Source organism: Nicotiana tabacum, chromosome 6 (genome assembly GCF_000715075.1).
Source record: "Nicotiana tabacum cultivar K326 chromosome 6, ASM71507v2, whole genome shotgun sequence".
Lineage (NCBI taxonomy): Eukaryota > Viridiplantae > Streptophyta > Magnoliopsida > Solanales > Solanaceae > Nicotiana > Nicotiana tabacum.
Window position 1 is genome coordinate 204,559,293 of NC_134085.1, and position 72,089 is coordinate 204,631,381.

The following is a 72,089-nucleotide window of genomic DNA, read 5'->3' on the forward strand; positions in this document are numbered from 1 at the left end:
AGGCACTAGGGTCGTGGCATGTACCTAGGTGGTCAACTAACGGGTAGAGATTCCTAATGCAAGAATGATGACTAAGGGACTTATGCTATAACCGTTGCACTTTTGCAGTCACTCTCACACCTCTCGGTAGAGAGAGTGATTTTGTCCAATTGACTCTCTCGAAACCAATTTGGTAGGCCAATTTGCCCAAGCAACTTATGGTTCAAGTTGGGTAATTACTCTCTCGAGGTTTAACCCGTTAATTGGGACTACCATTCTCATGGGTCCATCCCAATTCCTTGTTAGAATTAATCTTGGGGTCATAGACTCTCTTTCTCAAGAAAAGTCAAGACTCACTAAGCTAGACTTAGTGTTTGCAATCACCAAATCTTAATGAAAACATAAGATTAATTCAAATAACAAATACCCAACATCATTCATGCACTAAACAATCACACCCATTAATTACCTACACTAGGGTTGAGCCATAACCCTAGCTAATGGGTTTAGCTAGCCATAATATGAATAGAAATTGAAGAAATAATAGATGAAATTGACATAACAATTAACTACAATGTTAATCTACTCAAATTCACGTTAATACTAGAAGAAATTGCCCAAAATAGGCTAAAATCATGAAATCCCGAGTTCAGCTGCTCTATGCTCTCAAAACAGATCTGGAAAAACTTTCTGATAAAAAGTAAAATGTTCTATTTATACTACACAGGAAAAATCGGACAAAAATACCCCTGAGGGTCTGGCGCAGACCGCGCACAAACGACGCGCGATCGCGTAGGGTTTTGGGCCTTCATATCTTGCTTCTGGCACTTGGGGGCGTGGACCGCACAAAGGTGATGCGCGGCCGTGTGAACTTCATCCACGCGGACCACACTGATTAGATGCGCGGCCGCGTGGGCTTTTGCCTTGAATGATTGAGTCTCTGATACTATTAGGCGCGGACCGCGTGAAAAGGGGCGCGGACCGCGTAGCTTGACTTGGAGATATCATGGCCTCTGAACTTTCCTGCGGGGCCGCGTGGCAGAACAGTGCGGACCACGCAGGTTGAACTTGAAGATGTCCAGCTTCTGAACTCTCCTGCGCGGCCGCGTGACAAAACAGTGCGGACCGCGCAGGTCTTTTTGATCCCCCCTTTCAGTTGTCTTTTGACACTTGCAGATTTCACTCCTTTTTTAGCCGATCTTTAGTATTTGTCATTTTGTCGCTCAAACCTACAATCAAGCGCAACTTGTAAGCATTTTGAGACTAATTTCTGGCAGTTAACGCACAAAGCTTAGGTAAGAATGGGTATAAAATATGTAGAAATCACAGTTATCAACTCCCCCAAACTTAAATCTTTGATTGTCCTTAAGCAAATAAAATAAGACCTACCCCTCAATGGATTACACTCGAAAAATTCCTGTTTATCCTAAATAACCTCAACAAGCCTCAATTGGGACTAACAATTGCCCTCAATGCGAATGCATCATTAACACATTTAAACTTTGCAAACTTGTGGATCAAGTGCGACGCAAGAGCATCAAGAGTTGACACATTTCATCAAGGAACCTTTCTCAATTTATTTGGTCATTGTGGAACCCAAACTCACACATCCTCGACTTTCCCTAAGTGAACTTCACCTTTTAGAGTATTCACACACAAATCGAGATGAATGGACTTCTCTCTCATCTCTCACAAAGAAAAGGCCCTAAGTCCGGCTCTAAGTACCATATGCTTGCCCCTTATGTAAGTATCCACTAATGTAGGCTTCCCTCAACTCAAGATTATATAGGGCTTTTGAGGAGTCATTGTGAAGGCTTTGGGTAAAGGTAGGACGTGTTTTTGTTCAAATGGGTTCAATCTTCCCTCAAGCACTTCTTTTGATTTATTTTGGCACACTTTCTTGACTCAATTGAGTAATTCACTTCTCTCAAGGGGTTAAAAAAACGCATTGTCACTCTTTCTTTTGCAATTCAAATCCTTTCTCCTTTTTATCCCTTTTCCACACCTTTTTCACTTTTTTGTTGTCCTTGGATTCCCTTTTTGGTTCTTATTCATTTTTATCTTTTTTTTTGTCTTTTTCTCTTTTTCATTGCCTTCCTTTTCTTTTGCTTTTGCGCCTTTTTACCACATTGATGCCTTTCTTGTCTCTCCCCCCAAACTTAGACATTTGCCATTTACTCAAGGGAAAATTTGGGTGCCAAAAGAGGGTTTCGTTAAGAACGGGTATAGGCTTGTAGCTTGGTTCATGAACGAAAAAGGTTTAAGACTCAAAAGGGTTGAACTAGGGATTATTTCATTGGTAGGTCATGGAAATTGTTCAAACTTTTGCATTTTGGATCAAGGAGAGCCTATAATCACGTCTCAAGTCAAGTTCCACCTATGATTTCGCCTCAACAAACATTCAGGGCAAGTTCTAGACCATCAGTTCGGTACTTGGGCTCACGATTCGTATTCTCACTACACACACTCAAGGATTGCCTAAGATGGAATCGAGGGCCCACAATGACCTTAGATATGATTCAAGCGCACAATGGCCCAAACTGACCACATGATGATTGTTTGGTCAACACAAGAGTCTCAAGGCCATAATTTTCACCATCCTAAACACAACATAATGTCTTTGACCATAGGATCAAAGGCAAATGTGATAGCTCCAAGTGAGGCTTTGCCTGAGGTACCCTTAACTATAAAAACTTGAAAATCAAAAAAAAGAAAAATCAAAAATGGACTCAAACCCTTAAGAAGGTTCTCACGCCATCTGTCATTGGGAAGAGCCACCCGGTTCGCACAACATCTACCCTTGGAAAGAACCGTGGCATTAAGAAAATCAAGGGCTTATTGCAAACGTCAAAATAAGACAAAAAGGCTACGAGCCTAACTTTGCAACTAAGACGAAGAATTTTAACGAGAAATAGAAAAACATGCAACTAAAACGAAAATTTTTATCGAAAAATAGAAAAACAAAATGAAAACCGAATAAATATGTACAAAAGGGGAGTAGAATATACAACCAGGGGGAATGAATATATATACATAGAATCTGAAGAGCATCTGGAATGAACAGTTATATACAAACCATTTACCAATTACTAATGTCAACAAGCTAAATGTAAAGATAATATGTACAGTAATCCAGCAGTTAATCAAAATAGTAGGGCCACACCCCTCACGAATAAAAGCTAGCATTGTCCCCAATGCTAACTACCAAATAAAACATCAAAAATCAGCAAAGGATATAGAGCGGCCCCTCAAGCCTCATCAAATTGGTCCCCAGCCTGCTGCTGCTGTGCTGCTGGGACAAATGTCTGCTCCTGATCTGGCTCATCAACTAGTGGAACTGAAGAGGGCTCAACATCTACAGTACTAGACGAGCCCACCTGAGCTGGAGCCACCTCGATCACTATTCCCTCTGTGCTAGGGAGCTTTCTCTTCTTCCTTGGCCTATCCTCCTCTGCCTGTGGCTGCATTGCTACTGGCTCTCCAGCTGGATCTCCAAATAGTAAGTCGAGTGGCATCTGATCCGCTAGCAGCTTGTCCACATCCACTCTCAACTGTGCAACTAACTCCTTGGAAGATTTCTGCTTCCTTAGCTTCTTGTTCTCCTGAGCCAACTTTTCCAATGACTTTCCATGTGCCCCAACCACCTTAGTCAAGGCATCCTGCGTCGCCATCATCTTTTCCTGGTTGGCCAGGATCTTCTTCAATGCATCCTCAATGGAGGAGGGAATCTCAACAGTAGCTGGTGCTCCCTGTGCCTGCACAACAGTGGTCAAAGTAGACAACTTGGATGTCGCAACTGACATCCAGTTGTTCAAACTGGCAAGGGAGTGAGTGAGCTGGTTGGCAGTGAACCGGTGAGTCTTTGATGAAAGAATCACCGGATCAGCTGCGACAGATGGACCAGCTGTGGAGGAAGGGCCTGGGGGCAGTGCCTCATCAGTAGTAGGCTCAGGGGGCTGCTCAGTAGCAACTAGATCTTCAGACTGGCCAGGTGCGGAGGAGGTAGAAGCTTGAGTCTTTTTGCCTCTCTTTGGGTTGTCCGGACCCAACTGATCATACCACGAGTAGAGGGCCACTGGAGGTACCGTAACATCATATATTTTCTTCTTCACTTTCAACTCTCTGATGTAAAGGGAGAGTGTGTTCGGAAAGGGGTAGTTTGTTTTTGTCTCATTACCGACAGTAGAAATCACTCTCGACATTATATTACCTATATTCAGAGGGAAACCCGCCATGATAGATGCTACCAAGACAGCCCAAGGAAGGGGAACAGAGTGATCGTGTGTAGACGGGTTAAGTCGACTACATACGAAGGTCAACCACCCTTTTGCTTCAAAGTTGAGGGTGTTCCGAAAAATCGTTTCCTGTGACTTCAACCACACAAGGACTGTACCTAGAGCTGCTAAATGCTCGGCCAACCACGGACGAACCTCCTCTTTCATTGCCAGCTGCTCAAGATACTGAGACTCATCCTCTTCTTCAAACCCCAAGAAGTCATTCGGCGACTTCCCATCATATATCACGATCTTGTCCCTCACTTTTGTTGCTTTGGAGTCCCGAACTGTGTGGTGGACATTGCAATAAAACTCCTTCACCATGTGCTCGTTTGCAATTTCAACTCGCTCTTTGAAGAATCCCCAACCCTCTCTAGTGCGGAATTGTGCTTGCACATGAGGGTTGAGTGGGACAAGATCGGCATCTATGAACCGCCTTTCCGGAATCAACTTTCTCTTGGGCCACCATTCCCTGAATTTGTGGAAAGCGACCTCACTGACAAACCTATCTTCCCATGCCTCCGGTCTCCTGGTCCTCTATATACCTCCAACCTGTGGTGCACCTCCTTCGGCATATCCTCCACTTTCCCCTGATAGTGAAGCTGTGGGAGAAGTGGAGTAGGTGTTCTCATTTGCTTTTTCTGCTCCGTACTTATCAGACGAGTCCGAGATGACATTTATCGGCTTTTTGGAAGTGGCTACATCAGCACGACCCGGAGATGGGGAATCCCGTAGCTAAAAAGATGTGGACATGTGTGTGGGGGAAGACTCTGAAGTGACACTCCTCGAAGGTGCATACTCACTCCCCGTGGAGTGAGATGCAGCTCTATCAGCTTCCCGGATTATCTTCCGGTTTTTCTTTATCGCTTCCCTGGTTTGAGAATTCAACTTTACAATTCTTTTTCCTTTTCCCCCACGGGAGGAACCACCTCTCCCTGGTTGTATTTGTTTGCCCACTCGTTTTTTAGCCACTTGCTTTTGAACCATTATCTGCAAGGAATACGTGTCTAACATTGTTAGTAGAAGCACATAATATGAAATAAACAGTTCAGTTGAATGCACAGTTGCAGACATAGTTACACAGATAGAGGGGCGCGAATCGCAACAAAAGGCATGTGGTCCGCGCAGTATACTGATACCCACACATGTTTCTCTGAATAAGTCGACGCAGTCTGCACTGTTTTGGACCGCGGCCACGTGGCTTCAGTGTGGACCGCACAGAAATGGTACGCGGTACGCGCAGGTCAAATGCCAAAATGTTAACCTCTCTGAACTCTTCACACGCGGTCCGCACTGTTTTGGACTGGGCTCACGCGGACCGCGCTGAGAAGGTTCGTCATTGCACACAAAGGGCCACGCGGACCGCGCAAGAATGTTGCGCGGCCGGGTAGGGCAAATATAACTGAGCCGGGATATTTTTCCATTAAGTCCCATTTTTGTTCACAATTTGAGTCCTAAGTGTCCCTACTCAATTAATTAACATGCATTTATGCCCCATGATTCAACCAAAACAATTAAAATCTAAACTAACAGTTAACTAAGAAGAAAAAGGACGAAAATAAGAAGTTATACTAGTAGGGAGTGATTAAAAGAAACAAAAATTAGGATATGAATGAAATAAACAAGAGTTGTTACCAGGGATTAATGAGAAATCAACTAACTGAGCAAGAGATGCTGATATACAGTGAAAATTAAAGGTCCAGATGAAAATTTGCGAAAAGGTTCAAATGAGGCCCAAGGCTTCTATTTATAGAAAAACCCTGGGGACTCACAACTTACCTACCAGTGTGGCCTCACGAAAATGGCCGCGGTCCGCGCTGGTTTTCATTCTTTCACATTTGACTGCTCAGCCCAAGCGGACCGCACTGTTTTGGTGCGCGGCCGCGTGGAAGTTATCAGAGACTTGGTGATTTCAGCTTTTCCCATGCGGACCGCACTTCTTTGGACCGCGGCCGCGTATGAATTTTATCAGAGAGCATGCCATTTTAAGTTTCCACATGCGGACCGCACAACAAGGGACGCGAACCGCGTTGAATCTTCTGAGAATGAACTTTCAGCTGCTCAAGCCCACGCGGACCGCACTGCTTTGGTGCGCGGCCACGTAGGCCATTTTCAGGGACTGACCATTTTTTGCACTTTTGCCCTGCACTTGTTCAACATTATTCCCTGCAACACTTCACAAATTATCAGCTCAAAAATCCTACTCTACAACAGAAAAATAAAGAAAAGGAAAAGACATGGGTTGCCTCCCAAGAAGCGCCTGATTTAACGTCGCGGCACAACGCATGTTACCATCACAGTCATTTCAAATGAATGCGTGCCACCACGTGGCTGTCATCAATCTTTCCCAAATAGTGCTTGACACGATGCCCATTGACTCGGAAAACTTCACCATTTTTATTTTTAAGATCAATGGCACCAAAGGGAGTTACACCAACCACTTCAAAAGGGCCACTCCACTTAGACTTCAGCTTGCCCGGAAATAACCTCAACCGAGAATTGAAAAGAAGAACCATGTCACCAACTTTGAATTCCTTCCCTCGGGCATACTTGTCATGAATGTACTTCATCTTGTCCTTATACAAGGACGAGCTAGAGTAAGCATGAAACCTAAACTCATCAAGTTCATTCAATTGCTCAACCCGAAGATTTGCAGCTACATCCCATTTTAAGTTCAACTTTTTCAGAGCCCACATAGCCTTATGTTCCAATTCTACCGGAAGATGACAAGCCTTCCCAAACACCAAACGATACGACGACATACCAATCGGAGTTTTGAAAGTTGTACGATAATCCCAAAGAGCATCATCCAATTTCTTCGACCAGTCGGTCCTATTTGCATTGATAGTCTTGGACAAAATACTCTTGATCTCACGGTTGGACACTTCAACTTGGCCACTCGCTTGAGGATGATAAGGAGTGGTCACCTTGTGATTTACCCCATACTTGGCTAGCAAAGAGTCAAAAGCCCGGTTGCAAAAATGAGAACCCCCGTCACTGATGATAGCACGTGGAGTGCCAAATCTCGTGAAGATACTCTTTTTCAAGAATGCCACCACATTTCGAGCTTCATTATTTGGCAAAGCTATGGCCTCAACCCATTTCGACACATAATCAACCGCTACCAAGATGTAAGTGTTGCCACAAGAACTTACGAATGGTCCCATAAAGTCTATCCCCCAACCATCAAAAATGTCAACCTCTAGAATCGTGTTAAGGGGCATCTCATATTTCTTCGAAATCCCTCCGGCACGTTAGCATTCATCACATCTTTTCACAAAGTCACCGACATCCTTGAACAACGAAGGCCAAAAAGAAACCACAACTCAACACTTTAGACGCCGTCCTCGCCCCACCATGATGGCCACCATAGGGCAAAGAGTGACAAGCTTCGACAATACTCAATTGCTCTTCTTCGGAAACACACCGGCGAATTACACTATCGGTGCAAATTTTGAAAAGATACGGCTCATCCCAATATTAGTCCAAGCAATCCCGCTTGAGCTTCTTCCTTTGGTTAGAAGAGAGCTCATACGGAACCACACCGGTAACAAGATAATTGGCAATGTCGGCAAACCATGGCATGTCTAGCATTGAAACCGAGAGGAGTTGTTCATCCGAAAAAGTATCATTTATCTCAAGGCCGTCCAAAGGCCTCCCTTCCTCCTCCAATCGAGACAAGTGGTCCGCCACTTGATTTTCACTACCCTTTCTATCAATAATCTCCAAATCAAATTCTTGAAGAAGAAGCACCCATCTCATTAACCTCGCTTTAGAATCTTTCTTCGTCATCAAATACCTAAGGGCGGCGTGATCGGTATGAATAATCACTTTGGCCCCCATAAGGTATGGGCGAAACTTCTCCATGGCAAAAACAATGGCAAGCAATTCCTTCTCGGTGACCATGTAGTTCCTTTGAGCTTCATTCATTGTCTTACTTGCATAGTACACCGGATGGAACATTTTGTTGATTCTTTGGCCCAAGACCACCCCACAGCAACATTACTAGCATCGCACATGAGCTCAAAGGGAAAACTCCAATTTGGTGTAGTAATGATGGGGGTAGTCGTCAACTTTTGCTTTAGAAGCTTGAAAGCATCCATACATTTCTCATTGAACACATATTTGGCATCTTTCTCTAGCAATTTACACAACGGGTTAACTACCTTAGAGAAGTCTTTGATGAATTCGGTAGAAACCCGCGTGACCAAGAAAACTCCTCACCCCTTTGATAGAAGTAGGGGGAGGGAGCCTTGAGATAACCTCAATTTTCGCCTTATCAACCTCAATCCCTCTTTTTGAAATTTTATGACCCAACACAATTCCTTCTTCTACCATAAAATGGCATTTCTCCCAATTGAGAACCAAGTTTGTGTCTTCGCATCGGGCCAACACACGATCCAAGTTTTGAAAGCAATCACCAAATGAGTCCCTAACCACACTAAAATCATCCATTAAGACCTCCAAAATGTCCTCCACCATGTCGGTGAAGATTGCCATCATACATCGTTGGAAGGTCGCCGGTGCATTGCATAATCCAAATGTCATTCGAGAGAAGGCGAATGTTCCATAAGTACATGTGAAGGTTGTCTTTTCTTGGTCTTCTAGGGCAATGAGAATTTGGTTATAGCCTGAATACCCATCCAGAAAACAATAGAAAGCCCGGCCCGCAAGACGATTAAGCATTTGGTCCAAGAACGACAATGGGAAATAATCCTTTCTAGTCACCTTATTCAACTTTCGGTAGTCCATGGATACCCTCCAACCCGTCACCGTACGAGTCGTAATAAGTTCATTGTTGTCATTGGTCACCACCGTCATTCCTCCCTTCTTTGGCATACATTGTACCGGAGAAGTCCACGAACTGTCAGAAATTGGATACACCACACCGGCGTCAAGCCACTTGATGACTTCCTTTTTATCCACCTCTTGCACGGCCTCATTGAGTCTCCTTTGATGTTCAAGAGATGGCATAGCATCCTCCTCCAATATTATCTTGTGCATGCAAAACGCGGGGCTAATACCCCGAATATCCACCAAGGTCCATCCAATAGCCCGCTTGCGCTTTTGAAGAACCGCCAAAGTGGCATCAACCTGCACGGTAGTCAAGCAAGAAGAAAGAATAATCGGCAAAGTGAAATTAGGACCAAGAAATTCATACCTGAGGTGAGGAGGAAGTGGTTTCAACTCTAACACCGATAGCTCCTCAATAGATGGCTTGGTGGGAGGAGTTTTGCGATTTTCAAGATCAAGAGATAACTTCCTCAGTACATAAGAATACGAGCCCATGCTATGTAATGCGTTCACACACTCCACCTTTCTAGCATCATCATCAACATCCATGTTCAATAGCACGGCCTCAAGTGGGTCCTCAACATTTGCCATTGCGCTTGTGTCATCCACTATCACCGCCATGACAATGTCAACAAACGAGCACACCTTGGTGCTATTTGGTTGCCTCATTGATTTGCATATGTGGAACACCACCTTTTCATCACCAACACGGAAGGTCAATTCTCCTGCTTCTACATCAACCAAGGCCTTCCCCGTAGCTCGGAAGGGCCTCCCAAGAATAATAGGCATCTCGAAATCCACTTCGCAATCCAAATTACAAAATCGACCGGCAATATGAACTTATCAACACGAACAAGGACATCATCAATAATTCTCAAAGGCCGCTTCATTGACCGGTCCGCCATTTGAAGCCTCATAGATCTGGACGAGGTTGTCCGATTCCCAAGGTCTTGAAGACCGAATATGACATTAAATTGATACTTGCCCCTAAGTCACAAAGGGCTTTTGCAAAGTCGGCACTTCTAATGGTACATGGTATAGTGAATGTGCCGGGATCCTCAAGTTTTGGAGCCATAGAATGCACAATTGCGCTCACTTGATGGGTCATCTTGATTGTCTCACACTCCATTGATCTCTTTTTTGTAACCAAAACTTTCATGAACTTTGCGTATCCCGGCATTTGCTCGAGTGCCTCCACCAAAGGCACATTGATAGTCAAACTCTTCATCATTTCAATGAATTTATTAAATTGGTTGTCACCCTTTTGCTTGGCCAACCGTTGAGGATAGGGCGGAGGAGGTCTAGGTAAGGGTGCCTTGGATTTTGGCACCACAGGTTCGGGTATATCAATGACGTGTTCCCTAGACGGGTTCACGGCCTCTTGAGTCTCCTCCTCACCTTCATCAATTTCAATTCTCACATCATCATTTGCACTTGGTTCAACAACATCCTCAACTACCAATGGGATCCCATCATTTTGCAACTCATCTTCATCCACCGTAACTTGGTTTCCTCTTGAGGCATGCGCATCACCGCCTCTTCCACTTCGCGTTGTCACTGCCATCACATGATTATTGTGCCCACCCTTGGGGTTTACTACCGTATCACTTGGTAGAGCACCCTTTGGGCGAGTATTTAAAGATTGAGAGATTTGGCGTAATTGCACTTCCAAGTTCCGGATAGATGTGTTATTCGAAGCTAATTGGGTCTCGGAATCTTGACTCTTTTTCATCATTTGCTCGAACATGCTCTTTATTCGACCTATGTCATTGCCCGACAAACTCGACCCTTGATATTGAAACGGAGGCGGGTTATTGGGTTGTTGATACATTGGGGGCCTTTGAAAGCCTTGCCCCCCATTACCTTGTCCACTATTGTTGTTCCAACCACCTTTACCACCATTGTTGTTGTTCCAATTGTTGTTCCCGTTCCAATTACCTTGATTCCCCGAATTATTGTTCCCCCAATTGCCTCCTTGATTGTTGTTGTAATTCCAATTGCCACCTTGTTGATTGCCCCAATTACCTTGGGGTCTCCATTGTTGATTCCCTTGATTACCTCTATTCCCTTGGTAGTTGTTGACATATTGGACTTCCTCACTTTGGTTATCAAAACCTTCATTCGAATATCCACCACCATCATTATTGTTGTCATATTGTTCACAAATACTTTGAGGTTGTTGTCCTCTTTGCCTCCTTTTCAATATAGCAACACCTTCCATTGCGTTGACTTGGCGCGGGTTTTAGACTTGTTGCAATTGCGCCTTTGCCAATTGATTCATAGTTGTTGTAAGCTCATCTATAGCTTGGCCATGATCGTGCAATTCCTTGTGCAAATGGATGACCGTGGGGTCACCTTGGGTCACGTTTGCTCAGCTTTGCCATGCCGAAGAGGTGTCGGCCATTTCATCAAGTACATCACATGCCTCTTGGTAAGAAAGTTTCATAAAATTGCCTCCGGCCAATTGGTTCACAATGCATTGATTTGTGGTGTTGATGCCCCGATAAAAGGTTTGTTGAATCATAGCCTCGGTCATGTCGTTATTAGGGCACTCTTTCACCATTGTTCTATATCTTTCCCATATCTCATGCAAAGGTTCCGTTGGCTCTTGCTTGAAAGCTAGAATTTCATCCCGAAAAGCTGCCATATGACTTGGAGAGAAGAACTTGGCAATAAATTGTCTGCCAATTCATCTCATGTTGTAATAGAATGATTGGGGAGCCTTTCTAACCAATCCAATGTTTTACCCCGAAGAGAAAATGGGAAAAGCCTCAATCTCAACGCATCCTCGGACACGTTTGTCTGCTTGCTACCCCAACATGTATCCACGAACCCCTTCAAGTGCTTGTAGGTGTTTTGATCGGAGGCACCCGTGAAATAACCTCTTTGCTCGAGCAAGGTCAACATAACATTTGTGATTTGAAAGTTCCCCGCCCGGATTCGGGGAGGAACAATAGCACTGGCGTATCCTTGATTTGGTAGAACTCTGGGAGCCACTCTCGGCGGTTGCGGAGGAGGGTCTGGAATGTTGATGTTCTCATTTGCATTTATATTGACATTTCAGCCTCTCCGTGGAAGTTGAGGTAAGACCTCATCTTGTTCTAGATCTTCTACCTCCTCCCCCGCTATCACATTGCCGAGAGGGTCATTTGCATTAAGAGCCATTGTACCTGATTGATCGACACACACCAAGTTAGTAAATAAGAAGGAAAGAGAAGCAAAACACAATACTAGCTGCACAAATAGTCAACACCGTAAAGTTCCCCGGCAACGGCGCCAAAAAGTGATCGCAGCGGACTCAACTTGAGGAAGAGTGGGCGCTAATACTTTTACCCAATAGCGGTATCGGGGTCAATTTTCCACAGGGAACTTCAATTTGGAGTTGCGTGTTTGTATATTCTAGGACTATATTTTAGCTCCTAATTGATCTTCTAACATTTTTGGTTTTCTTTTGATTAATAGCTACAATTTATCAACTACAATTGTAAAACTAAGTTATGCTAAAATTATGATTCTAAGTTGTATGCAATATAGAGAAAGGCACTAGGGTCGTGGCATGTACCTAGGTGGTCAACTAACGGGTAGAGATTCCTAATGCAAGAATGATGACTATGAGACTTATGCTATAACTGTTGTACTTTTGCACCCACTCTCACACCTCTCGGTAGAGAGAGTGATTTTGCCCAATTGACTCTCTCGAGACCAATTGGGTAGGCCAATTTGCCCAAGCAACTTATGGTTCAAGTTGGGTAATTACTCTCTCGAGGTTTAACCCGTTAATTGAGACTACCATTCTCATGGGTCCATCCCAATTCCTTGTTAGAATTAATCTTGGGGTCATAGACTCTCTTTCTCAAGAAGAGTCAAGACTCACTAAGCTAGACTTAGTGTTTGCAACCACCAAATCTTAATGAAAACATAAGATTAATTCAAATAACAAATACCCAACATCATTCATGTACTAAACAATCACACCCATTAATTACCTACACTAGGGTTGAGCCATAACCCTAGCTAATGGGTTTAGCTAGCCATAATAGGAACAGAAATTGAAGAAATAATAGATGAAATTGACATAACAATTAACTACAATGTTAATCTACTCAAATCCACGTTAATACTAGAAGAAATTGCCCAAAATAGGCTAAAATCATGAAATCCCGAGTTCAGCTGCTCTATGCTCTCAAAACAGATCTGGAAAAACTTGCTGCTAAAAAGTAAAATGTTCTATTTATACTACACAGGAAAAATCGGACAAAAATACCCCTGAGGGTCTGGCGCGGACCACGCACAAATGACGTGCGCCGCGTGAACTTCATCCACGCGGACCGCACTGATTAGGTGCGCGGCCGCGTGGGCTTTTGCCTTGAATGATTGAGTCTCTAATACTCTTAGGCGCGGACCGCATGAAAAGGGGCGCGGATCGCACAGCTTGACTTGGAGATATCATGGCCTCTGAACTTTCCTACGCGGCCGCGTGGCAGAACAGTGCGGACCGCGCAGGTTGAACTTGAAGATGTCCAGCTTCTGAACTCTCCTGCGCGATCGCGTGACAAAACAGTGCGGACCGCGCAGGTCCTTTTGATCCCCCCTTTCAGTTGTCTTTTGACACTTGGCAGATTTCACTCCTTTTTGAGCCGATCTTTAGTATTTGTCATCTTGTCGCTCAAACCTACAATCAAGCGCAACTTGTAAGCATTTTGGGACTAATTTCTGGCAGTTAATGCACAAAGCTTAGGTAAGAATGGGTATAAAACATGTAGAAATCACAGTTATCAACACACCTCGTAGAAGTGGCAGAAGTACACCACCAAGGAAGGAAGGAGAAGTGTGTATCCGATTACAAATAGATATGCGTAAAACACGCAGTAGCCTGGGCGGTGTGTGTGCACTATGTCACGACCCGCCGAAACCACTTCAATGTAATTAGGGATTCTCTATTTGGCTTTAAACGTCGTGAGCACGACGGCATCCATCATAGAAATAACAGGTTCAAACTCATCCTCAGCATGGCTCTTGAAGTCAGTCCTTGCCTTCCCTCGGCAGGGGACCACTTCATCCACCGTCGGAAAACCTTCATTCTCCACCATAGCCACTCCCTCTTCGAGTGGGGGTATATCGTTTTCCAGTACCAGGGCACCAACGGCTCTACCAGGGTTGGAAGACGTACTAGCCATCTCTTTGGTTGATTGCACAGATCGGGAATGTAAAGAAAGGAAGGTAACATCCACGAGAATTGTTAGTAGAAAAGGAAATACGAGGAACTAGAGAAAAAGAAGCAATGCCTTAAAAGTTTCTTGTGAACAATTGGGGGACACTGCATTCAAATGGGAAACTTTTCCCTATTTATAGGGATATGAATATTCTGGGCAGGGAAACTAAACGCCACCATTTTTTGAAAATGTGCGCCATAATGACGCATGAGGAATTTAATGACATTCTGAACTAACGTGACAATCTGATGCAGCTCTCGAAACGTCATGTCGCTACCTCGCCACGAGGTAATCTCCCCTCGCACAAAGTGCTTAGATTTCTCACAACTTCCGAATCGACAAAGTCCACCAATTGAGCTCGCCAAAAGACGACCCCAATAGGCGGATGGACTAACTGTATGGGTCGAATCTGACCAAACAAGAATCTGCGTAAAGAAGAACGGCAAAAAGTCACTTGGGCCGAAGACATATTCATACAACGCTATAGCGACAAGCACCTCGGCCACGACCGAGGTCGTGTATTTAGAATGCTTGTACGGCGAATTGGATGTTACGGCATTTCAGAGGATCAACCTGTAATACAGTTAAATGACTTAGGTACTCTGGCTAATGACCGTTGTGTAAATGAGAATACCTAGTACATATACTAGGTGAGAGAATGAAGAAAGGAGGAGGATTCACAAATCACACACTTCTTCACTGACAGGGAAAGGGGATTGGAGAATTCGTCTCGTAAATGAGAAGGTTTAGAACCTTGCTATTCACTTTCTGTAGTCATCGTTATGGAATAAATAAAGAGGTACCCCGTGGTCATTAATGGTGAATCCTTTCTTTCTTCTTCATTTTACATTATGGAGTAACGATGTCGAGAATGAATGTAAGCACATCATACACATTAGATTTTTTCCTTTATCTTAATGAGTTCATGAGCTCAACCTTACCTAACTTTTCTTACTTAGCATTCATTGATCTAGAGTTAACTAACTTTGGCTAGGATTTATCCTCTATCTTCTTATTTAATCAGTTTAACAAGAGGGTTTAACATTTTTTGGTTAAACAACGTTCAGCATGACCGCATCAAATCAGTCGTTTCATAAGGTGACACTTTTCGTCGTTATGTAACGATAAATTTAACGATACGATATGATACAATAAAACTAAGTAACAATCAAAACAAATATTATATTTAAACTAATAATACGATAAAATACAATACGATGATACAATGCATCAGGTAACAACCACCCACACAAGCTGTCAAAATTCACGTGAAATCTATTACACTACTTGCGATTTGTATATCTATGTTCTCATCAACACGAAGCTCGCGCTGCGATTCTCATAGTACTCCGTTACCTTACACAGTGTTGAGTCGTTGAACTTGTTAGATCACCATGTAATTTATCGGGATGACATTTTGTCCCAAGCTTAAATTTTGATTACATGTCACAACATTGGGTTTCAATGTAAGCCAGAGAACAATGTCTCAGGTGCAAATTAAGAATTAAGACTATAGCTACTTGCAATTTTTCTGCTGTTAAATAGTTTGTAAAGCAGCTGCTGCTATTTAATTTCTTCTCCTTTGCAATGTAATTTCTTCTCCTTTATATACCTGCTATTATATAACTGTACTAACTCAGTGATGCATTATAAAGCTAATTTGTTCATGTTCAACACCTCAAAAGAGCTAGTTATGGCTTATATAAAAGGAACACCTTTAATAAAAATGATCATCATATTTGTCTCAATATACTAAGAAAAGGCAGAGAAGCTTAAAGGTACAGGATGTAGGATTGCATATAGGTGTTCGTAACACGCAGCGGAAGACAATAACAATCCTAGCCAGATCTTTTATGTTTAAAATTTATTTACATGTCAATAGATCAGATCTAAGACGTACCTGGTGAAGAGAGCCTCGTTTCAAAATTTCTTCGATAGTGCGAAGACTCTATGCGTATCCACACCGAGACTAATCCTTGCTATCAACTCTTTGATCGATGAAACCCGCGAACAAATTGAACAAAATATTGTGTTGAAATTTTTCACAAAAATCTCAACTCAATGTTAGAAGAACAAGAAACACTTTTCTTACAATTGTATTTTCTCTCTTGGCTTTGTATTGCACTCTCACTTTCACAAAGTGGGTTTTCTTCTCAAGAATAATAATAATGCGGCAAATTTTCTCCATCACCCTTTATATAGCATCACCTATAAACTTTTTTCCTATTTGGTTGAGGTAATGATTTACTTAGGGTAAAAGTTTATACCTAAATAAACGCTTTTAGAAAATTTCGATGGAAAATTGAATTCCCATTCAAATTGGTATCGTGACTGCCAAGTCTTATGGACTTTCCATAAGATCCAATTCCAAATTGGATTATAAGTACTCATAGTATTTTATATTAAAAAATTCTAATCCCATTCAGCCGCACGTCCTTTATGGACTTCTCGTCAATCCAGGATTTACTTAGAAGCCTTCATTAATATTTATATACATATATTAAATAAATAAATATTAATTATATATATATATATATATATATATATATATTTCAATACTTCAAATTCATTTTAATTTTCTATTCCAAATAGAAAACTTCAAATTGTTCACAATATTAATTATATCCTCTGTGCTAGCAAAGAATATAATAATATTTCATTTGGACTAAAAACTCTATTTGACTAATTAAATTATTTAATTTAATTATCAAATAATAAAGTAACTAATCCTTTAGCAAAGATCAGAACACTCGTTAGTGTGCGACCCCATAGGTTCAATACTAAACCGGTAGTAAATTGATCACATCAATATACTAATCAAGGGTGGCGTCTAGCAACACTCCTTAATGACCGGATAGAATGAAGTATACAATTTACTCTCAAGAACCAGTAGAAGAATAATGTAGTAATCCTTCTGTCCTTTTAGCTCTGAGTCACCCTAAGATATGGTTTAACTGTCAAATCCTAATAGGCGACCAACTATGTGTCCATGTCAAATATATTCGACCATTGAATGACCCAAGAAACTCTTTTCTTCTTTCATTCAATTGCCCTGGCCAAGGTCTTAGTTTGGTCGTTTATAATTCATGACAACATGGAGCTTAAACTCATTACCAAGAGTTGACAGATTCCATCTTGATCAATCACTAATTCTACAAGCATTTAATCATACCCAATATCCTTTCAACTATCGCCCTAGGGCCATAGGTGTCTAGTATCAAAGCACAATAAATAACTTGTCAATTACTACGACGATCTCTGGTCAAAGGAAACGGTTACATCACATTCTTCAAGAGAATATCCTATTGACAGTTTATGGTAATTCTAACCATTAGGAATTATCCAATGAGTCGGTTCAATGATCATATCTCTATATGCATCATCTATCTATGTAATTTAGTTAATGAGATCAACTAATCTTTATCCCATAAAGATGATCACATAAATATTGATTTAATCGGATTGCTAATGTCCAAATTAATAATCCTACGATCAAGAACAAATTTAGATTAAATTATAAGAAACTTCACTCTCATTATCATGATCTCCATCACAATGTCAAGTCTCAAAATTTAATCAAGGACCTTATCAAATTAATCAAGCAATTAATAACAATGATAAAAGAATATCAAATGCCATATATATTTTATAAAAATATGTTCAAAACATCAAATGTGATATTGGATCTAGGGCATATCTACTATATCCCTAACAATCTCCCACTTGCACTAGAGCCAATCGCTCTTGTACTTCATTCCCAATTTCCACTTGTGCTTGTCAAACTCCTTTGCGCCAAGAGCTTTAGTGAATGGGTCTGCAACATTTTCTTTTCCATCAACCTTTTGAATCTCGACGTCTCCACGTTCAATGATCTCTCTTATCAAGTGATACCTTCGCAGAACGTGTTTGGACTTTTGGTATGATCTTGGTTATTTTGCTTGAGCAATGGCTCCAGTATTGTCACACAACAGTGGAACCGCACCTTCTATTGAAGGAACCACACCAAGTTCAGTTAAGAACTTTTTCATCCATACAGCTTCCTTAGCAGCTTCACTAGCTGCTATATATTCTGCTTCAGTCACTGAATCAGCTACTGTAGCTTGTTTGGAACTTTTCCAACTCACTGCACCACCATTGAAGGTGAATACATAACCAGAAATAGATTTGCTATCATCTCTATCTGAAGAGAAACTTGCATCAGTATAACCTTCAAGTTTCAACTCAGAATTTCCATAGATGAGGAATTGGTCTTTAGTCCTTCTTAAGTACTTAAGAATGGTTTTCACCACCTTCCAATGTTCCTCACCAGGATTTGCCTGATAGCGGCTAGTCACTCCAAGTGCATAAGCCACATCAGGACGTATACATGTCATGGTATACATGATAGCTCCCACTGCACTAGCGTATGGGATCCTACTCATGCGTTCTCTCTCTTCAGGTGTTTTAGGACAATCCTCCCTACTGAGAGTAATTCCAGTGCCTATCGGTAGATAGCATCTTTTGGAATTATCCATATTATACCTCTTTAAGATGGTATCAATGTACAAAGACTGGGAAAGTCCAAGCAGCTTCCTAGATCTATCTCTATAGATCTTTATTCCTAATATATAAGCTGTTTCTCCCAAGTATTTCATGGAGAACTGTTCAGATAGCCAAATCTTGGTACTTTGCAATGCCGGTATATCATTCCTTATGAGCAATATATCATCAACATACAACACTAAGAATATAATTGTGCTCCCACTAACCTTTTTGTACACACAAGGTTCTTTTTCGCATCTAACAAAATTGAACTTTTCAATTGTCTTGTTAAATTGAATATTCCAACTTCGAGAAGCTTGCTTTAATCCATAAATGGATCTTTGTAGCTTACAAATTTTGTTATGATCAGACGGAGATGTGAAACCTTCAGGTTGTGTCATGTACACATCCTCTTCTAGCTCACCATTAAGGAAAGTTGTTTTCACATCCATTTGCCATATTTCATAATCATAGTATGCTGCTATAGCAAGGAAAATCCGAATTGATTTGAGCATTGCCACGGGAGAGAAAGTCTCGTCATAGTCGACTCCTTCTTTCTGACGATATCCCATGGCAACAAGACGGGCTTTATAGGTCTCCACCTTTCCGTCTGCTCCAATCTTTTTCTTAAAAACCCATTTACAACCTATAGGTTTTATATCCTTTGAAGGTTCAACTAAAGTCCATACTTTATTTTCCTTCATAGATTCCATTTCGGATTCCATGGCCTTTTGCCACTTCTCATAATCAGAACTTTGTATAGCCTCTTCATAGGTCTTAGGGTCATCATCATTATGATCAACCTCATTTGATACATCATCTTGTACCAATAAATTTAATCTAGTTGGTACATGACGTTCTCATGTAGACCTTCTAAGAGGTACTTGTACAACCTCTTCACCTTGTGCTGGATTTGGTTGTTGTTCAATTTGGTTTAGAACTGGTTCATTAACCTGTTCTTGAACTTCAGTTAGTTCTTGAACTTCAACTGTTGAAGATGGCAACTTCCTTGGCAACTTCAAAACATCCAATAAAGGTTCTTCAACTTGGGTCTCATGATCTTTATATTGTGTTGATTCATTAGTTTCTTGAACTTCATCAAGTTCTATTTCTCCATTATAATTTCCTTCTAAAAGAAATTCCCTTTCCAAAAAGGTTGCTCCTCTGGCCACAAACACTTTATGGTCAGAAGGGTGATAGAAATAATATCCCATTGTTTCCTTGGGATACCCAATGAACCTACACTTATCTGATCTTGAGTCAAGTTTATCAGACTGTAGTCTCTTAACATAAGCTGGACAACCCCAAACTTTAATATGTTTAAGGTTAGGCTTACATCTTTTCCATATCTCATATGGTGTTGTAGAGACTGACTTAGTGGGAACTTTATTAAGTAAGTATGTTGCTGCTTCCAAAGCATATCCCCATAAATTTATTGGAAGATCAGTGAACCCCATCATAGATCTCACCATATCTAATAAGGTTTGATTTCTCCTTTCAGACACACCATTGTGTTGTGGTGTACCTGGAGGTGTCCACTGTGAGAGAATCTCATTCTCTCTGAGATATCTGGTAAAATCTTCACTAAGATATTCTCCACCTCTATCAGACCTTAGTACTTTGATACTTTTACCAGTCTGCTTCTCAACTTCACTACGGAACCTTTTGAAACATTTCAAAAGATTCAGACTTGTGTTTCATAAGATACACAAATCCATATCTTGACATATCATCAGTGAAGGTGATGAAGTAAGAATATCCACCTCTAGCTTGAATTTTCATGGGTCCACAAACATCTGTATGAATTAGTCCCAATAATTCAGAAGCTCTTTCTCCACTTCCAGTAAATGGAGATTTGGTCATTTTTCCTTTGAGACAAGATTCACAAGTTGGATATGATTCAAAATTATATTTGTCAAGGTACCCTTCCTTGTACAACTTGTTAATTCTTTTCTCTCCAATATGACCAAGCCTACAATGCCAAAGGTATGCATGATTTACTTGATCATCTCTTTTCCTCTTAAGACTTGAAACATGCATAATCGAATTAGCATTCACATTAGGTAAGACATAAACGTCATGTTGGAGATAGCCATTCACATATAAATTATCACTATAATAAATAGAGCAAATACCATTGCCTATATTAATGCGAAAACCACGTTTGTCTAACATAGAAGCTGAAATTAACAATTATCCAACATAAGTACTTTGCCCGTAGGCATTATTAAAGAAATTGATCATACAGCTACGGCCGCAACTTTTGCACCATTTCCAACTTGTAGATTAACTTCTCCTTTCTTTAGCCTCCTACTTATCTTAAACCCTTGTAACATATTACATATGTTATAACCACTGCCAGTATCTAATACCCACAGTGAAGAATTAGTAGTAGCTAAAGAGACCTTGAAAACATTTTTCATTAATATCTCACCTTGTTTCTTGTCCTTTAGAGTTGCAAGATACTCCTTGCAATTTCTCTTCCAATGCCCTTTCTTCTTACAGTGAAAACATTCAGCATCATATACTGACTGCAAGATCAAATCTTCAGAAAGCTCTTTACCAAGCTTGTACCCCAACTTCTCATGTTCTTCTGTAAGAACAATCATATAATTGACAAGGGGTACAACTGGAGAGTTTTCAATGTCCAATTGTGTATCAACCATCTTCTTAAGATATTCAATGATTGCAATTGGATCCATATTCTGATGTTTCCTCTGGAGTTCAGAACTCATAGAAGCGAGAATGATGTGTTTAATAGCAAGGCATTCTTCCAAGTATTTCTGATAAACCTTGGTGCCTTGAACATCATTCTCTGGTGGGATTATCTTTGCAGGCTTATCGATCATATCAATGAGTTTTTCATGCATGAGAACAATTCTCAAATTTCTATACCAGTCATCAAAGTTTGGTCCTACCAACTTGTTGGTCTCAAGTATTTCGCGCAGTGATATAATAGACATATTGAGAAATCTAAAATATAGAAAAGAAAAGGCAATAATATAAGAACATATTTGCATATATCACAAAGACATGGACTTTTATCTAAATGATATTTCCACTAATTATTTTAAACTATTTACCCTCATTATAGTTTACGAAATCTTTATTTCTATTAGTGGAGTAAAGAAATCCTTTAACAATATGTATGAGCCCCTTGGAAGTCAAGTCGTTTCTCACATATATTTTAAAGGTAGGTACTCTTACCAATTGTATCCCTATACAATTTCCTTAAATAGCTCTATGTCAAATAGCCTCTGGTAGTCAGGTCGATCCTATTGACATAGTTGAGTTCAACCATCATGATAGCAAAGAACTTATTAAATTTTATACTCCCCCGGGTGGTCCAGGCGTTTAGTGTAAAATTGAATAATTCTTTCAATCCATACATCTAATGCAATAAATAATTTTAACATATTCTCAAACTATAAGTCTCCTGGTAGTCAGGCCGCTCCTTATAAACAAGAAATAAGTAAAATTATTTACCTTGATGAATAGCTCCATAATAAAATATCTTATATTTTATTATTTAAGAATTCAAATTTTAGTAAAAGGGAATTGTTACTAAAATAATTTTTAATAACATGAAGATCAAATCTTTTAGCGTGTGAATTTAGTTCAAGTTGTCTACACGATTAGTCCTTAATTAATTTATATCACATGTAATAACTAATTCAGAATTATATAATGAACAAGCACATGACATAAAAACGAAATTCAACATCCTCTAACATGTTTATCTTATATATCACATAAAAAGAATTCATGCCAGAATATTATTATTAATTAACATCTCATGAATTAATAACAATTAAAATAACAATAGAATCATGTAACCGATTATAGATTCCCATTGTATCTAATACAAAATTTTAAATTCAAGTTATGAACTATCTCAATAGTTCAAACGATTTAACTATTGCACAAGACACATGTATTATGGTTTGAACTCTTCAAATATAATATAAAAATATTTCGTAAATAAATTTTAGACACAATAAACCACTGCTCTGATACCATTGTAGGATTGCATATAGGTGTTCGTAACACGCAGCGGAAGACAATAACAATCCTAGGTAGATCTTTTATGTTTAAAATTTATTTACATGTCAATAGATCAGATCTAAGACGTACCTGGTGAAGAGAGCCTCGTTTCAAAATTTCTTCGATAGTGCGAAGACTCTATGCGTATCCACACCGAGACTGATCCTTGCTATCAACTCTTTGATCGATGAAACCCGCGAACAAATTGAACAAAATATTGTGTTGAAATTTTTCACAAAAATCTCAACTCAATGTTAGAAGAACAAGAAACACTTTTCTTGCAATTGTATTTTCTCTCTTGGCTTTGTATTGCACTCTCACTTTCACAAAGTGGGTTTTCTTCTCAAGAATAATAATAATGCGGCAAATTTTCTCCATCACCCTTTATATAGCATCACCTATAAACTTTTTTCCTATTTGGTTGAGGTAATGATTTACTTAGGGTAAAAGTTTATACCTAAATAAACGTTTTTAGAAAATTTCGATAGAAAATTGAATTCCCATTCAAATTGGTATCGTGACTGCCAAGTCCTTATGGACTTTCCATAAGATCCAATTCCAAATTGGATTATAAGTACTCATAGTATTTTATATTAAAAATTTCTAATCCCATTCTTAATGGTCTAAAGTAGCCGCACGTCCTTTATGGACTTCTCGTCAATCCAATTCAAAATAGGATTTACTTAGAAGCCTTCATTAATATTTATATACATACATTAAATAAATAAATATTAATTATATATATCATATATATATATATATATATATATATATATATATATATATATATATATATATATATATATATTTCAATACTTCAAATTCATTTTAATTTTCTATTCCAAATAGAAAACTTCAAATTGTTCACAATATTAATTATATCCTCTGTGCTAGCAAAGAATATAATAATATTTCATTTGGACTAAAAACTCTATTTGACTAATTAAATTATTTAATTTAATTATCAAATAATAAAGTAACTAATCCTTTAGCAAAGATCAGAACACTCGTTAGTGTGCGATCCCATAGGTTCAATACTAAACCGGTAGTAAATTGATCACATCAATATACTAATCAAGGGTGGCGTCTAGCAACACTCCTTAACGACCGGATAGAATGAAGTATACTATTTACTCTCAAGAACCAGTAGAAGAATAATGTAGTAATTCCTTCTGTCCTTATAGCTCTGGATCACCCTAGGATATGGTTCAACTGTCAAATCCTAATAGGCGACCAACTATATGTCCATGTCAAATATATTCGACCATTAAATGACCTAAGAAACTCTTTTCTTCTTTCATTCAATTGCCCTGGCCAAGGTCTTAGTTTGGTCGTTTATAATTCACGACAACATGGAGCTTAAACTCATTACCAAGAGTTGACAGATTCCATCTTGATCAATCACTAATTCTACAAGCATTTAATCATACCCAATATCCTTTCAACTATCGCCCTAGGGCCATAGGTGTCTAGTATCAAAGCACAATAAATAACTTGTCAATTACTATGACGATCTCAGGTCAAAGGAAACGGTTACATCACATTCTTCAAGAGAATATCCTATTGACAGTTTATGGTAATTCTAACCATTAGGAATTATCCAATGAGTCGGTTCAATGATCATATCTCTATATGCATCATCTATCTATGTAATTTAGTTAATGAGATCAACTAATCTTTATCCCATAAAGACGATCACATAAATATTGATCTAATCGGATTACTAATGTCCAAATTAATAATCCTACGATCAAGAACAAATTTAGATTAAATTTATAAGAAACTTCACTCTCATTATCATGATCTCCATCACAATGTCAAGTCTCAAAATTTAATCAAGGACCTTATCAAATTAATCAAGCAATTAATAACAATGATAAAAGAATATCAAATGCCATATATATTTTATAAAAATATGTTCAAAACATCAAATGTGATATTGGATCTAGGGCATATCTACTATATCCCTAACAATCTCCCACTTGCACTAGAGCCAATCGCTCTTGTACTTCATTCCCAATTTCCACTTGTGCTTGTCAAACTCCTTTGCGCCAAGAGCTTTAGTGAATGGGTCTGCAGCATTTTCTTTTCCATCAACCTTTTGAATCTCGACGTCTCCACGTTCAATGATCTCTCTTATCAAGTGATACCTTCGCAGAACGTGTTTGGACTTTTGGTGTGATCTTGGTTCTTTTGCTTGAGCAATGGCTCCAGTATTGTCACACAACAGTGGAACCGCACCTTCTATTGAAGGAACCACACCAAGTTCAGTTAAGAACTTTTTCATCCATACAGCTTCCTTAGCAGCTTCACTAGCTGCTATATATTCTGCTTCAGTCACTGAATCAGCTACTGTTTCTTTTCTTTTACCTCGCTCCTTGTAAATGATTAACCACCTGCTAACCAATTTGGATTTTTTATAACTGGTCGCATCCAATGCTCCCTCCCTCCATATTTCCAGGGTCAGATATGTAGCTGGATCACTAGCTCATTTCATCATTACCAATACCACTTTTACTATCAAAGACATCTTATTATCATGACAACATTAATACTCAGAGAGAGCAGTTTAACACGGTTCATGTTTAAGACAACTGATGCGACCGCCTTATCTTACTCCCCAACTTGACATGTCAAATCCTCTGAGAACTGTTTTTCCACATTGCCATGTAATTTCTCTAGAATTCTCCATGTTACAGAATCAGGTTCTAGTCCATTCTTTCTCATTTCACCAAGAATCTGATATGCTTCTCTCTTCCAACCCAATGTGCAAGCACCATTAATAACAATGTTGTAATTGACGACACAAAGAGTAACCCCACAATCTACTAATTCATATAAGAAATCACAAGCATCATTCAATTTGCCAGAGCGACAAAGCCCCTTGAGAATGGCTGCATATAAGTAACTGTCATGAACTCCTGAGGGCCAAACAACATCGTTCCAGAATCTTTTGGCTTCATCAACTTTGTTGGACTCGAACAACCCATCTGTAATAATAGTATATGTCGTGCAATCCGCAGCGGTGCCACCACTTACCATGCTACTGAAAACCTCCATAGCTTCGACTAGCCGATGTAACTTGAACAACCCTTGGATAACTGCATTATATGTCACAACACTGGGTTTCAAACCTTTTTCAGGCATAACTCTATGCAATAACTCAAGAGCTTCTTCAACTTTCCCGAGTTTTAAAAAACCACTAATAACAGTTGTAAACGTCACACCATCAGGTGCACAAAACTTCCCCATCATCATATCTTTGAAAACCTTTTGAGCCTCTTCAATTCTTCCCATTTTGCAGAAGCCATTAATAACAGTATTCAGGGTGATCACATCCGGTTGACATTGAGTTTGAAGCATGGTTACAAGGACATTCAAAAGCTCAGTTGGATTGTCAACAGCACAAAGAGCTCTGAGATATATGTTATAAATCCTTGTTCTGTCAAGGTCTAATGTATTATTTAGCATGGCATTGAGCACTTCCTTGGCCTTAACAAGATCATATTCATGAATCAAACCTTCTACCAATAAATTGTAAGTAAATTCTGAGGGCAAGTAGCCAAATTGTATCCCTTCCTCCAACAACTGATATGCCCTGAAACAATCACCTTCTTTGACGAGACCATGTACAATCGAATTATATGACACTAAGCTTGGATTAATCCCTCTTTTTCTCATCATGTAAACTATCCTAGCAGCCCCATTATACCTTCCAAATCTACAAAGAGAATCTATCATTTGGGCATATACAAAACCCTCAGCCACACTTACACCCTGAGGCATATCTTCGGCAATATTAAACACTTCATAGAAGAACCCTTCCCTACACAAGGAATTGATCACATCACAGAATGCTGCATTTTTAACATGCATATCCTCTTCAGTGAGCATCACATCCCAAAGCTTCCTAATCAGCTGTTTTCCATAGTCCACATCCCTCTTCCTCAGAACCCCGCGAATCAAAGCACTATAACTGAGCGCATTAGGTATAACTCCACACTCAGACATTTCATCAAACAGCTTCTCTGCTCCCCCAACCTCGCCAACATCACAATACCCGTTAATCAAAGTTGTATAAGAAACAGCATTAGGAGAATGCCCTCTCTTTCTCATATCAACAAACAACTGATGTGCATCTGTAGTTCTTCCAAAATCGCAAAGCTGATGGATCAGACGGTTGTAATTCATTAACGACGGCACAAACTGAGGTTTCTGGGAGAACAAAGCGGAGATAACACGTAAAGTCGCTTGTGGAGTACCCGCATGTAGTAAGCGAGCAATGAGAACATTACAGGTGCGCTCATCAGGGACAGTCGAATGGGAGGAAACAGCGAGAAGGAAACGCTGGTGGGCTTCGGAAAAGCGGTGAGCATCACAGAGAGCGTGAACGATGCTGCTGAGATTAAGAGAGTCAGGATGGTAGCCGTGAAGTCGAAGCTCGTCGAGAAGTCGGAGAGCTTCGTCAACGTTTCCGTCAATAGCACAAAGCTTGTGAATTCGTCTGGTCCAGTAAGTTTTATCGTCGATCAAGTTCCGACCAATTTCAAATTCTTGTGCTTCAGCGCTTCGTTGTTGTTGAGGAGGAGTTAAAGCGAGCTGATTGGGCTGAATTACAGAAGGTGAAAGAAATGTGGAGAAGAGCGAAAGAGTTTTGACAGAGTTGTGGAGAGGTGTTGGAAATGGAATTTTGCAAAAACGCATTATACAGTAGTAGTAGTAGTAATGCACGTGAGGTCCCTCGGTAGTTTAGTTGTTCCATTGATCTTAAAAATGAGCATATAGTGTAAGATAGAAATGAACTTTGTTGGACCAACGTTCCTAGTCTACTTCGTTCCTTCGGCCCATGCTCAATTTCCAGCTTGTGTGGATGGTTGTGACGCATCGTTTCAAAATGTATTGGATTATATTGTATTGTACTGTATCATTTTGTGAATATAATATTTGAATAGATTGTATCGTTTACCATTATTTTATGGTATTATGCACCAACAATATGAAAAATAAACTTGTAATATTTTAAAGAAAAAATATGATACAGAATAGATTTATTATATAAAAAGGTAATAAATAATAAAATAAAATTATTTAATAATAATGAAGGGTGAAATGAGAGAAAAAGTAAGATAACGATGCAACCACATCAAATCGGCCGTTACATAAAGTGGCACATTTCGTCGATGTAACAACATATTGTACGATACGGTACAATAAAATTTAAATAACAACTAAAATAAATATCGTATTTAAAGTAACGATACGATACAATACAATAGGTAACAACCATCCAAACAAGCTACTATAGTTTGTTTGGCCGTGCTTCTAAAATAAGCTTATTTTGGAATGTGTTTTTCTTAAAAGTGTTTTTCAAAAAAGTATTTTTCGTGAGAAACAGTTTGTATTTGGCTAATTAATTTAAAAATTATTTTTGAGCAACAATTAGTTATTAGTGTATAGTCAAGCTTTTAAAAAGTGCTTCTAAATTTATTTTTCTTTAAAATATTTTCAAAGAAGTGCTTTTCGTGAGAAACTATTTTTTCTGCTTCTCAAGCTTATGCTTATATTCAAAAACACTTTTTCCTTCTAAAAATTTGACCAAGCACCTTTAACTTTGGAATAAAAGCACTTTTAACAACAACAAAAAACAATTTCGACCAAAAAAGCTCGGCCAAACAGGCTACTAGTGTGGTTTGTAGGTCAGTCAAATATATTTTTCTTTTACCACAATTTTTCTATTTTTAAATATTAATCATTGTAAATATCTTTTATTGGTAATTATTAATTAATTAATTAATCATAAACATCTAGTATTTCTAGTTATGTAACTCTTTTTAAAAAAAATATTGATAATTCAAATATCAGAATCAAGACCTAAAATTCTTAATTTAGTACTCCTATTAGTGAAGCATGTGTGGGTAAATCTAAGATTTTTATCTCTTGGCTCGCAGGAAATAAATCTAACTGTAAGCAGTGGTTTTTGGCACAAATGTTCTAACAGCATATTTAAAACTAACATCACGCCTACAATTACTTCCTAAGTGGTAAAATTAATATTTTTCTTTGCGCATTACGCTTCGATTTCAGTATAACATTTTAACATTGCCGCTCTATTTAACGTTTTAAAATTAACTATTGTTCTCATTTAGTCTTTTAAAAATTTACCCCATTAAGTTTTTCTGTCGGACAAAGTTGGATAGAATTAGTGTTATTGTTAGTAGTGCTTTTAATCACTCCAAATAGACTTGTCGAATAAACAGTAATCAAAATCCTAATAACTATCCAACTTTGTCCGACAGAAAAACTTAATGGGGTAAATTTTTAAAAGACTAAATGAGAACAATAGTTAATTTTAAAACGTTAAATAGAGCGGCAATGTTAAAATGTTATACTGAAATCGAAGCGTAATGCGCAAAGAAAAATATTAATTTTACCACTTAGGAAGTAATTGTAGGCGTGATGTTAGTTTTAAATATGCTGTTAGAACATTTGTGCCAAAAACCACTAACTAAATTTGGTATAATATTAGTATTTAGCTCAGATAAAGAATGATAGAAGTTCGTATTTCTGAAAACAAACATTTATTTTAATTTTTGACAAACTTAGTTTATCCATATATATTTATTGCCAATTGATTGAAATTCTGAATATTTAATAAAACAATCAATCTAAATGTTGTAATGTATAATATGTAATTAGTGCAATAGAATTTATTTTGAATTTACTTTAATTATATAATTTGTAATAATTGTTTTTTTGTTAATGTCACAAGTTTATTATTTAAGGTAATTAAAACATTTTCTATCATTTGCTATAGTTCATATTTATGTTAGTGATAGATAGAAAAGAAACAATAATTAGTATGTTGATAAGAAGTCTCATTTGATCTATTTATGTATTGATTTACGTATTAGAATTTATTGATTATGTAGGTACATTTTAGAACTGAGCCCTCACGTATTCACCTTTTTTTTTCTTGGCGCTTTCCACGCCGGGGTTCGTTAATCACCCGGCACGCACGCGAGCACATGCACGCGCCGGGATAGAAGGGAGTCGCGCGGATGGAGGCCGAAGCGCCCCGGCCACGTCGCTCCCCAGTGTTTAAACAAGTTCGCGGGTCGTTTTGCTTTACAGGTTTCGACTATGATGCTTCCGCAGATTCACCTACGAAAACCTTGTTACGACTTTTCCTTCCTCTAAATGATAAGGTTCAATGGACTTCTCGCGAAGTCGCGGGCAGCGAACCGCCCGCGTCGCCGCGATCCGACATTTCACCGGATCATTCAATCGGTCGGAGCGACGGGCGGTGTGTACAAAGGCAAGGACGTAGTCAACACAAGCTTGCTCTTACTAGGAATTCCTCGTTGAAGACCAACAATTGTAATGATCTATCCCCGTCACAATGAAATTTCAAAGATTACCCCGCATGTCGGTCAAGACTATAAACTCGATGAATACATCAGTGTAGTGCGCGTACGGCCCAGAACATCTAAGGGCATCACCTCACGTATTCACCTCATGCCCTATATCATTGTAGGTGAGTCCAATGAAATTCAATTTCACAGAAGAAATGGATAGAAAAGCCGCTATAGCTTTTGATTAATAAAGTTAGAAAAAGGAAAAGATGTTTGCAAGTCGCCAACGATTTGATTCTCTGAAGCAAGAAATGAACAGCGAAAGGCAGAGGCATGAAGATTTTTTAGATGATATAAACGGCGACCCCATTCTGTCCGTATTTTGCCCTTTACCATCCTTTGCCCAACATGACACGTTACAAGATTCTTTGCTTAAATTCAACTTACTTTTCCCACTACTCAATAGGAGTAAGCATTTCAAAGTAGATTTTATGGTGGTTTGAAAAAAATTCACACCATAAGTGAGATTAAATGTAGTAATACGGTCAATAAAATAATTTGCTATTAGCGTTTGATTTAATCGATTTAATTTTACACCATATAAATGAGATTAAATGAACCTTGATGTTTGTAAATAATTTATACACTATGATCGTCTGACACAAGTTATATGATAATTTTTCTATATTACCAAATCAAATTTTACTATGAATAAATCTCATAATCTTAAGCTTTGATCGAAAAAGTTACCAGGGTACTTATGCTGACGATAGGTAGTATATACTGATGAAATAATTGAAAAAATAGAACCGAGAAACACCAGCTAATCCAGCCACCATCACAGCTACAAACCGTTAATTTTAAGCAAGAAGAATTCTAGATTATGTTAATTTGATATTTTACAGTCTGCTCAAAAGTTTAAACTCTTGTAAAGTGAGTTCACATTTTAAAAACTGTCAAAGCTCCAAATATCAATCCGAAATTAAAGCGTCAAGGAATAATTGCAGCAATGATATCACAACTTTAACAAAACCGAAAAACAATTAACTGCTACCAATTTAAATAAAGAGTCTACCACCAGTGATAATGATGATAATAATACAATATACTAGTAGTAAGATAGGAATCTGACCTAGAGATAACAAGTGAAAGACTAAAATCACGACTATATATTTGATTCGATACTAATAATAATAATAATAAGCGTTCAAAAAAAAAAGAGTACTAATGATGAGGACAGAAAGTGAGCAAATAGCTGCTACCAGTGCAAGTTGCAATACTAGTGGGATCATCGTAAGCATAAGAGTAAGCTTTTGGACAAGCAGTCTTGAAAATCCTTGAGTAAGCAGTTGGCTTACAAGATTGTGGATTGCCAAAAGTACCAGTGCAACAATATCTTGGAGAATTGAAAGCAGCACAGGCACTTTTGCAAGCAACAACTTGCCTCTTGTCATGAGATTTTACTTGTAGACCCACTGGGCACATTGTGTTTAAGTCACTCACACACCCTGCATAGCTGCATTTCCCTGCAAAATATTTTTGGTGTAAGCTCTAATAGTGACATTACTTTAGAAAAGTGCAAATATCACAATCCAGCAAATAGATTTTTTAAAGGATGATTGTGACTGCACAGATTTTAGACAGCATTTTAAGCAATTTCAAGCTTTGTCACTGCCACATCAGTGATTTGGATAGGGATTCTATATAGATTTCCTAAGTTTTGTAGATTGGAAAGGAGCCTTGCGTAATGGATAAAGTTGTTGCTATATGATTAGGAGGTAACAGGTTTGAACCGCAAAAATAACTTATTGCAGAAATACAGGATAAGTCTTCATACAATAGACCTTCGTGGTCCGATTGCCTTTTAAGAGGGTAGCCGGAGAATTGAGTTGCTTGTTCTACTAGTAGTCCACTACTACAACTGGAGATTTCACTAACATTTATTTTAAATTTTAGGGGAAAATGTGAAAACCGATGGATTTGTGTTACATTTTGACATATGTGCTGGCTTACATAGTTTGATAACAATTACTCCAACTTAACCCGTCAGGCGAATAACTAAAGATTGATTATTATTCTACCTCTAATATACCAGCTAACGTTGCTAGTAAAGACGAAATTAAAGGTGACAGGCAAACCCCTAAAAAACATTCAGTCATAGATTCGTAGATCTAAAATTACTCACCTAATCCTCGAGAAAAAATAAACGGAAAGGGGATGGAGTGGGACTAATAACATGTAATGTCGAAAGTACCCCTGCTACGAAACTAACACAACTTGAAGGAAAGGAATCATAGAAGCCTTAATCCAAGGACAAATAAGTCAATCAAACACTTTAATGTCACACATGGCAAAAGAAATAGGAGAAATTAGGAAGAGATTCTCACCTTTGCCACGGAATGGAGTAATAGAGATGGCAAGATTGTAGCCATCTACGAGACTCACATCATAAAAATCCTGGTCACTACCCAGAGTAATCTCAGCGAGTGTAGCTGGAGGGGTCCCACCAATACCATTACAAAAGAGCGCACCACCACAATCCCCAGTAGCACAACGCCCGTGTCCAGATGCATCAAAAGAGCAGCCATGTCGACCCCAGACTCGACCGGACCACCCAGCCGGTAGGCTAAGCTTGTAAGCCTTATTTGGGAGCAGCTTGAACCCTCCACGAGCCAGAATCGGTTTGCCTGCGCTTGGCTGTATCCCTGGCCAAACTGGGTGGCTACATCTGTTGTACATTGTCATCGTTGTAGCAGTGACTTCTACTGTTAGAAAAATAAAATAAAAAAGACATTAGTAAAAAAATTAAAACAGATTCCCAATTACTTAAACCAGAAATTGTTGTGTGCCTGAAATGTGGGAGGCAAGGATGGCGAGAGAGGCCAAAATGAAGAAGGGTCTTAGGATTTCTCCCATGGCTAAGCTGCAGCTGTGAGAAAAAATGTGAGTCAGTGGAAAGAGCTACTAAGAGGAGTGTAGAATTTCCCCTTTAGAAATGGGCCTTTTTATAGAAAACCAATAAGAAACAAAATAAAACGGGAAGATACTAAAGTAGGGTTACTTTGGATACTGACTGAATAAGATTTGATATAGAGTGACATAACAAAAGCTAGTAAGGGGTAATAATAAGTGGCCCGTTTATGAATAAGGTGAACTTGCTAGCTGTAAAAGTTGAAAAAAGAGTTTGTACCTCAGGAGGCCCTCCAGTCCTCTTTAACTTATTTTTCTTTTGAGAGTAATCAGAATAATAATTTTGGACTTAATAACCCTAAATAGTTTTAAAAAATTGGAAGAATTGAACTGAGTTTTAGTAGGCGTTTGGACATAAAAATTGTTATTTTTGAAAAAAAAGTAATATTTGAACTTAAGTTGAAAAATGGTATTTGGAATTAAAATTATATTTCAAAAAATATTACAATTTGGTGAGTAAGGAAAAAAGTTTTTCTGAAAATTTTGAAAAAGTAATTCTCATTTTCGAAAATTTTCAAAACCTTGCTAAATTTTATTGACAAACACATTTTTGAAAAAAAAAATTAAAAAATATGGCCAAACGGGTCCTTAATAGGTACACACGTGGGACTTAGAGTCCGTTTGATTGACTTAAAAAAATAGCTTTTAAGCCAAAAGATAATAAGTTGAGTTGCTCAACTTATTGCTTTTGACTGTATTAAGTAGTTTTAAACTTATTTTAAGCATTGTTTGACCTTGTCAAACACTAAAAAAAACTATAAAAAATAGCTTAAAAATTGATTTGACCAGCTTAAAAGTCAATCCAAACACCCTCTTATTCCCCTTTTTCAATGACATAGCATTGAATCGAGATTAACTCGAGAGAGGGAAAAATTGAGATGCTATCCTATGTTTAGGCATTTCAACTAAAACTACAAATTTAACTGCATTGTTCTCTCTTCAAAATAAACGATGAACATAAAGCAACGAAATTAAAATTGCTATCTACTCTTCTTTCTTCAATATCTTACCTAATCTTCAAATCATTGGTAGAAATGAGAGCTCTTGGATTGTAGGACAGTATAAGGCAAGGTATATTTATTTATTCTACTTTACATTTTTTACGATAGCAATTCATATTTTATGTTTCTTAAGATTTGATATACCTTTTTAAAAAATATTCAATAGGTTTAACTATAAGCTTCATCGAAACGGAGGATCAATTGTTTCTCATTTATTTTTTTTATTTCTCACTTGACTAATTACATCATTTGTTGAGATGAAACGTTAACAATAAATTAGAAAGAAAAAAAAAAGATACTAGCTAGACGACCTTTTACTTTTCTAAATTGTTAATTTTTTTTAGAACAATTTCATTTGCAAAATAAATAAATAATAATAACACTAGGACCTGCTAATTTACTCCAATGTATTTTAAACTATTTCAAAGAAAACACATTTACCTTAATTAAAGTTAAACATGATATTTTCTTAACTTTGTCCTTTGTCTTGACAAGAAGGACGCAGAACCTTGTTTCTTAAAGTAATTTTTTTTGTTTTCCACCTTGTGTCCGATACTCACATTGGGGTCCGATTAAATCCGAATTCGTTGGAAAGTCTCATATTGGGGCTAAAGCATTTTCTAACAAAGGCGATTCCATGCTCAGGGACTCGAATTCGAGATCTCTGATTAAGGATGAAAGAATACTTACCACTACACATCACAACCTTTATTGGTACCTTATTTCTTAATTAATACTCTCTTTGTTTCGGTTTATATGAATCTATTTCTTTTTTGATCTGTTCATAAAGAATTCTTTTCTAAATTTGAAAATAATTTAGCTTAAACTTTCAATTCTATTCTTAATAAGAATCTTTTATAGTTATACAAATACTTTGGATCCCTTTCTAACTTATTTAGGACCACAAATTTTAAAAAATTTTATTTTTTCTTATATTCTATGGCCCGTCAAGCAAGTTTACATAAATTTTTGGAGCGGAGCTAGTATTTACTATGAATTTGCATGTTAGGGGCCTGCAACCTTTTCCATTCGAGGGGAGGAGTAGCCATAAGAGTGGAGTAGTGAGTGAGTGGGTTTTGTTTGGGGGTATAGGAGGGTGGGATATGACAAAAGCGCACGAATATCGAGGGTGTCAGATGGAGAAAAGAGTTGTTTGCACCCAAAGAAAAAGTTAGCAAAATCACATGCCTCAAGGAATCATTCATACTCTGATGCTGCATCTTCTTCTGCTTCTTATATTACTACTTCCCTCCTTCCAATTTCACTCTTTTTCCTGGACATGCAATTGCACAACCCCGCAACCACAACCAACCATTCTGGCAAATCAAATCAAACACTTCCTATATATAAAATCTCGATCAGAAAAACATAATGAATGTGGTCAGGGCGGATTTCGGGAGTTCGGAATCGAAATGTGGTTCTTTAGGATTTAAAATATTTTTTTAGGTGGAAAAAAAAATTACCATTCTATATAAAATACGGTTATGAGCTGTGTTTTACCTTAACGGTCGTTTGGGACGTTAAGGTAAAGCGCGGTTTGTTACTGCATTTTATATAAAACGTAGTAATAAATTGTGTTTTACATGTTAGCTAATAAGACAACTATGTAAAATGCGGTTTATTACTACATTTTACATATTTTGTGGGTCCACCAATAACTCTTATGTGCTTAACTGACATAACAATAATTCAAATATGTAAAACGCCCTATTAAACCGCGTTTTACTTCCAAAAATTTGACCCCCCTCCCCCCGAATTGGACATTGCCTTATTTAAAGGCGTTAAGGATTTTGAGAAAACTCATTCAGAAATACTCCAACTTCGTGATAATTTTTTCTTGTTGTTAAGTTCTCAAGCTTTTTTCATAGTGTCTAAAGAGTGAAAAGTAAGGGTTTCATTATATTTGGGGGGGGAGGGGAGGAGGGGTGAGGTTGTGGTGGCGAATAACTCAGTGAGCTATAGTTTATCTCCACAGAGTCATGTTAAGTTGCCACTTACAATGGAGTACGATAGACTGGTATCGTTGTTATGCAATGAAATGAGGTTGAGCAAACGTTCGGTGAATCTTAAAATAATCGAAAGATATACGTATTCTGTGACTCCGCAAGGGGTTGTTTGTTATGCTGAGTTTAACATCGAGGATGATGAAACTCTTAGAGATTTTTTGGGGACTCCGGATGAATACCAGACACTTATTTTGATAAAAATGTTGGAAATGTACGTGAAGCATGAAGAAGTTCGCAATAATGATGTTGCGCAAAGCAGTAATAACCCTCAATCATCGGGTGGTTATTCTGGAGCAGTTTTAGCGCAACAGGTTCCGACTGAAAGAGTTTTGCCGGATCTAAACTTATCTCCACGGGCGAACGAGGAGCGAAGAAATATTTTCTCTCCTACTTTACTTAATCCACAAGACGACTGGTAAACTTCAATTTGCCTTTGTGTTACGATCTTTATTTTTGTTGTATTGAATTTGTAGTAACACTCATATATCCACATGGGGTACCATCCAGATATGAATTTTACAAGTTATGACCTCACGCCTAGTTAGAATATGCGTAGTTTTAGTGTGTTGGATCACGGTGGTCCATCCGGGAGTCATCACCAATAGGATAATGTCCATCATGGAATGTCAACATATTACGACATGTAAGTGAAGTGATATAGCTATATGTAAAGTATTTATCAATTTGAGTAGCTTATCATTTTGTTGTTTGTGCAGTGAAAACGAGCAACTTGATGGTCCTGACCTCACTCAGTTGCCCGTAGATAACGTATTTACTCAGGATTTGGTAGATGCGCAGAGTCAGGAAGATAATAGTGATTATAATAACAATGCCGATGAGTCTGGACATGATACACCCTTTCCTGACGAGGGTGATGATGGGGAGGAAGTGAATGTCGAACCAGAGCTGATGAGGGAGCATGCTCCACCTCCTATTAGACCAAGAGTGTACGAGTCCCACATGCCGTTTCATTCAAGGCATATTCCATACCTTGATAATTTGCCAAGTATTCTGGATGTGGATGCCCTCACAAGGGATCTTGACGAAATTCGATCAACAGTATGGGATAAGTCTAGATCAATGGTGCTGGCAAAGAGCATGTTTTTTTCCCGATAAAGCTCGCCTAACCAGGGTTTGTAAATTGTACAGTGTAAGAGAGTATCGTGAAATGATAGTATGGGAGTCAAGTTCGGAGGTATACAAGGTTGTTTGTCGTAGATGGTTTACGGGTTGTCACTGTATGTTGCATGCGACCAAGAAGGAAACAGGGTTGTGGAAAGTGGGTAAATATATTGGCACCTATGTTTGTGAAATGGACACATTCAATGGGAATCACTTCAACTTGAATGTTGACTTGATATCTCTTCAACTGATTCCACACATTGAAATGTCCATTAGGTACAAGATCAAAGTGTGTATTACATTCGTCCACCAGGAATATAGGTGTACTATTACCAAAAGAAAGGTATATCTCAGGCATAAACGTGCATTTGAAATTGTTTATGGTGACTGGGATAAGTCATTTGCATTTCTACCCAGATACATGGCCGCGCTGAAACACTTCAATCCTAGGACTGTTGTTGAATGGAAGCTTGAGCGGAGTATAGGAATCCCGGAATATATATTCAGATACGTGTTCTGGAATTTAAACCAGCAATTGATGATTTTGTCCATTGTTGTCCGGTAATTTCTATAGACGATACTCATGTCTATGGAAAGTATGATATTAAGCTATTGATCGTCGTTGCAGTAGATGACAATGGACAAATATTCCACTAGCTTTTGCCATCTGCGCCAATGAAAGCCAGGAGACGTGGACGCTACTTTTGAACCACTTGAAACAGCACGTTGTCAAACAACATTCAGGTATTTGTCTACTATCTGATCGGCATGGTTGTATATTATGTTCTGTAAAGCATTTTTCTGAATGGCAGGAACCCTATGCATACCACCGTTACTATGTGAGGCACCTGAAGGCCAATTTCCAGAAGAAATATCCCAACAAAGACTTGCATTATTTAATGTGGATGGCTGCAACCGATCACCAGCAGTGCAAATTCAAGAGGTGCATGGAATCGATCTGGTAGTTAGACGAAAGAGCCTATAAATGATTGATGCAACATGAGCTTCACAAGTAGACATTGCATACTGATGGTGGCAGCCGATGGGGAACCCTGACTACAAATGTGTCAGAGTCTTTCAACGGGTTATTGAAGTCTGCATGTGGATTGCCTGTCACTGCCATGGTCCGGATGACATTCAAACAGATGGTGGAGAGGTTTGTTGAAAGGCATAGAGGTGCATCCGAATTGATTGACATGTGTGTTGAATTTATGCCAATACCAATGAGAAGATTTGAGAAATACAGGAGGCGAGAACATTGACATTCATATTTACAATATGATTACGATCGGGGTATTTTTGAAGTTCGCACCGCTATCCATCAATACCAGGGGAATAATATACACACCATAAATGAAGCCAGCAGGTTGTGTTTATGTGAGAAATCAACCATCTACCACATGCCGTGCTCACATGCCATGAAGTGCTTTCAACAAACAGGTTTAGAGGCAACCAACTATGTTAATAGGCAATACAGTATTGTTGTATACTTAAACACATATAGTGGGCAGTTATAGCAAGTAGGTGTTGAGCATTATTGGCCGCCGGAACCATTTAAAATGCTATGTAAAAAGGACTATTTGCACAAGCTACAAGTGCAAAAGAGAACGCGTATACGGAATCAAATGGATGTTGATGATACTGTTTATGCGCGTAAATGTGACATATGCTCGCAAATAGGACACGACCATCGTAAATGTCCTTCAGCTAGTTTGGGTGGCAGTGTTAATCCAGCTCCTGATGCAAGTTCATCTAATGTATCCAACTATCAAGTATACACATAGTATTTTATTTTTTTAGTAATGTTATTTGTAATAAGTGTATGTACTCGTTTATGTTGCAAGATGTATAAAATAAAATTATGTTTCCACAGCCTTGTTACATCTTATTGATATTTAATATTTTTTTAGTTGAGTAAATTAATGAATTTATCCCTTCCGTTCATGTAATCAAAAATAGTAGTGGATTAAAAAGTGAAAAAAATTTGCGTTCACTTTCGAGTTTCACTCTAAAATTATTAGCAAACTATATTGTCATAGGAGGAAGATGTTTGATAAATAATTAAATATATATATATATATATAGCGCGGTTAAATACTACATTTTGTGTGTTGTCTTGTTGATATAAAAAGCTGTCCGACTGCGAAAAAGTTATTTTGTATCAGAAAGAATCTTTTACACGTCAAGTATAGCACGGTTAAATACTACGTTTTGTGTAAATATATATAACGTGGTTAAATACTTCATTTTGTGTGTTGTCTTGTCGATCTGAAAAGTTGTCCGGCTGCGAAAAAGTTGTTTTGTATCAGAAAGAATCTTTAATACACCAAGCATAGAGCGGTTAAATACTATATTTTGTGTGAATGTATATAACATGGTTAAATACTACGTTTTGCGTGTTGTCTTGTCGGTTTGAAAAGCTGCCCGATTGTGAAAAAGTTGTTTTGTATCAGAAAGAATCTTTAACACGCCAAGCATAACGCGGCTAAATACTACATTTTGTATGATGGCGGACTGTTAGGATGACGGTCAAGTTGGGCGTAGATACTAGATGTGTGTGAATAGGTTTGGAGGCAACAACAAAAATTTTTGCAACTTTGATGTATGGCTTGATGAACCCTGTGAACAGGAATGCTACAAAAAATCTTTGCAATATGTTCATGATTTGACTAAAAAACAGTTGGAATATGAACGAGAATATAAACGAGAATTTGCGGAGTTGAAGGAGAAACTCAAAGAGGTGGAAGAAGAAAAAAGTAAGCCGGAAGAGAAATTTAAGTGGTTGGAGCAGAAAATACTAGGCAGTGGTGACTAAACAATGACATGTATGTGTTAAGTATAGTGCTTTATCTTTATGTTTTCCGTGTCATATGTTTCATTAGTTGTACTGCATTTAAATAATATTTAGTTTCTATATTTGTGTTTGTGTTGTAGTGTCAAAATAATGAAGAAACGGGGAAATAAAAACATAATGCGCATATTATGTAAGCATAAAAAATTATTGTTATTATTTACATAAAATAATATTTACATAGTGTACATAAAATATAAAAAAAGAAAATCAATGTGTCCCACAAGGTGGCTGTTTCAATGCAGACACTGGCCTGAGGTTCATCCCATCCCACCCGGATACGCTATCAGGATCATCCTCATCACGTCGCTTCTTTATATGAGGATGCGTTTCAGCATGATCGTCAGTAGTGCTTGCAGGATCGGTAAAAGGGGTCGTCGGTACATTAGCAACCTACAAATATTATAAGTCAGCTCACTTTTGTTATAGTGGATTGCTCATTTCCTCCGTGGACGTAGGTCAATTGACTGAATCACGTTAAATGCTTGTGTTTCCTTTAGTATATTTCTCTTTTATTGTTTTATTTATCGCCGTTCAAGTGTTGCTTTACTAGCTTCCGCATGACACCTGACTTTTTCGGTCCTAACACTACACAAATATTAGACAGCATTTTAAGCAATTTCAAGCTTCGTCACTGCCACATCAGTGATTTGGATAGGCATTCTATATAGATTTCTTAAATTTTGTCGCTTAACGAAGTGATAACAAATGAGATTGGTTTTTTGTTCGGAAGGAGCTCAGGGAGGAAGGAAGTCTTGAGGTAACTGGTTGTTTGAAACGTAGAAACAACTTCTTGCAAAAATGTAGGGTAAAGCTGCGTACAAAACACTCTTGTGATCCGACCCTTCCCCGACCCTGTACATAGCGTGTTAAATACTACATTTTTTGTGAATATATAGCGCGGTTAAATACTACGTTTTGTGTGTTGTCTTGTTAGTCTAAAAAGCTGCCCGACTGTGAAAAAGCTATTTTTTATCAGAAAGAATCTTTAACACGTCAAATATAGCATGGTTAAATACTACATTTTGTATGATGGTGAACTGTTGGGATGAGGGTCAAGTTGGGCGCAGATACTGGATGCGTGTGAACAGGTTTGGAGGCAACAACAGAATTTTTGCAACTTTGAGGTATGACTTGATGAACCCTGCGAGAAGGAATGCTACAAAAAATCTTTGCAGCATCTTCATGATTTGACCAAAAAACAGTGGGAATATGAATGAGAAATTGGGGAGTTGAAGGAGAAACTCAAAGAGGTGGAAGAAGAAAAAAATAAGCTGAAAGAGAAATTTAAGTGGTTGGAGCAGAGAATACTAGGCGGTGATGACTAAATAATGATATGTATGTGTTGAGTGTAGTACTTTATCTTTATATTTCCCGTGTCATGTGTTTTCATCAGTTGTACTGCATTTAAATTATGTTAAATGTCAATGTTTGTGTTTGTGTTGTAGTGTGAAAATAAAGAAGAAACTAGGAAATAAAAACATAATGCGCATATTATGTAAGCATAAAAATTGTTGTTATTATTTACATAAAATAATATTTACATAGAGTACATAAAATACAAAATAAAAAATAAAAAATCAATGTGTCCCACAGCCTGTGTGCTTCAATGCAGCCACTGGCCTGAGGCGCATCCCATCCCGCCCGGATACGCTATCAGGGTCATCTTCATCACGTCATTTTTTTATATGAGGATGCGTTGCAACATGATCGTCAATAGTGCTGGCAAGATCGGTAAAAAGGGTCGTCGGTCCATCAACAACCTACAAATATTATAAGTCAGCTCACTATATGAAAATATATATTAGTAATGTACGTGTCAAGTCAAAAAAAGGTTCTTATCATAGTCTCGTCGGGTTCCTGAATATAAGCATCCGTCGCATCCTGCTCAGCATCACACAAAGTGACCTCCGTGACGGGCTGAGATGAAGCCTTAATAAGAAAATTATAAAGTTATTTATTGCGAATCAATAAGATAAAAAAATATTTAAATTTAATAGTAATACAAACATACCTGTGCTTGTGAAAGATCCACACCACCCGTCGACGATGAGCCATAACTCAGTCAGCGCCCACCGTCCACATCTCGGGTCGACTGATCCTCAGCAGCGGTCGACGGGCCTGAAAATATCTGCTCCTAATTATGTCCGATAATGCTCGTGCCCGTGATCAACAATGGATCTGACGGGATCATCTGTGATGCGGCTGGAGTGAACGCCAACTGAAGGTTGTACGATGACATGCTGCTGGAATGCTCGTCTGGCTGATAGAGGTCACCCGGCAGATCATCTCCAACATCCTCATCAGGTGCCTGAACGGGTGTCTCAACGCCCCCTTGCTGGGGACCACCTTCTCGCCAACCCCCACGACCTCGTGGGACAGCCCTGCCTCGTGGGTCACCCTTGCCTCGTGGGACAATCGTGCCTCGTCGTCCCCTCGCTCGTGGGACATGCATACCTCAATGATAGTGCTCTGGCACCACATAAGCAGGGACATGCTCTAAGCGCTCGTCCTCTCTACCTCGATGCAGTGTCCGGGCAGCCAACTTTGTAACCTGCCGGCCATACTCCTGCAAAGCGACCACAAGATCGCTGGCATGCTGCTGCATCTGCAGTCCCAACTGGTGGACTAAATGTAGACCAATATTCTGCACAACATGTAAAATATAAATTACAGAACGCTATATCACAGTTATAAGTAAGAATACCAAATAACATACCAGTGCCTCGTGCCTCCCGGCGTATGGAACGTACCCACCGCCAGCTCGATGAATGGGGTTCCCAACAAAAAGTCGGGTAACGCCGCGGTACCAGGGCATATAATCATGTACAATATCCTGCCAACTCGGTGAAGGGGGCAGAGTTAAGTGAAATCGCTGGTCCCAATTAAATATGATCGTGTAGTTATGCCAAATATTGGTCGTCCACCCCAGTACGATCATCTCGCTGGCAATGTATGGTCTCCTAGGTGGGCGGTGTCGGTATGATATGCGGCCTGCCAAACTGGCGAAGCACCCGCTCGGTGGCATGATCCTCCACAATATCAAGGCAGAACAACGGGACAGAAGAGCCCCACATAAGTTGGTCGGCCGAGCAATAATCGGGCAAGCCAGCTCAACACGTCGCTGTATGGAGTCCAGATGAACTATTAAGTAACAACAGAAAAGGTCAGTATATGCAACTTGTGTTTGTAGCAATGACAAATAAACTTAGATATACATTTACATGTGTGCCATCGAGCAAATCCAATATATCCCTGCACAAGGAGAGATTATGCCGAGCCTCGTACTCACGCGTATGTCCCCGTCGTAGTACCCACCTCCTAGCTAGAGGAGAAACTCCGGTAGTACATCCAGATCTAATGGTGGTAGAGGTGGCTGCAACGACAGAAACCACTCCCAGACCCAAACCTAACATAAAACTTGACGTCAAATTTAAGATATATTTTTACTAGGTATGTTAAAATGAATAGAGTATTCGAATATGTTGTCACCTGTAGTAGCGGCAAGAATCCAGCAACCTCACACTAGGTGCCCATACTCACCCAGCACTTGCATCTGTACAACTAGGCGAGAACAGCAGAGCCTCAGCTGTACTGGGGTAAATTATCTAGCCGCTCAAGATGATGAAGAAATCTCAAGCTGACTAGGTTCCCCGAAGTGTTCGGGAATAAGACCTCTCCAAACAACAGGAGTAGCAGCAACCTCGTATATCGGTCAACATGATAATCCGGTGTAGCGCGATCGATCTGAGGATGCAATACCTCCAACCACAGTCGAATAGTCGTCAATGGAAAATGACTGGTCCCATGCAGTACAGTCTCATCCTTTGGCCGGAAACCAGTGAGCCGCTGCAGCATGTCCAGGTACTGCACACGTGTCATCTCTCTCATGCCATCCAGTAGAGCAATGGGCAGTCCATCAACGGGCAGCCTATATAAAACCTCCACATCCTGCAATATGACGGTGGCCTCGCCAATAAGCAGGTGGAATATGTGCGTCTCCGGTGGCCACCGCTCTATCAAGGCCGTGACCAAGACCAATCGAGCTGCAGCCGCCCGATCTCAATCAACCTGTAGGAACCCGTGTCCCACCGGCGCGCGACTACACGATCATGGAGAACTCTGTCATGCAGAAAGTCCCACATGTCGTCCACTCTCCTGGCGCGGAGAGTTTTGGTGAGTAACTCACCCTCCCATATGTGGGTGGACCTATGATCGCCTTGTAACGAGAGCAGCTCATCGTTGGAAGGTCCGGGATAAATAGGCAGCACCTCCATGTCGTCTACTCTAAATTAAACAACATTAATTACATGTTAGTTTTATAATTTTATATGTTTGTTTGTAAATTAAAAAATAAATTTTTATAGTTAAATATTCACATATGGGTTCTAGACTCGATATTTGGAGCCCAGTAGCACCAATTTATCCTGATTTCTTCTATGTGTTAGTTTTATTATTTTACATGTTAGTTTGTAAATTAAATTTTTATAAATAAATATTCACATATGGTTCCAGGCTCCATATTTGGAGCCCAGTAGCACCAATTTATCCTGAATTCTTCTATGTCTTAGTTATATTACAATTTTATATGTTAGTTTATAAATTAAATAATTAATTTTTATAATTAAATATTCACAAATAGGTTCCAAGCTCGATATTTGGAGCCCAGTAGCACCAATTTATCCTGAATTCTTCTATTTGTTAGTTTTATTATTTTACATGTTAGTTTGTAAATTAAATAATTATTTTTTATAAATAAATACTCACATATGGGTTCCAGACTCTATATTTGGAGCCTAGTAGCATCAATTTATCCTGAATTCTTCTATGTGTTAGTTATAGTATAATTTATATGTTAGTTTGAAAATTAAATAATTAATTTTATAATTAAATATTCACAAATGGGTTCCAAGCTCGATATTTAGATCTCAGTAGCACCAATTTATCCTAAATTCTTCTATTTGTTAGTTTTATTATTTTACATGTTAGTTTTATAATTTTATATGTTTGTTTATAAATTAAATAATTATTTTTTATAATTATATAATATTTAATTATTAAATATTCATATTTGGGTTCCATGCTCGATATTTGCGGCCGAATAACGCTAAATATATGTTGACTACAATTGGACAGAGCTTGTGTTTGATCTATCAGTTATTTTGATGTATTTTTCAGTATAAGAGATACTTAAACTACAGAAAAATTATGCTAAAAGACACTACATTTTACTACGCTAAAAGGCACTACATTATACTACGCTAAAAGACACTACATTTTACTACGCTAAAAAATGTTACATTTTACTACCCTACAAGGCACTATATTATTAGTCTTTAAGCAAATAAATAATTTAAACTAGATAAAATACAACAAATATATTGTAATCACAAAAATACATATAAAACAGTAAAGTAATTTATTAAATTTTTTATTAACAAATAATAATGATTTCACAATTTTTACATATTTTTTTACAACATTAATATCTTAGTTTGGACTAAAATAACATACCAATTTAATCGAAAAAATACAAAGCAACATACAACACATTCAAAACAACTAATATGCATTATTTATACGAGCTTGGACATAAACTAAATCGGAATACCTCGATTTATATTTTTCGAAAAGTTGAAGATTTAAAAATTTGACTCCGAAACAAGTAACCCAGAACAATAAAAGGCTTGGCTAGGATGTGAGACCAACTTGGATTAATTTTTGTGGGACGGATGGGGTCCACTCGAATTTTTTTATCGAGTTAATGGGGGGAGGGGGGACCGCTGTTTGTTTTTTAAAAATAGGGGAGAATAGGATCTCTCTAGAAACATGGGGGAAAGGGAATAGAATGATACTTATATAGGTAAAATGCGATTTAATACAACGTTTTATATAAAATGCGATATTGAACCGCGCTTTATATAAAAGTTTTATCAGCTTTCAGGTAAAGCGCGGTATCAAAATGCATTTTATATAAAATTCGGTAACAAATTTCGCTTTACCTTAACGTCTCAAACGGACGTTAAGGTAAAACGCGGTTCATGACCGCATTTTATATAGAATGGTAATTTTTTTTACACCTAAAAAAGTATTTTGATTCCAAAAGAATCACATTTTGGTTCCGAACTCGGATTTAGGAGGGCAAGGGTGTTCATCCGAACTCTTTTCGTCGAAAAATTACATTGTATATATTAAGTAAAATCTGATTTTTACCTTTATATATTATATTTTAAATCTTTTTTACACAATCCAAAAGTATGACTTAATAATTTAAGGGGGTTCAAAACTATTACAAGGTCATTGCTACGATTTCCACCTCTGCCACTGAATGTGGTCAATACTGTACTGTACTTTCACCACATTCACTTCTAAATAAAGACTAATTCGTCACTAGTTCGTACATCATACGCTCCTGATATTTTTCTGCTGTTTAACGGCGTAAAATTTACCACATTGTTGGGTTGAACTAATATCAAAACTAGAGTCCATTTTCGTCCTACGTTCATTATTTGTTACATTTGAGTTTGTGTCTGTTTAATGTTTAGCTTATTTAATACTCCATTCGTTCATTCTTACTTGTCATGTTTTGACTTTTCACGTCCCTTAAGAAATAAAAAATAAAATGCATAATTTACCATGATATACATATTAATTAATGTATATTTTATTAGATTTGAGAAACTGATTTGAAATGAGTACTAAATACTATGGGTATAACAAGAATTTTTTTTGTCTTCTCTTGATATGCGTAAAATGACAAGTAAAAATAAAAATTTATTTTTACTATACATGCAAAGTAAAAGTGAACGGAAGGGTATTTAACTTCATATTACTTCAAAGTTTAATTTGTCTTCTTCATAAGATTCAAATCCACAAATTTTAAAAAAAATTACACATCCTTAAGAAAATTATTAACACTAAAATAAAAGGATTGATAAGAAAAATGAATTTTGTTAATTTTGAGAGACAAATATGAGTCGCTCCACTTATGATAAGAATATAATATTGGAACGAAGTAAAAAAAAAAGACAAATTTGTTCTATTTATCATAATTGAAAGCAAATCTGGATAAATTCGCTACTGAATATGTCTTGAATTTGTTCTATTTTCAATAGTGAAGGGCCAATTTTGGTACTATTCAGTATTCTCTAGTCTTAGTTGTAAAATATTTATTTAAAATACTTTCTGTCTCTCCCAGATTTTTTATTTAGTTAACACTCTACTAGCAAAGTCAAATAAAAATAATTAATATCTTTTTCCAAATCTATCATCACTCTAATAAATGATTCATATAATAAATTATTTTAATAGTTTATTAGAAATAATAGACGATCATTTAATAAATACGCAAAATCTTAAAAGACATTCAAAATGAAAGGCGGGGTTAGTACTATAACAATTGTAAAAGTAAAATGGGTACCCATTTCAGATGATATTTCCTTATGTCTCAAATTATCTGTCGTATTTTTCTTTTACACGATTCTTAAAAAATATTAATTATAAAATTTATTGAAGTAGTCTTATGTTATATATATCTTAATACATAATCTATCTTTATTGATATTAATTCGATTTATGTGTTATTTTCATCTTTAAAAATAATTATAATTAATGGTAAAATAAGAAAAAATAATTAAATTTATCTTGAACTTCCAAAATAACAAATAATTTGAGACATTTATTTTTAAAAATAACAATAGATAATTTGAGATGGAAGGAGTACTAATATATGCTTGGATTTTAAACATAAGAACTGGAAATGCCCCCCCCCCCAACACCCACCCCATCCCACCCCACCCTACCTCTAATGAAACTTTAGAAAGATAAAAATAGCCAGCTCCATTCACTTCTACTTCAGTATTTTAAAAAAAAATCACTTTTACTTATCATTTTTAACATATAAAAGAGAAAACAATTTCTTTTTTTTTGTTGTACCCACATTATTAATGACTCATTTTAAATTATTTTCTCAAATTTATTAAAAATATACATCAATTAATATGAGTATCATGGTAAGTTATATATTTTATTTATTATTTCTTAAGAATTATATAAAATTTATAGTGGACAAGTAAATAAAAGGAAGGAATAAATAATGTCAAAATGGAAGTCATAGATGTCCGAACCTTTCCACATCACGATGCTCCGAATGACGGTGTGAATGGACATTTGGGCATGTCGAGCACTGAGCAGTAGCTGCACTCAATAAATATTTTATGCATTTAAGTACTCAATTTTGTGATTTCTCTATTCTGAATTACATATTCCAAAGAGATTCTTATAGGAATTCTTGTCCTTATTGAGCCCAGATCTAATGACTTCTTTATATAAAAATACAATTTATTGTGTCAGGAACAAATCTATACATAGGACATAGATTCGCAAAAAAACACCACCGCCCACAACTAGTCATTGCTGATTTAACTGGGTTGTGTTAATAACATAGTCTAATGTTCTGGACAACATTTAGGATTTTTTTTTTTCCAAACAAAAAGAATTCTGTGTTTCGATTTTATATGTAGACTCAGTTAACAGCTCATTTGACGTTTTACTGGTCACACGATTACACATTTTTCTGTTTAAGACTTTAGATATGAGAGAATGTACAACATACACATTATGGGGTTATTTGATTGGAATACGATTTATACCGGTATAAGTTATATTGAGATAAGTTATGCTGAGATTGTTGTTTATTCATTGTTTGGTATGTTGTATTAAGAATGATAATTGCATAATTTCTAAAAAGAAGGTATAAATTATACCAGTGCTAATTACCCCATATTCTATAAGGTATAAATTATCTCAATATTAAAATTAACACCGGAATAACTTATACCTAATTTACTAACCAAACAAAGTATTAAGGTGATATTAAATTCTTATATCACCCTTATACCTTTCTTATACGTACGTTACTTTTGATATGAGAGATTTTTAACCTCTGACCAAAACGACAAAGTGGTTTCCCCACTAACGAGTCTTTAGTCTCGTCAAAGATCGTTGCTCAAATTTTGTGGCAGAAATAGTCGAAAAATAAATAATTTCACAGCAATCCATATTCACAAAAGAATCCAAATCACTCCAGCTAAGATAATGTTGGGTTTTTATTCCTTCAAATTACTTTCAGAGTTTGAAAAGTTCTTAGTATACGGTCGAAATCAGATATGTCCAATTTTCCGGGCTTGAAGGATCGCCTTAAGCTCAAGTTTAGGATGGATCGAGTTCGAGCTCAATGGACTAGGCTCGAGCTCAACGATAGAGTACAAGGCTCGAAGAATCAAGTGTTCCAGGAACGTCGGAGCTTAATATGATCAGCCTCGAGATAATGCCGTTATAAATTTGTAACAGAATAAGCAAGATTCCTGCCGCGTCCCCAATATCGTGGCATAAATCCCGGAATAGATTTGTATGAATCCGTACTAGGCGGTTAGACAGTTGTCCCAATAAATTTTTACTGTAAATAGAAATATACCTTATTTAGGGTTCCCCTATTATATAAAGGGGACCCCAATCACTTGTAAAGATCATGAATCATTGGAAAGGAATATACTCTCTTACTTTTTGGCTCATATTTTATCTGAATCGTCTTTTTACTTAATTGTTCTTGCTTTACTGTTTTTAAGCAACCTCGAGGCCACCTTAGCTCGAGGTCGAGACTGCCTTGCACACTGGTTTGATTGTACTTATTTCCTTCGTTTTTACATTATACTTCTTGGTTATTAATAAGTATTGAACAACCATAAATCAAGTTTAATTGTTACTCGTATTTTCGAGGTAAACAATTTGGCGCCCACCGTGGGGATAAAGATAATAGTGATTATTTCAGTACTGATTCTCATAACACACGTTATTTTCACACTTGTTCTTGTCAAGATTTTTTTGTTCTCGGGTAAAAACATACCAAACTCGCAAAAAACACCTATACACGACAACGATGGTCTTGGATTTCATGAGGAAAATAACAATGTAAGGGTCGGTGTACCACAGATAAACCCTGGGGAAGTGCCAAATGTGGAACCAGTTAATGTTAGTTCACACATGGCTCTGAATGCGGATATAGGTGTAGACCCCGGAGGAAGTGTACGCAGGGAAGCCCGATCTAGGGGCCAAGGAACATAGGGTGTAGGAGATGGGGGAATCGACCTCCAAGTAATATTCGAGATGCTACAAGCTCAACAGATTGTCATCGCTCAACTTCAAAGTCAGAATAAAACTCCAAGTATAGTCGAACCAGAAAACACTCGACGTACTGAGCCGGTGCCAGAGAGAACAAACGGTAATGACTCGGAGAGTGACCCCACAATTATAATGATGCTCGAGGAACTCACCAAGAGAGTCGAGTCCGGGGAAAAGAAGATTGAGGATAATGACAAAAAAGTGGAGACTTATAACTCCCGTATTGTTCAAATACCGGGGGCACCCCCGATCTTGAAAGGTTTGGATGCCAAAAAGTTCATACAAGAGCTGTTCCCTCCAAGTGCGGCTCCGAAGCCCATTCCTAAAAAGTTCCGCATGCCCAATATACCTAAATACAACGGAATAACAGATCATAACAAACATACTACCTCGTATCCTTGCGGGATTAAAGGAAACGACTTGAATGATGATGAGATCGAATCAGTATTGTTGGAAAAATTTGGGGAAACTTTGTCTAAGGGAGCCATGATTTGGTATCACAACTTGCCCCTGAACTCTATTGATTTGTTTGCTATGTTAGCAGATGCCTTCATGAAAGCACATACTGAGGCCCTAAAGGTGGCGACAAGGAAATAAAATGTTTTTAATATAAAATAGAGGAACGATGGGATGCTATGGGAGTCCGTATCCTGATTTCAGATAGAGCGAATGGAATTACCACCGGTCTCAGATGATTAGGCAGCACAAGCTTTTATGCAGGGTTTGAACGAGTGGAGTTCGATCACGTCTCGACAATTAAAGAAAAATCTGATCGAGTATCCAGCTGTGACGTGGTCAGACGTACGTAATCGTTATCAAACGAAGATCAGGGTCGATGACGACCAGTTGGGAGCCCCCTCGAGTTCAGTTCATCCTAATAGATTGGCAACTAAGCCCCCGAGGGATACAGACATGGAATCAAGATCAAACAAGGAACGGTACCAGCCGTATGTATATCGGAGAACAACAATTCGAGGCGTAAATCTCCCCGGAATGATCGGAAAAATAGTCAAGATCAAAGCTCTCGGGGACTCATGAGTAAAAATGGCTTTGATAAACATACCGACCCCGCGGAAGCACCTCGATTGTTGGAGTATAATTTCACTGTAGATGCATCGAGGATCGTGTTAGCTATTGTAAGAGTCAAAGACACCAGATGGCCCAGGCCTATACAAACCGATCCTTCTCAAAGGATTCCAAACTTGATGTGTAAGTATCATGGCACACATGGCCATAGAATCGAAGACTGCAGACAGCTAAGCGAGGAGGTAGCTTGGTTGTTCAACGAGGGTCATCTTCAAGAATTTCTCAGTGATCGAGCTAAGAACCACTTCAAGGAAAGAGATGCAAACAGAAAAAATGAACTGGAAGAACCACAACATGTAATCCATATGATCGTTGGCGGTGTTGATGTTCCACAAGGGCCTGTATTCAAACGCATCAACCCTTCACCAGATGATCAAATTCCAATAATAGATGGTGTGAAGATGGTTTATAGAGAACAACACGCTACAAAGGAAATGTTTGCAGTTGATGAGGTGACACCGATACCGGAGTCTCCGACCTCGAAAAAGTTAAGCACCAAAGATAAGTAGATGGCCAAATAGAAACCACCGACCCCAGCCTCGATCGAACCGGAGGAACATGTAATCGAAGAAGAAGAGGAGGATTTCCTTACTCCTCGAATTTTTGTTGTTCCCGAAGAGTGAGACGCAACCAAGTCAACGGTCGAGGAACTGGAATAGGTTATACTAATTGAGTACATGCCCGAGAAAAAGGTATACCTGGGAACGGGGTTAACCCCCGAACTCATGAAAAAACTTATTCAATTTCTTATCGATAATATGGATTGTTTTGCTTGGTCCCACTTAGACATGACAGGGATCCCACCAGAAATAACAACACACCGGCTAAGCTTCGACCCCAAATTCAAACCGGTGAAGCAAAAGAGAAGGGCCCAGTCCGAGGTGAAGCATGCATTCATAAAGGATGAGGTAACCAAACTTCTTAAAATGGGGTCTATTCGGGAGGTAAAATACCTCGAGTGGTTAGCCAATGTAGTTGTAGTTCCTAAAAAGGGAAACAAACTTAGAATGTGCGTAGATTATAAGGATTTAAACAAATCATGATCTAAAGACTCTTTTCCACTGCCTAACATCGATCGCATGATCGATGCCACAGCCAGCCACGAGATCCTTACCTTTCTCGATGCCTACTCTGGGTACAATCAGATTCAGATGAACCTGGGGAACCAAGAGAATACCTCATTTATCACTAAGTTTGGAACTTATTGTTACAATGTAATGCCCTTAGGGCTAAAAAATGCAGGAGCTACATACCAACACCTAGTTAACAAAATATTTGAGGAAAAGATAGGTAAATTAATGGAAGTGTATATTGACGATATGTTGGTTAAGCCCCTGCGCAGAGGACCATTTAGCTCATTTGCAGGAAACATTCAAAATCTTAAGGAAGTACAACATGAAGCTTAACCCATAAAAATGTGCCTTCGGGGTCGGCTAGGTGTCACGACCCGGATTTCCCACCCTCGGGAGTTGTGATGGCGCCTACTAATACGAGCTAGGCAAGCCAATCAATTACACAATTTATCTTTTCACCCATTTTATATTCATTAACAATTTCTAAATAATAACAGTTAAACAGCAGAATTTAACATAAGCGGAAGAAAGAAACAATAAGCTATCTGAACATGAATATCCAATACAACTATTTGAGTCTCGACTACCCAGAACTGGTGTCACAGTTTCACAGACGGTCTAAGAATACTACAAATAAAGGGTCTGAAAGAAAGAAATAAATACAACACTGTCTCTAGAAATGCATGAAAGAAACAGGAATAGTAGATAGAAGGTGACGCCAAGGCCTGCGTACGCCTGCAGGACTACCTCAAGTCGCCTGATGATCAAGAATCAACAATCTCACTGCGGTCCGAAGTCCACAACACTGGGGTCTGCACAAAAGAGTGCAGAGTGTAGTATCAGCACAACCGACCCCATGTGCTGGTAAGTGTCTAGCCTAACCTCGGCGAAGTAGTGATGAGGCTAGGACTAGACTACCGAATAAACCTGTGCAGTTCAAATACATACAACGTAAAAGAAATACAGAAATAAACAAATAAAGATATGAGGGGGAAACATACTTCAGGGAATAACAGGTAAAACACAATATCAAGAGAATTATAAAGGAATCAAAATCAACCCACTAACAAGAATAAGGAAAACAAAATCAGATTTCACTTTCTTTTTACATCTTGTTGTAGGCGTGCAACCCGATACCATTTCCTGTATCTCGCGGCAGGCGTGCCACCCGCTCCCATTTCATGTATCTCGTGACAGGCGTGCCACCCGCTCCCATTTCATTTATCTCGTGGCAGGCGTGCCACCCGCTCTCATTTCACTTATCGCGTGGTAGACGTACCACCCGCTCCCATTTCATTATATCCTTTGGTAGTTGTACCACCCGCTCTCATTTCACTATATCTTGTGGTAGGCGTACCATCCGCTCCCATTTCATTATATCTTGTGGTAGGCGTACCACCCGTTCCCAGTTACAAGCCAACGATAATCACAAGGAATCCCGACAAGGGAACAATAATATCAAACAAACATCTCGGTAAGGGAACAATGATGATAATAACATGTGAGGCATAATAAACCATAATAGAGTCATAACAATTTATAACACAAGACTCACGGGCATGCTTGACACCAACGTATAGATACTCGTCACCATGCCTATACGTCGTACTCCACAATTAATACGTAGCAAATAGACACCACTCCTAATCCCTCAAGTTAAGCTTAGACCAAACACTTACCTCGATGCCACAAACACAATTCATGTTTCAATTATAGCTTTACCCCTTGATTCCACCACCAATTCGCTCGAATCTAGCCACAAGCTACTTAATTACATCAATAAATACTAAATGGATCAACCCCAATGCATGAAAATGAGTTTTCTAAAGTTTTACCCAAAAAGTCAAAAATCGCCCCCGGTGTGTTTATGTTTTGAGAGGATATGAAAAATGGGTTTAAAATTGTCTAAGTATAAAGTTGCAGGTCGCAGGTATGGGAAATCCAAACAGGGGTTCGCAACGACCTCTGCTAAGCTGGGAAATGCGAGATAGGGCTCGCATTTGCGAACCCTTCATAAATGCTGAACTTTCGCATTCACAAAAATAATGCCGCATTTGCGACTTGGGAATTGCGACTACAACATTGCATTTGCGATCACTGGCCAAATGGGAAACTTCGCATTTGCAAGGATAACCTCGCATTTGCGAGAGAGAGATGGCCTGGGCTTCTTTCGCAATTGCGACAAGCCGCTCGCATTTGCGACATCGCAATTGCGAGCCAGGCTTTGCAAATGCGAAGCCTGCATGCCTGCTATGCACAGCTAAAACACCTACAATTTTCTAAGTTCAAAATGCACCCCGTGGCTTATCCAAAACTCAGCCGATCCCTCGAGGCTCCAATCCAAATATACGCACAACCTCAAAAATATCCTACAGACTTATTCGTGTAATAAAATCACCAAAATAACATCATGAACATCGAATTAAACCTCAAGATCAATGAAATTTCTCAAACTTCTTTAAACATCAAATTTTGCATTTAAGGTCCGAATCACGTCAAACGGATTCCATTTCTTACCAAACTTCACAGAATTATCTTAAATCATATATATGACCTGTACCGGGCGCCGAAACCAAAATACGGACCCGATACCAACACGTTCTAATGAAAATTCATTTCCAAACCTTAGAACAATTTCAAAAAATAACGTTTCTTCAAAAATTCATTTCTCGAGCTTGGGACCTCAGAATTTAATTCCGGGCATACGCCCAAGTCCCATATTTCCCTACAGACCCTCTGGGACCGTCCAATCACGGGTCCGGGTCTGTTTACCCAAAACGTTGGCCGAAGTTAAATTAATTTATTTTATAGTCAAAATTTATCATTTTCACAGATTTTCACATTTAGGCTTTCTGGCTACGCGCCTGGACGGTGCACGCAAATCGAGGTGATGCTAAAAGAGGTTTTTAAGGCCTCGAACGGACAAGTACTTGAGTCGGGGAAAAGATGGGGATAACGGCTCCGCATATCGGACTCGGACTCCCAAGTCGATGCCTCAGAAGGCTGATCTCTCCACTAAACACGGACAGAAGGAAAACTCTTCGATATCAACCGACGAACCTGCCGGTCTAGAATAGCCACCGGCTCCTCCTCATAAGACAAGTCCTTGTCCAACTAGACAGTGCTGAAATCTAACACGTCGGATGGATCACCGTGATATTTCCGAAACATGGACACATGAAACACTGGATGCACGACTGATAAGCTCGGCGGCAACGCAAGTCTATAACCCACCTCTCCCACTCGATCAAGAATCTCAAACAGGCTAATGAACCTAGGGCTAAGCTTGCCCTTCTTTTCAAATCTCATCACGCCCTTCATAGGTGACACTCGAAGCAATACTCGCTCACCGACCATGAATGCCAAATCACGAACCTTGCGGTCTGCATAACTCTTTTGCCTGGACTGAGCTATATGAAGCCTATGCTGAATAATCCTGACCTTGTCCAAGGCCTCTTGAACCAGATCCGCACCCAACAACTGAGCCTCTCTCGGCTCGAACCATCCAACCGCTGACCGACACCGCCAACCATATAAAGCCTCATAAGGAGCTATCTGGATACTCGACTGGTAGCTATTGTTGTAGGCAAACTCTACTAAAGGCAGAAACTGATCCCACGAACCTCCAAAGTCAATGACACAAGCTCAGAGCATATCCTCCAAAATCTTAATGGTTCGCTCGGAATGTCCGTCCATCTGAGGATGAAATGTTGTGCTCAACTCAACCCGCGTGCCCAACTCTCGTTGAAATGCTCTACAAAAATGTGAGGTAAACTATATACCTCAGTCCGAAATGATAGACTCAGGAAAACCAGGAAGACGAACAATCTCTCGGATATAGATCTCAGCTAACCTCTCGGAAGAATAGGAGACTGCCACAAGAATGAAATGCGCTGACTTGGTCAGCCTATCAACAATAACCCACACTACATCGAACTTCCTCCGAGTCTATGAGAGTCCAACAACGAAATCCATAGTGATCCGCTCCCACTTCCACTCGGGAAGCTCAATCCTCTGAAATGAACCATCGGGCCTCTGATGCTCGTATTTAACCTACTGACAATTCAAACACCGAGCCACATATGCAACGATATCCTTCTTCATTCTCCGCCACCAATAATGTTGCCACAAATCCTGATACATCTTAGTGACGCCCGGATGAATAGAGTACCAAAAACTATGGGCCTCCTCTAAAATCAACTCTTGAAGCCCATTCACATTAGGCACACAAACTCGACCCTGCAATCACAAAACTCCATCATCACCTAAGGTAACCTACTTGGCACCTCCGCGCTGCACCGTGTCTCTGAGGACACACAAATAAGGATCATCATACTACCGATCTCGGATATGCGCTAATAAAGAAGAATGGGCGACCGTGCAAGCTAACACACGACTGGGTTCAGAAACATCCAACCTCACGAGCTGATTGGCCAAAGCCTGAATATCCAAAGCAAGCGGTCTCTCATCGACCGAAATATAAGCAAGACTGCCCATACTGGCTGACTTCCTACTCAAGGCATCAGCCACCACATTGGCCTTTCCCGGATGATATAAGATAGTGATATCATAATCTTTCAACAAATCCAACCACCTCCTCTGCCTCAAATTCAAATCCTTTTGCTTGAACAAATACTGAAGACTCCTGTGATCCGTGAACACCTCACATGCCATGCCATACAGATAATGCCTCCAAATCTTCAACGCGTGAACAATGGTTGCCAACTCCAGATTATGAACCGGATAGTTCTTCTCATAAATCTTCAATTGCCGCAAAGCATAGGCAATGATGCCATCCTGCATCAACACTGCACCTATTCCAATACGAGATGCATCACAATAAACTGTATAAGGCCTTGAACCTGTGGGCAAAACCAACACCGGTGCCGTTGTTAAAGCTGTCTTGAGCTTCTGAAAGCTCGCCTCACACTTATCTGACCATCTGAACTGGGCACCCTTCTGGATCAACCTGGTCATCGGGGTTGCGATAGATGAAAACCCTCTCAACAAACCGACGATAGTAGCCTTCCAATCCCACGAAACTCCAAATCTCTATAGCTGATGCTGGTCTAGGCCAGTTCTTGACTGCCTAAATCTTCTTCGGATCCACCTGAATACCCTCTGCTGATACAACATGACCCAGGAATGCAACTGAACTCAACCAGAACTCACACTTCGAGAACTTAGCATATAACTAACTATCCCTCAAGGTCTATAGAACCACTCTAAGATGCTGCTCGTTCTCCTCCCGGCTGTGGGAATATATCAAAATATCATCAATGAAGACTATCACGAATGAATCCAAGTAAGGCCTGAACACTCGGTTCATCAAATCCATAAAAGCTACTGGGGCATTTGTCAACCCGAATGACATCAACAAGAACTCATAATGCCTGTACCGAGTGCAAAAAGCTGTCTTAGGAACATTAGATGCCCTAATCCTCAACTGATGGTAGCCAGATCTCAAGTCAATTTTCAAAAACACCTTAGCCCCCCGAAGCTGATCAAACAAATCATCAATCCTCGACAATGGATACTTATTCTTGATCATAACCTTGTTCAACTACCGGTAATCTAATACACATCCTCATCGATTCGTCCTTCTTCTTAACAAACAACACTGGCGTACCCCAAGGCGAAACACTCGGCCTAATAAAACCCTTCTCAAGCAAGTCTTGCAACTGCTCTTTCAACTCAGGAGGGCCATATGATACGGTAGGATAGAAATGGGCCAATGTGGCCTGGAGAGTGGAGATAGTTCTATCGCAAGGAGGTGGTCATGGGTCAGACAAGAGACCCCATCATTCAGGCCGATTCAGTGGTACCTCTTCTGGAGGTAGGGATTCATATAGTAGAGGCCATCCTCCTAGGCCTTTTCAGTCAACACTTTAGGTTTCTCACGGTGCTTCAGGTGGTCATGGTTCTTAGATGCAGTATTCTGATCAGCAGTCCTACAGTGCACCATCAGCTCCTATCAGTGCATCGCCTCTTCAGAGTTTCCAGGATCGTTAGCCCCAGCAGCCGAGGGTAGTGGTGGATCCAGGATTTTAAAGTTATGGGTGCTCGCTGATAAAAACTTCAAAAGAAGAGGAAAAATAAATTTACTTGTGGGTGCTCACTCAATATTTATCTAAATATTTGTATTGTTGCCTATATAAATTAATTAATATGGTCAAAGTTAATGGGTGCTTAAGCACCCACAACTCTCTATGTGCATCCGCCACTGATGTTGATACTTATAACTCATTAAATTAATAGGGTACATTGCTAGGTATTGCCCTTGAGCACCGAGTAGCTCTCAACATCAGGGTTCTCGTGCCATGGTTCAGGCACTAGGTGTTCGATAGCCTGGCCAGCCAGCTAAGAGGTAGGGGTAGAGGTGCTAGAGGTAGAGGTAGATGTATTAGAGGTAGAGCTCAGGTCGCTAGGGGTGGAGTCCAGCCAGCAGCAGGCCATCCCAGAGATGTAGTTCAGGGTGGTGGGGCCTAGCCTCGATGTTATGCTCTTCCATCCAGGCCCGAGGCTGAGGCTTCCGATGTCGCTATTACAGGTACAGTTATGGTTTATGATAGAGATGCTTCAGTGTTATTTGATCCAGGGTCTACGTACTCGTATGTGTCCTCTTATTTTGCACTGTATCTGGTCATGCCTAGTGATTCTTTGAGTGATCCTATTTATGTGTCTACGTCGGTGGGTGATTTTATTGTGGTATATCGAGTCCATTATTCATGTATATTTGTGATTGGAGGTCTTGAGACTCGTGTAGATTTGCTTTTTTTGGACATGGTCGATTTTGATGTCATATTAGGGATGGATTGGTTATCACCTTACCATGCTATTTTGGACTGTTATGCCAAGACTGTGACCTTAGCCTTACCGGGTTTACCTCATTTAGAGTAGAGAGGGACTCCTAGTCATTCTACCCGTAGTGTTATCTCTTATGTGAAGGCTCGGCGTATGGTCGAGAAAGGGTGTTTGGCCTATTTGGCATATGTTGGTGATTCTAGTGCTGAGGTTCCTTCTATTGATTCTGTGCCCGTTGTTTGTGAGTTTCCTAAGGTATTTCCTTCAGACATGCCGAGTATGCCACCTGACAGGGATATTGACTTTTGCATTGATTTGGCTCCGGACACTCAGCTCATTTCTATCCCGGCGTATCGTATGACCCCACTTGAGTTGAAAGAGTTCAAGGAGCAGTTGCAAGACTTGCTTGAGAAAGGTTTCATTAGGCCGAGTGTTTCGCCTTAGGGTGCGCCAGTGTTGTTTGTTAAGAATAAGGATGGATCGATGAGGATGTGTATTGATTACCAGCAGTTGAACAAGGTTACGATCAAGAATAAGTATCCATTACCGAGGATTGATGATTTGTTTGATCAGCTTCAGGGTGCTAAGGTATTTTCGAAGATTGACTTGAGATCTGACTACAATCAGTTGAGGATTAGGGCATCTAATGTTCCTAAGACAGCTTTTTGCACTCGGTACATGCATTATGAGTTCTTGGTGATGTCATTCGGGTTGACAAATGCCCCAGTAGCTTTTATGGATTTGATGAACCGAGTGTTCAGGCCTTACTTGGATTCATTCGTGATAGTCTTCATTGATGATATTTTGATATATTCCCGCAGCCGGGAGGAGAACGGGCAACATCTTAGAGTGGTTCTATAGACCTTGAGGGATAGTTAGTTATATGCTAAGTTCTCGAAGTGTGAGTTCTGGTTGAGTTCAGTTGCATTCCTGGGTCATGTTGTATCAGCAGAGGGTATTCAGGTGGATCCGAAGAAGATTTAGGCAGTCAAGAACTGGCCTAGACCAGCATCAGCTATAGAGATTTGGAGTTTCGTGGGATTGGAAGGCTACTATCGTCGGTTTGTTGAGGGGTTTTCATCTATCGCAACCCCGATGACCAGGTTGATCCAGAAGGGTGCCCAGTTCAAATGGTCGGATGAGTGTGAGGCGAGATTTCAGAATCTCATGACAACTTTGACTACGTCACCGATGTTGGTTTTGCCCACAGGTTCAGGGCCTTATACAGTTTATTATGATGCATCTCGTATTGGACTAGGTGCAGTGTTGATGCAGGATGGCAAAGTCATTACCTATGCTTCACAGCAGTTGAAGATTCATGAGAAGAACTATCTGGTTCATGATTTGAAGTTGGCAGCCATTGTTCATGCATTGAAGATTTGGAGGCATTATCTGTATGGCGTGGCATGTGAGGTGTTAACGGATCACAAGAGTCTTCAGTATTTGTTCAAGCAAAAGTAGTTGAATTTGAGGCAGAGGAGGTGGTTAGAGTTATTGAAAGATTATGATATCACTATCTTATATCATCCAGGAAAGGCCAATGTGGTGGCTGATGCCTTGAGTAGGAAGTCAGCCAGTATGGGCAGTCTTGCTTATATTCCGGTCGGTGAGAGACCGCTTGCTTTGGATATTCAGGATTTGTCCAATCATATCGTGAGGTTGGATGTTTTTCAGCCCAGATGTGTGTTAGCTTGCACGGTCGCTTGTTCTTCTTTATTAGCGTGTATCCGAGATCGGCAATATGATGATCCCTATTTGTGTATCCTTAGAGACACGGTGCAGCGCGGAGGTGCTAAGCAGGTTACCTTAGGTGATGATGGAGTTTTGAGATTGCAGGGTCGAGTTTGTATACCTAATGTGGATGGGCTTCGAGAGTTGATTTTAAAGGAGGCCCATAGTTCCCGGTACTCTTTTCATCCGGGCGCCCCTAAGATGTATCAAGATTTGTGGCAACATTATTGGTGGCGGAGAATGAAGAAGGATATCGTTGCATATGTGGCTCGGTGTTTGAATTGTCAGCATGTTAAGTACGAGCATCAGAGGCCCGGTGGTTCATTTCAGAGAATTGACCTTCCCGAGTGGAAGTGGGAGCGTATCACTATTGATTTCGTTGTTGGACTCCCATAGACTCGGAGGAAGTTCGATGTAGTATGGATTATTGTTGATAGGCTGCCAAGTCAGCGCATTTCATTCCTGTGGCAGTCTCCTATTCTTCCGAGAGGTTAGCTGAGATCTATATCCGGGAGATTGTTCGTCTTCATGGTGTGCCCGAGTCTATCATTTCAGATCGAGGTACGTAGTTTACCTTACATTTCTGGAGAGCAGTTCAACGAGAGTTGGGCACGCGGGTTGAGATGAGCACAACATTTAATCCTTAGACGGACGGTAGTCCGAGCGAACAATTCAAATTTTAGAGGATATGCTCCGAGTTTGTGTCATTGACTTTGGAGGTTTGTGGGATCAGTTTTTGCCTTTAGCAGAGTTTCCTAAAACAACAGCTACCAGTCGAGTATCCAGATGGCTCCTTATGAGGCTTTATATGGTAGGCAGTGTCGGTCTCCGGTAGGATAGTTTGAGCCGGGAGAGGCTCGATTGTTGGGTACGGATCTGGTTCAGGAGGCCTTGGACAAGGTCAGAATTATTCAGGATAGGCTTCGTACATCTCAGTCCAGGCAAAAGAGTTATGCAGACCGCAAGGTTCGTGATTTGGCATTCATGGTCTGTGAGTGGGTATTGCTTCGAGTGTTACCTATGAAGGGCATGATGAGATTTAGGAAGAAGGGCGAGCTTAGCCCTAGGTTCATTGGCCTATTTGAGATTTTTGATCGAGTGGGAGATGTGGGTTATAAACTTGCATTGCCGCCAAGCTTATCAGCCGTGCATCCAGTGTTTCATGTGTCCATGCTTCAAAAATATCACGGCGATCCATCCTACGTGTTAGATTTCAGCACTGTCAGTTGGATAAGGACTTGTCTTATGAGGAGGAGCTGGTGGCTATTCTAGACCGACAAGTTCATTAGTTGAGATCGAAGAGTTTTCCTTCTATTCGTATTCAGTTGAGAGGTCAGCCTCATGAGGCATCGACCTGGGAGTCCGAGTCCGCTATGTGGAGCCGTTATCCCCATCTTTTCCCCGACTCAGGTACTTCTCTCTTCTATCCATTCAAGGACGAACAATTGTTTTAGAGGTAGAGAAAGTGATGACCCTATTTTAAAATAAAATTCTACTTTTTGAAGCCTTAAAAACCTCTTTTAGCATCACCGCGATTTGCGTGCGCCGTCCGTGCGCGTAGCCGGAAAGCCTAAATGTGAAAATCTGTGAAAAATGATAAATTTTGACTATAAAATGAATTAATTTGACTTCGGTCAACGTTTTGGGTAAACGGACCCGGACCCGTGATTGGACGGTCGCAGAGGGGCCGTAGGAAAATATGGGACTTGGGCGTATGCCCGAAAACAAATTCTGAGATCCCAAGCCCAAGAAATGAATTTTTGAAGAAAAATTGCTTTTTGAAATTGTTCATAAGGTTTGGAAATGAATTTTGATTAGAACATGTTGGTATCGGGCCGGTATTTTGGTTCCGGCGCTCGGTACAGGTCTTATATATGATTTAAGATAATTCTGTGAAGTTTGGTAAGAAACGGAATCTGTTTGACGTGATTCTGACCTTAAATGTAAAATTTGATGTTCAAAGAAATTTTGAGAAATTTCATTGATCTTGAGGTTTGATTCGATGTTCATGATGTTATTTTGGTGATTTTATTACACGAATAAGTCCGTAGGATATTTTTGAGGTTGTGTGTATATTTGGGTTGGAGCCCCGAGGGCTCGGGTGAGTTTTGGATAGGCCACGGGGTGCATTTTGAACTTAGAAAATTGCAGGTTTTTCAGCTGTGCATAGTAGGCCTGCAGGCTTCGCTGGCTCACAAATGCGATGTCGCAAATGCGAGCAGCTTGTCACAATTGCGAAAGAAGCCCAGGCCAGGTCCCTCTCGCAAATGCGAGGTTATCCTCGCAAATGCGAAGTTTCCCATTTGGCCAGTGATCGCAAATGCGATGCTGTAGTCGCAATTCCCAAGTCGCAAATGCGATAGTATTTTTGCAAATGCAAAAGTCCAGCATTTATGGAGGGTTCGCAAATGCGAGCCATGTCTCGCATTTCCCAGCTTAACATAGGTCGGGGTTCGCAATTGCGAAACCCTATTCGCATTTCCCATACCTGCGACCTGCAACTTTATACTTAGACGATTTTAAACCCTTTTTTCATATCATCTCAAAACATAAACACACTGGGGGAGATTTTTGACTTTTTGGGTAAAACTTTGGAAAACTTATTTTCATGCATTGGAGTTGATTCATTTAGCGTTTATTGATGTAATTAAGTAACTTATGGCTAGATTCGAGCGAATTGGTGGTGGAATCAAGGGGTAAAGCTATAATTGAAACGTGAATTGTGTTTGTGGCATCGAGGTAAGTGTTTGGTCTAACCTTAGCTTGAGAGATTAGGGGTGGTGTCTATTTGCTACGTGTTAATGTGGAGTACGACGTATAGGCATGGTGACGAGTATCTATGCGCCGGTGTCAAGCATGTCCGTAAGTCTTGTGTTATAAATTGTTATGACTCTATTGTGGTTTATTGTGCCTCATATGTTATTATCATCATTGTTCCCTTGATGGGATGTTTGTTTGATACTATTGTTCCCTTACCGGGATTCCTTGTGATTATTGTTGGCTTGTAACTGGGAACGGGTGGTACGCCTACCACAAGATATAATGAAATGGGAGCGGGTGGTACGCCTACTCAAGATATAATGAAATGGGAGCGGGTGGTACGCCCACCACAAGATAAATGAAATGGGAGCGAGTGGTACACCTACCACGAGATAAGTGAAATGGGAGCGGGTGGCACGCCTGCCACGAGATAAATGAAATGGGAGCGGGTGGAATGCCCGCCACGAGATACATGAAATAGGAACGGGTGGCACGCCTGCCACGAGACACATGAAATGGGATCGGGTTACACGCATGCAACAAGATATGAAAATAAAGTGAAATCTGCCTTTGTTTTCCTTATTCTTGTTAGTGGTTGATTTTGATTCCTGTATAATTCTCTTGATATTCTGTTTTACCTATTATTCCCCGAAGCATGTTTCCCCCCTCCTATCTTTATTTGTTTATTTCTATATTTCTTTTCCGCTATTGTATTTAAACTACACAGGTTTATTTGGTAGTCTGGTCCTAGCCTTGTCACTACTTCGCCGAGGTTAGGCTAGACACTTACCAGCACATGGGGTCGGTTGTGTTGATACTACACTCTACACTCTTTTGTGCAGACCCTAGTATTGTGGACTTCGGACCACAGTGAGATTGCTGATTCTTAATCATCAGGCGACCCGAGGTAGTCCTGCAGGCGTCCGCAGGCCTTGGCGTCACCTTCTATCTACTATTCTTGTTTCTTTCATGCATTTCTAGAGATAGTGTTATATTTATTTCTTTCTTTCAGACCCTTTGTTTGTAGTATTCTTAGACCGTCTATGAAATTGTGACACCAGTTCTGGGTAGTCGAGACTCAAACAGTTGTATTGGATATTCATGTTCAGATAGCTTATTATTTCTTTCTTCCGCTTATGTTAAATTTTGCTGTTTAACTGTAATTATTTCGAAATTGTTAATGAATATAAAATGGGTAAAAAGGTAAATTGTGCAATTGATTGGCTTGCCTAGCTCGTATTAGTAGGCGCCATCATGACTCCTGATTGTGAGAAATCCGGGTCGTGACACTAGGGCAAGTTCCTCGGCTTCATGGTATCTAATCGGGGAATCGAGATCAACCCCAATAAGATCAAGGCCATCGAAGATATCACAATCATGGATAGTGTGAAAGTCGTGCAAATGCGAACATGACAAATAGCCGCCTTGGGTCGATTTATTTCGAGGCCATCAGATCGAAGTCATAGGTTCTTTTCCTTGCTCAAAAAGAAATATGATTTCGCATAGACCCCGTAATGCCAGCAAGCCTTAGAAGAATTGAAGCGATACTTAGCAAGCCCACATTTGTTTCACACCCTGAAGATAGATGAAATGCTTTACCTATATTTGGCAGTGTCTGAGATAGCGGTAAGTGGGGTACTAGTTCGAGAAGAGCAAGATACGCAATTCCCTATTTATTATATAAGTCGAACTCTAGGAGATGCTGGAACTAGATATCCTCATTTAGAAAAATTAGCACTTGCATTAATAAGCGCATCTAGAAAGTTAAAGCCATATTTCCAGTGTCACCCAATATGTGTAATTACCACTTATCCTCTCCGAAATGTTTTGCATAAGCCCGAACTATAAGGCCGATTTGCCAATGGCAGTCGAACTTGGCGGGTACGATATTGAATATCAACCCCGAATGGCCATCAAGTCTAAAATCTTGGCTGATTTTACGCCGACCCTTGTACCCAAAGTGGAGAAAGAACTTCTGCATAAATTGGGTACACCGTCGGGGGTATGGACCCTTTTTACGGACGGTGCCTCGAATATGAAAGGGTTCGGGCTTGGTATTGTTTTGAAGCCACCAATACGTAGTACTATTAGACAATCCATCAAAACTTTTAGGTTGACTAATAATGAGGCCGAGTATGAGGCCATGATTGCAAGTCTCGAGTTAGCTAAAAGCTTGAGGGCAGAAGTCATTGAAGCCAAATGCGATTCACTATTTGTGGTAAACCAAGTAAATAAAAGTTTTGAAGTTCAAGAGGATAGGATGCAACGGTACTTGGATAAGCTACAAGTAACTTTGCACCACTTCAAGGAGTGGACTCTAGATCATATGCCTCGAGAACAAAATAGTGAGGCCGATGCACTTGCTAATTTGGGGTCATCGGTTGAAGATGATGATATTGTCCCGGGACTGTCGTCCAATTATCGAGGTCTGTGGTTGAAGAGGGTCATGCCGAGATAAATTTTACAAGTTTGACTTGGGATTGGAGGAATAAGTATATCGAGTATTTAAAAAATAGGAAACTCTCATTGGACCACAAAGAGTCAAAAGCCCTACGAACCAAGGCTGCTAGGTTCACATTGAATAAAGATGAAACATTGTACAGGAGGACGTTTGATGGACCACTAGTGTTATGTTTAGGGCTGGGGGACGCCGATTAAGTTCTACAAGAAATCCATGAAGGTACTTGTGGGAATCACTCCGACACCGAGTCTTTGATTCGCAAAATTATTAGAGCAGGTATTACTGGGATAACATGGAAAAAAATACTAAGGAGTTTGTTAAAAATGTGATAAGTGCCAATGATTTGCACCGATGATTCACCAGCCTGGAGAGCAACTCCTCAGTCCTATCCCCGTGGCTTTTCATGAAATGGGGAATGGACATAGCTAACCCTCTAACAACGGCCCCCAGGTAAAGCTAAATTCATTTTGTTTGTGACTGATTACTTTTCTAAATGAGTGGAAGCACAGGCCTTCAAGAAGGTCAGAGAAAAGGAAGTTATTGACTTCATCTGGGACCACATCATATGTCGGTTCGGGATACCTGCCGAGATTGTATGTGATAATGGAATGCAATTCATCGGCAACAAGGTAATGGAGTTCCTTGAAGCACACAAAATAAAGAGGATCTTATCAACACCGTACCGCCCAACCGGGAACGGACAGGCCGAGTCAACAAACAAAACTATCAATCAAAACCTAAAGAAAAAGTTGGACGATGCAAAAGAAAAATGGAGAGAAGTTCTACCCGAGGTCCTTTAGGCATATCGAACGACATCGAAATCCAACACGGGGGCTACTCCATTCTCTTTAGTATATGGCTACGAGGCCTTAATCCCGATCGAAGTCGGAGAACCCAGCACCAGGTTTCGACATGCATTGGAGGAGTCAAATTACGAAGCTATGAATACTAGCCTCGAGCTATTAGATGAAAAATGGGAAGCAACACTTGTTCGGATGGCGGCGTAGAAACAAAGAATCGAGAGATATTATAATAGAAGAACTAACCTTAGACACTTCGAAATCGGGGACTTAGTTCTACGGAAGGTCACCCTCAATACTCGAGTCCCGAATGAAGGAAAACAGGGCCGAATTGGGAGGGACCATACCGAGTCATCAGAGTTGTCAGTAAAGGATTTTACAAACTTGGCACGATGAGAGACGAACAACTGCCGAACAATTGGAATGTATCATTACTCAAACGATACTACTGCTAAGGTATGATTTTCTCCTTTTGTCCATTTAAATTTAAAACTAACTCATTGCAGGTGTTCGATCGCAGACATCGAGGGCACCTTTTTACACGAAGATCTTAGGGCACGCGTTGCACTCTTTTTCCCTTAGTTTGGATTTTGTCCCAAATGGGTTTACCAGCGAGGTTTTTAACGAGGCAACAACTATGTGCTACCTAAGGAGAACTCAACAGTATCCAAGGCTTCTTTTTAATCAACCTCGAATACTGGGGGGCATCACCCTCGGAGATTATATTTTCGAGGAAAATACTTCACGCCAAAGAGGGTCTTGATAGGAAAACTTTGTAATGGACCAAACGGTTAGATGAACATTGTCCATATAGAATAGTCGAGCCCCAACGGCAAAACATGTACGCATATATCAATTATTCAAAGAAGCATTCTTTCTATATCAAAACACTTTGTGTCTCAAAAAAATTTGCTACTATACGAACATAATACTTGTGCTTTTGCAAGAAACAACTCAAGGGCCAAAACGCGAATACACCTCAAATGCTCGAGGACTGTCATCGACAGTCAATGCATTCGAGTCATCTAAACTCGAATTCATAAGACCTCAAAGAGGCATCCCCTCGGCATCAAGGCCAAAGCCATCACACTCGGGGACTAACCTTTTGAACAAGTTCAAAGGGTTATCAGGAAACAAGTCCAAGAAACACACCCGAAGGCTACGGATATATTAAAGGCTACGGCCACATTAAAGACTACGGTCACATAAAAAGGCTATGGCCGAAATAATGCGTCTCGAAGACGTCCGACTTTTTCCATAAGTTAAAGGCCTTCAAATACTTTGAAAAACCGGTTAAACTAGGCTACCCTCGGCAAAAGCAAATAAGAAAGGGCTTCGATAAAATCATCCCCTCGAATAATTTAAAGGCTTCGATGGTATCAGCCTTCGAAAAAGCCTCAAAAGGTGTTAAATTATCGTAACACAAACGGATTACAAATGGGGTTTCGATCGATTGAACCTTCGAAAAACCCAACGGGTACGAAAACACATGCTAAGGCATAAAGAAATTTTCACTAAGTCTTTTAGCCGAAAAGAGGGAAAAACTATAGCCGTCTTAGAGGCCGAATTGGCCCAACTTAAAGAGCCTAAGGGCCAATATAATAGAGCCTAAGGGCCAAAGCATGCAGAGTTCGAGACCTTACTCTTACTCAACTCGAACTCAAGAATCCCATCATCCCGAGCTCGTATTAAATCGACTTAAACATAGCTCGAGGATTAACAAAAACCTTAAGAGGTATTCTATTATAAGTTCGAAGATCACCCATTTATTACTAAAAAACCTAAGGGTTTGTTATATTCAGAGTCCGAGCCAATGTTCACTTGGTCATTGAAGTTATCAAATTTTTTCACAAAATGAAGACAAAGCAGAATTCGATACACATCGGAAATAAAGCAAGAAGAAACGGAATTCCTTATATTCATATAGAGTATTTACAATACCCATAAAGGGACTCTCACAAAAACAAAACAAAGGAACCTAATCTACATTGGGGGACATATCCCCGAGAACCACTTATTTGGAAGCCACGTCCTCGGGAGCTTTATCATCGGGGGCCTTATCTTCGGGAATCTCCTCCTCGGGGACTTCGTCCTCATCTCTTCCGTTCTCGAATCCACTAGCAGAATCCTCTTCATCAGAGAGCAAATTGTTAACCTCTTCCTCCAAAGTCTTTGTTTGTTCAATATCAACTGAGAAGTCAAAGCCATGAGCGTGCACCTTATCGAGAGTTTCTCTCCGGGATTGTCGCCTGGCTTGGTTAAGAGCACATGATAACTTAACTTTAGCCGCAGTGGAGATCTCCTGTGCTCGAGTGTTAGCAGCTTCGGCGTCAGTCCGGTACAAGGACACAAATACCTCTACCTCAGATTTGACCTTCGCAAGATCAGCAACTGATTTAGTTTCGAGCTCATCGATTTTGCGGCTCCGGACCAAGTTTTCCTCTTTTGCATTTTGAAGCTGGCGTTCGATTGAAGTCAGTTGTTTCCAAAGTGTATCTTTTTCTGCGGCGAGACGGTCCATGTGTTGCTTCCACTCTAGGGTCTCGGCCTCTTTCATATTGAGCTCTTCTCGAAGCTGCTCCACCAGCTCACCCTTCTGCTGGGCTTGCAAAGTTGAAGTGTTAGTTGCCAAATCAAATAAATGCTTAAAAGACCGTCAAAGGTTGTATCACTTTTTCAATAAGCTCGGTCTGTTCTTGACGAGCCTTCGCCAACTCGACTCAGAGATCCCCGACCTCCTCCTTTTTCTGTACATGAAGGCGCTTAAGGCCATCCCTCTCTTCTACCAGCTTCTTGAGTGTGGCTTCACATCGGGCAAGCTCAACTCGAGATTCGGAAAATGCTTGTCGGTGAAGAAACACGACATTCATGCAAAGAAAAGGAGTTAGACTTAGAAAGATGAGAATTAAACTCGAGCGTAATTATAAAGACAAAAACTTACTTGTTTGAGAAGCCTTGGGGCCTCATCAAAAATAAATAAGGCGTCAGGATCGGGACCATCTTCGATCCCTGCAAGGCACTTCCAAAAAATGTCACTCCCTTTATGGGTCGTTCCCGCATTAGGAGTCCTCATTGCCCGGGCATCTCAGAATTGCTCTTTGGAGAACACCAGGCCCGGCGGCGAGTCACCTACATTAATTATCCGAAGTGATTCACTTGGTATATTATCCTCTCTTTGAAAGGCCTCAGAATTAAGCTCATCGAGCTCGCCCACTAATCACAGCAAACTCAACCTCACACAACGGTAGGAAGAGCGGGCGCTAAGACTTTTACCCGAATAGTGGTATCGGGGTCAATTTCCACAGGGAGCTTGGGATGGAGTTGCGTATTTGTTCAGACTAGGAATGTGTGCTTGCTCCTTATTGTACTTCTAAACGTTTTTGGGGTTTTTGTTTAATAACTACTATTATCAACTACAAATTTAGGCTAATTTATGCTAAAGAGAGATATTCTAAGTTGTGATTAATATAGAGAAAGGCACTAGGGTCGTGGTATCACCTAGGTGGTTAACTAACAGGTAGAGACTACTAATAATAGATTGACATATTTGGGATCAATGTTATAACCGTTGCACAATTATACCCACTCTCACACCTCTTGGTAGAAAGAACGATTTTGCCCAATTGACTCTCTCGAGACCAATTGGGTAGGCCAGTTAGACCAAGCAACTAGGGTTCAAGTAGGGTGATTACTCTCTCGAGGTTTAACCCGTTAATTGGGACTACCATTTCTCATGGGTCCACCCCAATTCCTTGTTGGGTCAATTTTGGGGTCATAGACTCTCTTTCTCAAGAAGAGTCAAGACCCACTAAGCTAGAATCAATGTTTGCAACCAACAATCCTTAATTAAACCATAAAATTAACCCAAATAACAAACACCCAATATCAATCTATCATTAAGAAGCTACACCCATTAATTACCCACACTAGGGTTGAGCCACAACCCTAGCTAATGGGTTTAGCTAGACATAATTAAAGAAGAAAATGAAGAAATAGAAGATGAAACAACCATATTAATTAATTGCTAATGTTAAAATACAATGATCTATGATGAAACTAAGCTAAAAATGCCCAAGATAGGCCAAAACATAAGTCTCACGAGTGCAACAACTATCAGATGTACCCAACTTAACCTAAAAATGGTAAAATGTTCTATTTATAGTGGGCTGGAAAAACTAGACAAAAATGCCCCTGCGGGGTTAGTGCGGACCGCACAAAGTTGGCACGCGGCCGCACTGGGTTGCTTGACCTCTAAATCTTGCTCTCTGAAGATGGTGATACGGACCGCACAAAGTTGGAGTGCGACCACATGAAGACTGGTGCGGACCGCACAAAATTGTTGTGCGATCGCATAAATAGTTTTGGCAGCTTCTCTGAACTTCTTGGACGCAGACCGCGTGACCATAGAGTGCGGCCGCATGGAGAGGGATGCGGGCCGCATAAAGTGGGACGCGGCCGCGTGGTTTGCTTCTGGAATATGACACTCTCTGAACTTTTTGGATGCGACCGCATAGCAGGATTGTGCGGTCGCATGAGTGAGACACGGGCCGTATGAAGTGGGACGCGACCGCATGAGCTTGACTTGTAGTTTCACAGTCTCTGAACTCCTATGGTGTGGCCGCATGACATGATGGTGCGGTCCGCACCAAGTTCTGAATGTCCTTACTTTAATGATTTTTGACACTTGAGCAAGTTTCACTCTGATTTGAGCCGATCTTTGACGATTTGTCACTTTATAGCTCAAACCTGCAATCAAGCGCAATCTGTAAGCATTTTGGGACTATTTTGTAGCAAATTACACTCAAAGTGCAGGCAAGTATGGTTATAAAACATGTTAAAATCCTACTTATCAACTCCCTCAAACTTAAACCTTTTCTTGTCCTCAAGCAAACAAAATAAGACCCACCCCTCAAAGGCAACATCCAAGCAATTTCAGCTTATCCTAAAGTAACCTCAACAAGCATCAATTGGGACTAACAATTTCCCTCAATGCGAATGCATCATTAACACATTTAAACTTTGAAAACTTGTGGATCAAGTGTGACACAAGAGCATCAAGAGTTGACAC

General features: G+C 39.6%; 2 protein-coding genes across 3 annotated transcripts; both read right to left on the reverse strand.

Moving 5' to 3' along the window:
- Nucleotides 1–25,185: 25,185 nt before the first annotated feature.
- LOC107771852 (uncharacterized) lies at nt 25,186–27,664 on the reverse strand. The gene has a single exon (XM_016591311.2). The coding sequence runs from the start codon at nt 27,527–27,529 to the stop codon at nt 25,439–25,441; it is 2,091 nt and encodes a 696-aa protein (XP_016446797.1). The 5' UTR covers nt 27,530–27,664; the 3' UTR covers nt 25,186–25,438.
- Nucleotides 27,665–31,215: 3,551 nt separating this feature from the next.
- On the reverse strand, nt 31,216–33,225 carry LOC107771842 (thaumatin-like protein). Of its 2 annotated transcripts, none has more exons than XM_016591299.2 (3): nt 33,027–33,225; nt 32,565–32,939; nt 31,216–31,703 (listed from the first exon to the last, which is right to left on the reverse strand). In XM_016591299.2, exons 1-3 carry the CDS (start codon nt 33,091–33,093, stop codon nt 31,402–31,404), a joined length of 744 nt encoding a protein of 247 aa, XP_016446785.2. In that variant the 5' UTR covers nt 33,094–33,225; the 3' UTR covers nt 31,216–31,401. The 2 variants fall into 2 exon arrangements, with proteins under 2 accessions (XP_016446785.2, XP_016446779.2); XM_016591293.2 differs by having other exon boundaries at nt 32,565–32,942; nt 33,027–33,219.
- Nucleotides 33,226–72,089: the final 38,864 nt, after the last annotated feature.

What these genes read in the sequence shown, in the direction of transcription:
- LOC107771852 (XM_016591311.2), bottom strand. Translation starts at nt 27,529, where the DNA reads ATGCGTTTTTGCAAAATTCCATTTCCAACACCTCTCCACAACTCTGTC.
- LOC107771842 (XM_016591293.2), bottom strand. Translation starts at nt 33,093, where the DNA reads ATGGGAGAAATCCTAAGACCCTTCTTCATTTTGGCCTCTCTCGCCATC. An exon ending in CCTTGCCTCCCACATTTCAG is followed by an intron (nt 32,943 to 33,026) that starts GCACACAACAAT and finishes TTTTTCTAACAG; the next exon opens with TAGAAGTCACTGCTACAACG. An exon ending in TACTCCATTCCGTGGCAAAG is followed by an intron (nt 31,704 to 32,564) that starts GTGAGAATCTCT and finishes AATATTTTGCAG; the next exon opens with GGAAATGCAGCTATGCAGGG.